At 36.9% G+C, this 64,654-nt stretch overlaps 2 protein-coding genes across 4 annotated transcripts in view; one reads left to right on the top strand and one right to left on the bottom strand.

Annotated features, from left to right (window-relative positions):
* Window positions 1–4,630: 4,630 nt before the first annotated feature.
* LOC106060474 (uncharacterized) lies at window positions 4,631–50,840 on the top strand. Of its 2 annotated transcripts, none has more exons than XM_013218372.2 (6): window positions 4,631–4,890; window positions 35,152–35,270; window positions 37,535–37,562; window positions 39,139–39,249; window positions 43,874–44,845; window positions 48,686–50,840. In XM_013218372.2, the coding sequence occupies exons 2-6, from the start codon at window positions 35,196–35,198 to the stop codon at window positions 48,943–48,945; spliced, it is 1,446 nt and encodes a 481-aa protein (XP_013073826.2). In that variant the 5' UTR covers window positions 4,631–4,890; window positions 35,152–35,195; the 3' UTR covers window positions 48,946–50,840. The 2 variants fall into 2 exon arrangements, with proteins under 2 accessions (XP_013073826.2, XP_013073825.2); XM_013218371.2 differs by having other exon boundaries at window positions 4,632–4,890; window positions 35,152–35,276.
* Window positions 50,841–57,150: 6,310 nt separating this feature from the next.
* Window positions 57,151–64,654, bottom strand: part of LOC106075579 (LHFPL tetraspan subfamily member 3 protein-like) — a 17,180-nt gene continuing 9,676 nt past the window's right edge. For both annotated transcript variants that reach the window (XM_056027133.1, XM_056027132.1), the window contains exon 7: window positions 57,151–57,386. The gene's annotated coding sequence lies outside the window, so the exon portion shown is untranslated. The remainder of the gene's footprint in view (window positions 57,387–64,654) is intronic.

Here is a 64,654-nt window from a genome sequence, read left to right as displayed (position 1 = left end):
GAATCACTATCAAATGTCATTCTTCAAGGTACAGTGGAGATAGCACGAAGAATGGGTCGTCAAAAGCAAAGCTGGCTGGATAACGTAGAGCACTGACCGACCTCTTTCTTGATATCTTGCTAAGAACAGCTTCTAACTGGAAAAAGTGGAGGGCTTTGGTAACGCGAACTGTCACAGAGCCCCGATGATGAAAGTCAAGTGACAGATGAGATGAGAACCTTAAATGTAATTCTTTTATACAATCTTTTAGTATATAAAATATATTTTGTCTTACATCTAGATTTATCTATTAATGAAATTACTTGGAAGTTTTTACAAATGTTTTAATTTAAATGTACTATCTTCATTGTTGTTTACTGAGGAAGACGAAAGTAAAATGACCCCAACATGGACTACTACTGAAGGACGGGGTAGACAAACACAGTGTCATGTCCTGATGTCTCAGTCTGTAATTTATGAAGGGGAATTGGATGAAACGGCCGCAGCGACAACAACAGCGCACTGAGGCCAGGACGGAGTGCATTATTTGCTCACGCCGCCTGCAATCCATCTTTCGTTGTCTCCCAGAGACAATGACCAAGATATGCTAGTGGTCAGTCCGTGGACGTTTTATAGGCTGTGTTTAAAAAATGGTCGAAAATCAGTGTCCGTGTACTCTATCGGAGGTTTAGAAGATAAACTAAACAATGTGAAGGATGCTAAATTGAAGGACACCGATGTTAAAAAAATATTTAAAAAAAAAAGAATCGATATATATTTTTAATGATGCTTTTACTGCTAATTAGTTGTAAAAAGTTTCCCTTTCAGACCTTGCGGTATATGGGGCAGATGATGAGGGTGTCAGGCGGCCAGCAAACAACAAATCCCCTTTACTTTCCCCAACTTATGTCAGGTACCTTTTAGAATAGGGTGGACTTAGAGGTGCCCAAGATCCCGGATTCGAACCTGGACCCCCGGTTCGAAAGACTAGCGCTTTACCGCTCAGCTAGCGCGCCTCCCTAGTTAGCTGTACATATATGTTAAAAGTCACAGAGGGAAAGTCTAATATTTCCTCTATATTGACTTTTTATTCAGCAGTGCGAAAAAGTACATCAAATGATTATATACCTTTAAAAAAATAGGTAATTTTATACACCAGAAAGCAAGTTTTTTTTTTTTTTTTTTTACGCAATCAATGAAAATCTTTAAAAGGGAGAATCGATAGTGTATGGTAGTATAGGCATATAATCTTCGGTATTCTTCGGTTTCATAAAGATTTTTATTATTGATATTATTATTATTATGATTATGATTTATATGATTGAAATCACGAACAAATGGCTATTTTCTGGCACAGTCAGGATCAAGATTAGCTAAAACGAGACCATTTTCATTATCGTCTCCCCTTAACAGAGTCCACTGGTGGTCCTGTGCTATGGCAGGTCTGCAGCAGGGCATGTGGGTATAGAAGGTAACGTGAAGGTTGACTTAATAGCCAAGCTATGTCCCAAGCTGGACCAACCGGAAAAGCCACAGACATTTGAACAGGCTCGGGCGATAGCTTGCGAGTGGACGAGAGAAAAGTGGCGCCGGAACTGGTAAAACGGGGAAGTATGGAAGAAACTGAAAAGACCCAATACATCGGACGAATGGTGGCAGCTAGATAGAAAAGAACAGATAACTATTTTCATGCCAGAACAGGGCACTGTCCAGTCGGAGCATACTTTGCCAAAGTCAAGTCGAACTTCTACTCGCGATGTCGACACTGCCAACTTGCCGAAGAGATGATAGACCGTCTGCTATATGAATTTGTGGTGCTAAACAAAAACAATACCCCTTTGAGTGGATTTTCTGGTCCTCATGGGAATTTGGCTCTGAGACAGGGCGTCTCTTCAAAGAACTGGCGCCTTCCTTGTCCGTGTTGTCAGAGAATACTGTTCTCAACACGGCGCCCCTGTGCGATGAGAACTACACGGTCAGCAGCAATAACTGTCAGAAGTTTTCATTGTTCCGAAGAAGTCGATCATGTAAAGCCAACTATCACCACAACATTGACAGATACTTTTAAATCTTGTGTAGTCAATCTTCTTAATGCGTATGAATGCTGACAAAACAATGCTCTTATCACCGAAATATTTATTAACTAATACGTTTGTGACAAATAATGTCTAGATTGATGAACTTAGTTGGAAATTAAAGTAATGAAAGTTCTAGACCATACTCATGTATGCCCACCATAACATTTTCTACTGCTCCCCCCACCCCAATTATGCATGTTCACCATAACATTTTAAACTACCCCAACTTTGATATGTCCACCATAACCATTTTTAACTGCATATACACCATAATATTGTCAAACTATAGTAGGCCTATCGATAATAATATTTTCATTTTTCTTCTAGATAGAGTCATCCACCATAACATCATCAAACTATCCCCGCTCCTAAATAGGCCTAACCACCATAATATAGGACTATCCACTATAACGTCATCAAACTGCCCCCGCTCCTATATACGAATATCCATCAAAACATCATCAAACTGCCCCCGATCCTATATAGGCCTATCCACCATAACATCCTCAAACTGACACCACTCGTACATACACACATTTGCTATTCTATTTTCTCTCTTTTTTTCTGCCCACAGATGCATACACCCATGCTGTGTATACACCCTGTACGCGCACGCGTGATAAATATTGACACTTAGCTCCCTTCACAGCGCCAACAGGAACTTAATTTTTTGAACTTGAATTTCTAAAGAAAACACAGATAACTCTTATTTAAGTATGTAATCCTAATATAACGTATTCTAGATTATTCTACAGTATAACTTTATTATACTTTATAGATACTTTTGAGAAAAGAAGATAATCCTATCCAGTTTAATATTATATTATTCTATTCATAAGTCACTTGGTTCTTCTTGTAACTTGAAGTTTTAAACAGATACCTTATAGTATGCTTGAGATCTGCATCTTAACAAAAGCACAAATTAATAAATACAATTTAGAAAAAATCAATACATCAGTGTATCAATACGTGGCCTATACACAAGTATCCCCTCAGATTAATATCGCTATAGTTGTGATCTTCTTATCTGTTTTATCTGCCTGTTTAAAATCGTGATTTAGATATAGTCAAGTCACGATAGCTTACCTTGCTATATTTCACATATGAATCACTTTCCACTTACAGGCGCCTTAAACGCAGGAAATAATCATGTTTGGGTGGCTGCCTTGTCGTGTGGTAAGCGCTTGGGGCTATCGTGATGAAGGTCCCAAGTTCGAGCCCCGCTCGCCATCATCTACTGTCGTCCTTCAGTAGTGCTGGATAATGATCCTTTGTAAAACAAAACAAAAAGCAAAATAAAAACAAGCAAAATAAGAAGAAATCTTTTTTTTTAAAATCTTATCTAAAGGGAAGGAACTCCGCCCTTAAAAATGTTTGTATAAAAAATGTACACGTTATTTCCTTTATTCAATGTCAAACAAAATAATTAATCAACAATAATCAATTGACTAATTAGCTAATTTTTAATAACTGATTCATGTTTTGTTAGGTAGAAAAAAATAATTGTTTTAAGTCTCAACTTGATCGTAGAAATAGCGTAAACAGTTATTTAAGGGGACTAAACACAACAAATTTAGCCATATATGTGAATACAGAAGGAATAGTTTCCCTTGCTGGTATCAAGCAAAATAATTAATTACCTCTAGTTAATTGACAATTTATTTACTTCTTTTTTTTTAATTAATTCATGTCTTGTCTATGCCAATAAATAATTGTCTAAAGTTTCAACGTGGTCCGAGAATGGGTGTGGGAGACATAACGTGTACACACTTTTTACCAGACTGGTCCGAATTAATTGGTACAGGTATAAGCTTAATATAAGCTTTGCTTTTTAAAAAGTTTATTTTTTAAATTTTATTTTCTTGTTACAAAGCTTATATTAACTCTGTCTTGTAAAAAGTCTGTACACGTTTGTACGCGTTATTTCTCCCACACCCAATCTCAGATCAATTTTTTTTTGTTTCTAACAAAACATGAATCAATGTAACAAATTAACGAATAATTTAAGAAATTATTGGGAATTAATTATTTTGGTTTGATATCGAATAAACTTTTTTTTTTGTCCTGACTGTGGTCCCCATCAATTGGACGTTGCCGAGTTTGCATATGTCTAAGGCTGGCACTGTTCGGAGATTGCTCTAATAACTTTAAATTATTCTAGATAAGCCCTATATTATAATGTATCATACAATGACGGATGGGGATGTCTAGTTTTTAATTTTGTTGTTGTTGTTGTTTGTTTGATTATTTGCTTTTATTTTCGAAGATTGAAATAACACGATTCTTGAATTAATTGTAATGCCCTAGCCAATAAAAAGAAAACTAAAGCCCTGAACCGACCAGTGAAAAACAAAGAAATCACCAAGGAAACGTTGTCAGGTCATGGCCTTTTACTTACTAAATAACCTTTGGTGAATTCTAAGAATGGGACTCCAATGACTCCAGACGACACTTGTATCAACAAGCCAATATTTAGCCGCAGGCCGTGGGACAACAACGGCAGTGAAACGGCTCGCGTGCGTATGAATACAGAGGGCTCTTCTAGCCCAACAGCTGTGATTGGTTGCGTGTTGCTATATGGTCAAATGTGAGGATCGAACGCCAGAGAGGGGACTATTGGAGTATGGACAGTCGGAAACCGACAACGCTAACTTTGTAAAACTTGACTTCGAAGTTCTTTTTTTCCTTGTTTTTTTTTCCTTTCTTTCAGAGAATGATGATTCTAATAATATATTGTATGAACTGATTTGTATTTTAAAAGCGAGTCAATGTATATATGATTTATTACAGATGAGTTTTTCTAATTAAGAAATAAACTTGCGTTCTATGATAGGTAAGTATTTTGTTTTCTTTAAGTTCGTGATATGTAGGCTTGCTATCATTGATCGTATATAGTTTAGTTATTTCATTTTGTTTTTCAAAATAAGATTTAAACATTAAATCAGCGAACAACTTTGATGTAAATAAAATAAAACCCGCTCCTACTTTTTATTTTCCTTATATTCATATTTTATATTGTCAATAAAAAAATAAGGAGCGACAAATGGCAAGTTTTGGGATCGAACCCACGACATTTGCGTTCTAACAAATTCTGTCTAGAATTTTCATTAATCTACCGAATATCTCTATGTTAGTAATAAATTCAAAACATCTCTAGCATATTGCTGTCTCTTTTCTTCCTGTTGTACTCAACACTCCTTCACACCAATCCAAATTCACACCATTCCAAATTCACACCATTCCACATTCATACCAATCCAAATTCACACCATTCCACATTCACACCATTCCACATTCACACCATTCCACATTTACACCAAACCACATTCACACCAAACGACATTCACACCATTCCAAATTCACACCATTCCATATTCAAACCAAACCATATTCACACCATTCCACATTCACACCATTCCACATTCACACCATTCCCACATTCACACCAAACCACATTCACACCATTCCACATTCACACCAAACGACATTCACACCATTCCAAATTCACACCATTCCATATTCAAACCAAACTATATTCACACCATTCCACATTCACACCACTCCACATTTACACCATTCGCACATTCACACCATTCCACATTCACACCATTCCACATTCACACCATTCCCACATTCACACCAAACCACATTCACACCAAACCACATTCTCACCATTCCACATTCACACCATTCCACATTCACACCATTCCACATTCACACCAAACCACATTCACACCACGATGCGCAATTTTAACAACATTCAACTTTTGCTGCCTCTCCACGAAGCTACTGTAAAGTAATAATAGGAATTAATAAAAAAATCATTTTTAAAATCTCGGCAAAGTACAGTCATTGTAATTCACCTTCACCTATCCTATAGTCTGTTGGACTGTTGAGGACTATACAAGAATTGTCAATCATCTTTCTCCTTTCCTCCCTGTCCTTTGCCTTGGATAGAATTTCATTCACTGAGAGGCCTGTCCTTTCTTGGATGTTGTCTTCCCATCACTGTCTCTGTCTTCCTCGTCGTTTTCTTCTTCCTGGTAATTGTAACTACAGGAAGCGAAATGCTGTGAGCATGGTTACTGAGACTGAATGGGGGCGTTTGCCTTAAATATATATTTTAAATGCAAAATATCAATGACTGACTGACAGATTGAGTAAGAGATCTCATTGACTGTCGTAAGGATTCACTTGAAATTTCGTACATATGTTTCATTTACCTCCTACTCTCTCGCTAAGACGCGGTTTTAAGAGATTCTCAAGCTGACCACCGCAATTCGCGAAAAACCGCTTTCTATCAAATCTGTGTATTTTATTTCTGGTATTTGCCCCGAAAGGTCGCATTCTATCTATCTATCTATCTATCTATCTATCTATCTATCTATCTATACGATAGTAAATACCTTAAAGGCTTACTGGGGTCTGCTGGGTGACCGTTAAAGAACTTGGCCTGCGAACCGATGGCTCTCAACTCGAATCCCGGCGACTGAGATTTCTAGATTTTAATGAAGCTCCTGCGATCACGCTAATGGATACTTAACTTGGGCAGGTAAATGCCGTTGGTCGTTGTGCTGACCACGTGACACTCTCGTTAACCTTCGGGACAAAAATCTTATTTTAAAATGTTTTTGTGTATGTGGAAACAGTTTTCTTGATTTTCTAAACAAAAAATAGTTTAAAAAAGGTGAAACAAAAAGACTTGATGAAGTCTTGGCACCTGTATAGATCACGTCGATGTGAAACCCGATATTCAATGGCGCTTTTAGATTTTAACGTTACATACGGACAGTCTGCACGCTATCAGTAGCGGCTTCTCCCTTACGGGTTAGCGTTGTATGAATGTTAAAAAAAAAAGATATATATAGATAGAATTGGAATACATATTGGAGATTTTCACGATAAACTAAACAATATCAAGGACAGGACGCTAAACTGAGATTCACTGTTGTGCTATAATTTCAACATTATTTCGATGCGGATGGTCTTCGTATTAAGTTTCCTTTTATTTATGACTTAATTAGAGGTAAGAAAAACTACTTCTTTTTTTTAAACAATACTTCTATTCAACTCGTTGGCCTCACGGGGAAAACTCTAGTTTGACTTATAATTTTCTATTAAAAAAATGAAATAAATTTAAATTTGGCTACAGGTCTAGATCTAGGATTCTAGGTCTAGATCCTAAAATATGTTTTGAAAGGACTATCGCATTCTTGAAAGAACTATCGCTTTCAGGTATTTCCGAATGCAAGGTTTTATTGATTCAAGAGTTTCATAACTTAATGTTCAGGAAAATTTTGCACATCGTCTTCTAAGTCTAGATCTAAATGCTTATCATTGGAATAGTATTCAGTGTACTAGACTTATACTTTTGCTTAACCAGGAGTCTTTCTCGGGGAGAATAAGTAGGGGGCGGGAAATAAAATGTTCCATTGTTTTTTTAAATCTAACATACATTACGTTTTAAGAGAAAAACAATCTCTCTATATGTCTTATAATAATTAGATTGGATCAGTCATGTCATTAAATTTGTAAAAGATAAGTATCAATAATAAATCTGCGCGATTTCAAATATTTTTACCAATTGTTTTTCTTTAGCGGCAATTTCATGCTTTTAGCTTTCTCGATACTCTATGATCCTATCATCCGATCACTTGTCTGGAACAGTTGGAAAAGGAGGGGAGAGGGAAGAAAGGAGGGGAGAGGGAAGAAAGGAGGGGAGAGGGAAGAAAGAAGGGGGTTTATGGGTGAATGTTACTGTGATCGTTTTTTAAATTCGAACTCGAGAGCTCAAGCATCCTTAAACCTCATCGAACCGACACAATAACCACTGTACCAGCGAATCGCTTATGAAATAGAAGGTTTTATAGTTACGTATTGTTTATTTCAAACTTTAAAACGCCGACCTACAAAGTATAAAGAGGGCATATTTAACTATTACAACCACATCAGACAAGTACAATTTCTTTCCCTTGTTCGATACCAAAATTTCAGCTTAATCCGAGAAATAACGTGTACAAACATTTTACCAGACAGACAAATTGAGTTGATATAAGTTTTGTAAAAATAAACTTATTGACTTACAAATCATCATAGATTTACAAATCGAGTGTAATGAAAATAGTATCTAAACTCAGCTGTCTAATGCATTTCTAAATATAGACTTTTTTTTTTTTAAAAAAAAAGGAAACCTCAGAATTTGCGCTATTCAATTTTAGTTTTATCATAATAGGAATCCTTGGGCAGTAGGCCTCTTTTCTTTGCCTCTTTTTTGGGCTTTATGTGCTTCTTTTATGGGCCATCTTGCTTCTTTTGTGGGCTTTCTTTTTTTTTATATAGGTTTTTATTGTAAGTTCTAATAATTCACAAGTATTAAATCATAAACAATTGAAAAGTGATTAACCTAAAAATATAATAATAGTAATAGAAATATTATATAATATCAAAGACATACTACCTAACCATTGAAACCACTAGACAGAATACAAGTATCCTCTACCCCAGAACAATCAACACAATATCAAATATCCCTGACCCCCAACACACCATTTCTGGAATACTACCTTAGTATTGTACAAGTATTTGAAAATCAAACTAGATAATTCTCTACCCTAAAATCCATTATTTTCCTAAATGTTAATTCCAAGTGATTAGGATCAAGCACCTTATTATTGTAGAGCTTTGAGCCAGCTTGCCCAAATAAGATTTCTGTATTCGGAAACAATAATGAAGTTAATAGTATGTAATAATGTATTTTTTTTAGTTTCGGCAGCTTGTTTAAAACAATAGACAAGTTAACATTTACATAGTTGCCACAGTTGGCTTCTAATAAGTCCCTTTCGGTACTTTTAACTTTAAGGAATAATGGACATTCCAAATTAATCCAAATACATATGTTTCTCATTATCTGCATTTTCAAGATGGCATAATTTACATTTACGGTCCGTTTTCTAACCCTAGGGGTCATCCCAAAGATAAGTCTATAATTAATCTCTCTAGCTTTTGGTGGGATATGTTTGCGCTATTTATAGATTGTATACTTTTGGTAGAGAAACTATGGAATGAATTTCACAAAAGTCGTAATTTATAATGCATACATTAGTTGTTTTTTTTGGTTTGAATATAAAGTAATATTTTAAAAAGGTAGTCACAGAGTTGAATACGTGAGCTAAGATTTACGCCGGCAACATTTTCGATACGGATTATATTTTCATCTATGGCGTTGTCAGTTGGATTCGATTATACATTTTTCGATTTTTTGTTTTCATCATTACCTGTTTATTTATTCAAGCTAACCATACATAAAACTCATTGGCTATGAAGTGATAACCTAAAAATAAACCGAGGATTGTATAAATAGTATAACTCATATTGATGACCGTTAATTGACTTGATTCTTCTGTAAAACAAAGCCGTGAACCAATGAGGGTGAGGGTTTGAGGTCCCCCTTTCAGACCTTACAATCTGTGGAAGCATGTGTTTCTATGGCCGACGTTCAATAAGGGTGTCATAAGACGAGCACAATGAGACCCACTGTCTTTACTTACCCAACGTAAGTCCCCCATTACCCCTCAGCCACCCCTAAGCGCTGGAGAAAGTTTCAATTCAATGCACCATTCTGACCATCAGACATACACTAAACCATTAGTTTAAGGGCTTCACGTTTTCCCCGCTAAGCTATTTTCTTTCTCTCCCTACAACAGTTTGAACGGTCCTGAAACATAAGCTAAGTATACACTACGTAACCTTAAATGGCCCTCATACGAGTTCTATATAAAACAAGCAAAATAAAAAAACTTATATAAAGTGTATTAAGTAGTTTGGATCAGTCAAGTAATTAAATTTGTAAATAGATGTAGACTAACAATAATAAATGTATGATTAGAAATATTTTTTAACCAATTGTTTTTGTTTAGCGCAATTTCATGCTTTTAGCTTTGTCAATACGCTATGATCTTATCACTTGTCTGGACCAAGTATTTTTTTTTTAAGGGAACGACCTGAATTCGAACTTGTAGGCCAAAGGCTTCTCAAGTCAACGCGGTAACTACTCTACTTGCGAGTCTATGAACATGGGAGAGTGTATAGTTATCTATAGTTTCTATTTGTCTTTATTTCATGTTGTGTTCACTAAGCATTAGACGACAATCTATAAAGGGGAATAATTCAGCTTAGAACACCACTCCAGTCAAGTACTATTTCTTTCACTTGTTTGAGATACCAAACAAAATAATTTATTACTTAATATTTATTAGTTTATAGTTAATCAACTAATTGGTTAGATTTTCTTTAAATTGATTCTTGTGCTGTCAGGTAAAAGATAAAATTTCAGCTTGATCCGATATTGGGTGTCGGAGAAATAACGTGAGTTGATAAAAGCTTTGTAAGAAAAGAGGAAACTAGTACAAATAAGACAGCTATTGATCTCTTACAAAGCACGAGGGATGGAAATTTGAGACTTGCAATTAAATTACTGACTAGATGACTTTACATAGATATAACGATAACGACTTATATAAAAGAACATAGAAGAAGGAAAACTAATGACTTAGCAGAGGGAAGTAGCTAACATGCATACGATTAACAAATGGTTACGTTCTTTTTTAAAAAGATTTCAATGTCACTTTTTACAGAACAGAAAAAAATAATTAAGATTTTATCGAGTAAGCAAAAAGACGAATAGAAAAAACAACAAATGTCTATATAATGAACCAGTGATTTAACAGTGCACAAGTAATTTAACAGTGCACATAGTGGTTATTTACTTAACAACACCACAAACAGGTCAACGATAGGACTCTTTAAAAGAAAACTTGAATACGACCATCTTTAATCGATTCTAGGGCTTAAATGATTAAGACAGAGATGCCTTTTCCGGTGTGGGTGGCCAGAGTTTCTGTCATTCCAAGCCAAACTTTTTTTCTCTCTCTTATTCTCTCTCGAACATTTCTATTTTCTCCTTTCAACATTTTTAATGTTAAGAAAAATAAAGAGATAAGAGGGAAAAAAAGTAAAAAATTAAAGTGAATAGAATTTAGCGTTAGATGGCTTTTCCCTTTTTTTTTAAAACTCCCTAGATGCTTACTGGTCAAACTTGTTGAAGAAATAAACTTTCCACAAATTGACGTGAATCTTGTGCCAGCTCTAGCCTCTGGAGACTTGTTTCATTTCCTATCAGATTTATGGGCACAGCCCGCGGACTCAGATTTGCATATTCTTTTCGTCCAGTGCAATTGGCCCAGACAGCTGGTCTAAATATTTTGAGTCTTTCGAGAGTTTACTTCGCGGGATCTTAGATTGTGTTGAAAAGGAGCTCGTTAACGCCCCACTCCCACAGCACCCTTCCCTCTTCCCCTCTCCTAGTCTGGCGCCCTCTTTCTCCATTCCCCATCTGATGCTCTTTTCTTCCTCTGCCCCCCCCTCCCCCCACACCGAATATCTCACGTTTAAGCCAGTCAACTTGACACCGCTGTGGCTCTGAAGAAAACGCGCAAAGTTGCCAGACGACTGATGCAGACGACTTCCGCTGGGCGGCCGTTGTGTCGCCATGTTGGATTTTCTCAAAAATAAACTTGCATTGTTGGGCTGAGAGCGGGCGAGGGTGCTCTTCTGACGTGAAGGATACACAAACAACTTTAATGCCTGCTCAGGGAAATTACACCGCTCTCTTCAAGAGCACTTTCAAATTTTCTTTTAGGGCTTGGAGAACGCTCAAGTCTTTGTTTATGTATTTTTATTTATTTTTTTTTCGTAAGGGGACATGGAGCTTGTTTGCTTGAGGCAGAGATATGTAAATTTTTCTGACGAGCAAACACAAGCATTAATTATTTCGCCACAAGCATCGAAGAGTGGAAATACACAGAGAAGATTGATGTTTAATATGCGAGAACAGTGGAAGAATTATATCCGTACATTGCGTCTTTGTATTTTATTTATTGATTTGTTGTTTCTTAAAAAGTAAATCAAGACCTGTGCCAATTTCTCGAAAGAAAATATTCTTAAAGCTCATTTCTTTTAAAAGAAAATTAGTTTAAATTAAAAGATATAATAGGATCATCCATTTTTTCACACATATATCCACTGGTGTAATAGATGAAATGTCGATCTAAGGATTTAGGTCTGTTTAATCTCCTCATAGAAATAGTCTATTGCGACCCTAAATTTAACATGAAGTGGCCTATTGCGACCCTAAATCTAACAAGAAGCGGTCTATTGCGACCCTAAATCTAACATGAAGGCGCCTATGGCGACCATAAATCTAACATGAAGCAGCCTATGGCAACCCTAAATATAACCTGTAACTGCCTATTGCGATCCCAACCAGGGCATATAGCAACCTATTGCGACCCTAAATCTATCATGAAGCGGCCTATTGCGACCCTAAATCTAACATGAAGGCGCCTATGGCGACCATAAATCTAACATGAAGCAGCCTATGGCAACCCTAAATCTAACCTGTAACAGCCTATTGCGATCCCAACCAGGGCATATAGCAACCTATTGCGACCCTAAATCTATCATGAAGCGGCCTATTTCGACCCTAAATCTAACATGAAGGCGCCTATGGCGACCAAAAATCTAACCTGTAGCAACCTATTGCGATCCAAACCATGGCATATAGCGACCTATTGCGACCCTAAAACCTTCATGAAGCGGCCTACTGAAACCCTCATCCTTACATGAAGCGGCCTATTTCGATCCTTAAGGGACTTATAGCGACCCTAAATCTATCATGAAGCAGCATATTGCAACATTTATCTTTGAAGTGGTCTATTGCGTTTCTAAATCTAACCTGTAACAACCTATTGCGATATTAACCATGGCATATAGCGGTCTATTGCGACGCTAAATCTAACGCGAAGCAATATATTGCTATGCTAGATCTAACGTAAAGCAGCTTGTTGCGACCCTAACCGTCACATCTCTTTCTATCTGAAATAAATAATCTATTGACTATTTCATTAGACAAGAGCTTAGTCTTTATTAGTACTGATTTTAATTGTTTTGTCCACATTGTAACAATTTTGAATACGAATTCTCGATATTTAAAGACAAACGAAGTTTTTTTTTTGTTAAACACAAGACAAAAATAATGTATCAACAATTGTGTTCAGTATAATTGATCGCTCGAGATATTTAATGTGAATGTCTCAGAGTCCAAATATTTACGAAGAGAGCATTCTTTTACGTGGGAAGGGTGTGATTTATACTTTTGGCAATAATCAACTCAGACCATAGCATTGAGACCCTCATTTACTTGTCTTTTACCAGATGGATTCAGAATTTCAACCTTTAAGTGTATTTGTTGATGTTAAATTAAAAAAAACCAACCAACATACAATAAACGATGCGTCATATGTTGTTGATAAAAAAATTTTGTTAGGTTCCTCTCGAATTTATCTAGATAAGAACCATTTACCCTACTCACTATTTCATCAAGCTTGTCCTAGTAAAAAAAAATAAAAAGCAACAAAGGGAAATTACTTTCTAGACTGTATAATGTCAATGAGTTTTCTCCCTTATTTTTTTCCCCGTTATACGAGACTATACTTCATTTATCTCCAAAGCAAACCTGTTTTTTTCTAAGACAATTTAGGTTGTAGTGAGGGCCAATAACCCAGAGTGAAGAGTCTCTTCTCTTTCTCTCGCGTGACTGAAGACCCAAGTCTCTAGCGGTCACTTATTAACGGTTCAAGTCAAACCCATCATGCCCAGAGAAAAAAGTTTGCAATCACTTTTTTTTTTAAATAGGAGATAATGATCGTATTCTTTTCTATTTTGTTTTTTGTTTTGTTTTTTTTTTGTTTTGTTTTGTTTTGTTTAGGTCGACTTAGACAAGCGGTTGTTGGACTAGGTGTTGTTAATTGTTATTAGTGACTTCAGCAGTGGGGTAGCTTTCGTAACCTGTGACTTTAACCTTGTGTTGCCAGGAAATTTCTTCTTTGCGTTTCCAATAATATTGAAGGAGGTTTGATAACTAGTTTCCAGGATCAGGCAGTTCTCTTTCAGTGAAATATCTTGTTTGACCTGGCCTACATACTTTTTACAGTGAAGCTGAGGATACTGGAATGACATGGGAGCAGATGAAGAAAGCTGCTCAGAACCGAGTTCGGTGGAGAGGTGTGGTTGTGGCCCTTCGCTCCCCTGGGAGTTCACAGGATTAAGAAGAAGATATAGTTTGCAAGTTTGAAAAGATACGATCAGCAGTCTTTTATACCGATCTCCAAAATTATGTAAAACTAATTCCGATTTTTCAAGACGAGCTGGCAAGTTGGACGCAAAGGCAGTCATTTTGTTTTTCAGTTGTATTTGCTTTGTAAATTACATGTTACCAACGTTTATGCAGAACAAATTAAATAAAGAGAAGTCTTTCCATCTTGAAGGGAAAAATTTTGAACTGTTGTTGATACAGTCATTTGCAACTAGATCTACTCGACCGCCTTTACTTTCCCCAACTAATGTCAGGTACCCATTAGAGTTGGGTATACCCAGGAGCGTCCCACCTTTCTCCGAGATTTGAACCCAAGACCCTTCGGATCAGGAGTCAAGCGCTTGAACACTCATCCTCTGCGCCCCGATCTTATTAAGGATACAGTGTAATATTTTGTTTACTTGCTTCAGTGTATTGAACCAGTTTATCTGTTGTCTCATTTGATTGGATCTGCCTGGCCTATGGGGATAATTGAGGAACTGAGTCCCTGATGTTATTGCTAATATTCAATGGAAGCACTAACAATAGGAAAATGTTACTCTTAGTTTAAAGAGTGATCATCAACGGAAGAAAACCAGACCCAAAATTCAATCAGAAATGTCAACCTTCCATAAATACACGTATTTTAAAGACAATTATAGGCATTTGTTTGTTGGCATTTATGTTTGGGTTTAAGCAACTTGACAGTTTATTATTGATAAAAAAAAATGACACAGACACACAACTAAGATTATGGGTTTATTAAAAACGTATTTTTTAAATTTAGTTAATAAAAAAGGTATTCCAATGTATCCTCTACAGATCTACAAGCTCACTTGGTCATTGGTTTGGTCATTTCATATTTTAGTATTTCTGCGAAATCAACACATACACAACTATGAAATGCTAGCCCGTGATAGGTATTTCAAAGATGATAACCATCAGCAAATAAATAATAATAATATAAAAAAACCACCTTAAATGAGGCAATAATGCCATAGACCCAACTTACTCACTTATCTCAAATGAGTACCCGATTTAAGCTGGGGAAAGTAAAGGCGGTTAGTCGCTGTGCTGGCCACTTGACACCCTGCTCGTTAACCGTTTACCATAGAAAAAGATGAACTTAACATCATCTGCTCCATAGATCACAAGGTCTGAAAGGGAAACTTAACTTTTTTTTTTCACTACCAACTTATCCGTTTCTTAACAGCCATTTTCGAGTTAATTAGATACTATGTATTTCTACAAGTTCAATGGCGAACACTATAAGGCAAATGAAAGTTTCAGTGATAGTTGTACTGCATTCCTTCCATAGGGACCACTGGGTGACCTTTAAGCAACATCGAAGGTAGCTCCAGATTCTTGTAGACATTTGCTATCGTTTTGTTTTTTTCTCTGAGACCAAAAAGAAGAGAATCTCAGCACATCAGCCTGATGGGACAAACGTAATATCCGCCTGATGACAGGAGTTCGATTATCAATAAATAAATGTTTGATGTCACATAAAGCAAGTAAGATCAAACCATACACACACTCTCATGGTCACTTGCACTGGTCATCGCAAGTACACACACACACACACACATGCAGCCATATAAGCATCCACAAACACAAACAAACTGATGGCATCGTTTTCTTTATAGAAATTTAGTATCTAAACTACTTATCTTATCTTATAAGTTTGAGACGTTGTTTAACAAAAAATGATAATTACATCCTTGGCGTATCCTTGCGTTAATCTTGTGTTGTTAATTTCAGATTTAAGCTCTAAAGTCATCGCTTTTCCAGTCTGATTAAGGCAACACGTATCAAATGACATTAGACAAAAAAAGAGCGCTTATAAACGAATTTTCCCCTAGCATACGTAGTAAGAACTGTTTTCTTATTATCCGATCTTTCTGAGCATTTTATTTTGTATTTTTGTTTCTATTTGTAAGTTATGATTTAGTGTTTTATATAATACTAGTCGATCGGTGGCGTAGCTTACGTAGCCCACCTTTTTGCTTTGCAACCCCCTTTGACGATTCTCTACCATGCGGCGATCCCCAACCGTAAAATTATTTTATTGCAGTGATAAACTCGCAATCATAATGCAAATATTTGATGTGCTTTGCCTAAGACTTTTGTTTTTGTTTCACTTGATTAGGATTTCTCGGAATCTATGCAGTGACGTTTCGTATTGCTTGTAATTCTTGTAGCAGTGTCTTCGTTACTACTATTCGTCTATGAATCATAGAGTAAGTTGTAAGTTCCGGTGACTTTAGTGACTCAATCATTACCAAACATTGAAATCCAGACCAACATACTAACAAACATTACAAGTGTTTTTTTTTTCAAAAGATTTTATACTTTTCTAAAATTAAACTAACTTTTTCTTATAAACCTTCTGACGTTATTTAAAATAAGAAGATGATTACGTCCTACGCGTCATGCATTTAGTCAGTCATCCATAGCAACCAATGACTTAAATTCTGCCAAGTCACTGGTTTTGCTGGCTAGCTCAGACAACCCATTCCATGCTCTAATAGCACTAGGGAAGAAGGAGGATTTGTACAAATTTGTCCTAGCATATGGAACGAGGAATGTGCCTTTATCTTTGTGTCTTTCTGAGTATTTTATTAGATTTTGTTTTTGTATTTGAAGATTATGGTTCAGTGTTTTATGTATAATTGCTACTTTACTTTTGAGTCTCCTGTCCTGAAGGCTTTCTAAATTTAGTGATTTTACTGAAAGTGTAACTCTAGTCAAATGTGAATATTCATTTGTTATGGATCTTACTGCTCTATTTTGTGTCTGTTGTAGTCGTATCAAAGGCTAGCAAAACGAGAAAGTCGTCTTTAAAATCGCCATCAATTATATACATATCCTGCTGGGTGTCCTTGTCGGCAAAGTTTGTGATCGAAATGACATCAATTTCCTCGGCTTCACAGATTCGGATTATAGAACTTCGTTTCAAATAACTTACTGTGTTGTTTTTTTATGGTTCCTGCTTTAACTTAATTTTTAATCGTCGAGATATTTCTTAACGTTTGTTAGAATTGCATTTTCATTTGTTGCTTTAAAAATAAAAATATTTCATTTAAAAACATGGACTAGAAACGAAACGATGGCGTATATAATTCACTAAAAACGAAATCGCTTTTCAATTACACATTACGACGTCCCTTTTGATATAATATCTATTATTCCGTATCAGCGTAAAGTTGCGCTCTGCTTTGATTTTCATTATTTAAACAGTTCAAATATTTCTACTGCGACAATTAAAATATTTTAAATCATTCTTAAATCATTCTGACTCACCTCTCTCTCCTCAAATAAACAATTCGTAAGAAAGTAAATTTCGAAGGAATAAACAAAATAATCCATATTTTTTATGGTCTTTGGAAACCCTGACAAATAGTCACTCCCCACATGTTGAGAATACCCGCATTAGAGGAACCACTTCGTGTCTGAGCTCCTAATTGGGCCGTCAATACGGTTATTCCGTAAATTTTCGTGTATTAAAACACATATGTAGTTAAAGTGAACGTAGTGATTTACATAATTCTTTTATAAGTTTGATCAAATTTACCCCTAATAAATGTGTACAATATGCACAATGGATTTGATCTTTCAAGCTACGATGTTGTTTGTCCTTTGATAGTTATTGTGTAATTTATTTTTCATAACAGACCATTCCGAATAAAGAAATGGAGAATAATCTTCCCTTGAATAGTTCTATTTTTATCTCGCGCTAGAGATTTAACGGATTGGCCGATAAAAGGAGCAACAGAGGAATGGTGAAACGACATGAAACACATGAGGGAAGAATATGATAAAGTTGGAAAGTTGAACGTAACGATTCGGGGACTTTTGAATACTATCGAAAATGTGTATTGTGCTATACTAAGGGGTTACTAGTAGTTTTTCTTTAGGGAAAGAAAAAATGAACACAGTGCAGATCTAGAATTTTCATTGAGCTTTCTTTGACTGTGGAGTTAACCCTCTTGAAGAAAATTAAATACAGTGACGTTACTTTTCATACAGTTAGTTAATAAACTATTAATATATATGCAGTATAAGTTGCTCAGTTTTTTGTGTTGCTGTTGTTGTTTTTTTGTAATGTGGAGTACAAGTAAATTGTGTGTTTTTATGAAAGTAAATATTTGCAATAACCTTCATTGGCTTCTAGGTCATTAAACAATGTAAACAATGAGGGTGTTATGAAGCTAGCACAAAGATCAACAATACTTAAATACCATACCTTCTCCCCATCCCTAATTTAAATTCAGGAATATGAACCCTCTTTAACCCCTCTAATCAGAGTGCTTATTCGCTTACAACAAGGCAATGCCCTCGTGCCATAATGAACTGATCAGTCCATCCATCCCCAGAGTGCCCTGCTCTCCATGGACTCAATGCTGAAAGTTGTGACACGCTTTTTTTCCCTCAAAAGTTACCTTTGCGGAATCTTTCAATGTGCACGGACTCCCCTCGGACTAACCGCCGGCTTCACTAAAATCCAGAAAAACGATAAGACCTACCCGTTCAAAAACTTATTCAGATATGTTGGCAACTTAAGTAATCTCCCATTCAGCCGCCAACACATCTTTAATTTTGAGAGATTGACTTTACGCATTTATTTTAAGTCACCATTCTAGTCACACGCTTCCAATTAAAACAGAAGCCACATTAATAAGTCACGGACTGTTCACCCAGCTTACAGTGTCAAGACTGTTTGTCCCCCCCCCCCTCCCTCTCCATATATCTTTAGACATAGGCAGCTAGCAGACGTACAAATCCCTGGCACCGATGCTAGCAGATGTGTACTCTGACGGACTCTGTCTGCTCGTTGACAATGTGAGGCAAGTCAACAGAGATAATGTCAGCCGGAAATAGCTCCCAGAACTGCCCCCACTTGGCGACAGGTTTACAAATACGGAGTGACATTAGAAAGCCTCTGCATGACCTTCTCCTGGCAACGGCTTGGGGAATGTGGCACGAGATTGAACAATCAATAATGATTTCAAAAGAAATTGATAATGTTAGGGGCTCAGAAAAGTTCGCTGAAAATGAAGTCACTCTGGTATTAAGGGTTAAGGCAAGCCACGCTGTCAATTCTTCAGATTTGTAGCAACTTCCGAAATTCACTATGAAATTAAACTGCAGTTTATGTAGTGAAGAATGGAATCCTTAAGGATTAAAGTCCTTATCACAATCACAACCACACACTCACACATATATATATATATATATACAAACATAAATACACACATACACACACCATATATATATATATATATATAATAAGGCTTGTCTTCGAGTCCGAAGATTAGTGAGGAATGCAGTATTTCCCGTGGCTGCGCAGCCCCAGCTGTGACCTACATATTTTGCCACATCCAGGGCAAGCATAACCATTGTCCGCAGGTGGTCGATTTAGATTTTCTTTTCGCCGTCTGCGACTGTCCTTGGCAGCGGATTTCCTTTTGGTCTCAAATGTATATCCCGTGGCCTTTGTGAGTGACCTCCAGCTGTCTTGTTCTGAACCCGCATGCAACCAGTTGCTCTCTTCTATGTCAGCTAGGGCCATTTGGCGCCTAAGCAGGTCTTTGAAGCGTTTCCGTGGGGTGCCTCTGTTACGTCGACCACCTTTTAGCTCAGCAAAAAAAGACTGCCCTTGACATACGTTCGTCTCCCATACGGGATACGTGCCCTGCCCAGCGTAACTGTCGGATTATATAATGGTCACTATGGCCACTATGGAGATCGAACACATTTGCTTCATTAGCGCAACGCTCTAACAACTGAGAAAAAAAAAAGGATACAGGTCTAAATCTGTAAAGGGCATCTAAATGAATAAAAAAAAACTCAATGGTCGTCATTTTATTTTACTTCTATGTAGATAAAGTAACAAAATTATTGTAATTCAAAAATTAATGTAGTGATCTTTCTGGAATTTCAATTAAATGTGTTGTCACGAAATCTCATTTCCATAGGATAATGAAAAGTCGTCAAAATAAATTATTCAAATTTGGCTTTTTTTTTAAACTCTTGTTTTGACCACAGACATATATATATATATATATAGATAGATATATTATATCTAGACTGGAAAATAAACAGAAAGTCGTATCCAATCGTTATGTATGTTACCTAACACTTCATCTAGCTGTAAAGAAATTCGCTCAGAATCTTGGACAATCGCTCTTCTCTGTCTTAGAAAAGTAAATTAAGTAATGATCTTTAGTTTTCAATGTTTAGAAATAATACAATCCCATTATTATTATTATTATTTTAATTAGAATGGGCTATTAATCATATAATTAAATATTTACGCAAATCAATGATATAGGGCCTTTTCCTTTTAGTTTCCTTTGCGATAATGTTTCGACAATCCTAGATCTAAATAATTCAAGCGTGTTGATTTTAATCGTCTGATGATTTTAGATTGCACGTTTAAATAGATCGATTACTTAGATCTTTATAGATCTAGATTATGGATCTAAAAATTGCAAAATAATACTTTTGAGACGAGTGCTCTTATTTACGATGTCCAATTACTTAGACAATATTATAAGTATTATTAGTATTATATGTTACATAGGTTAGGTTTGAGAAAAAAAGACTTTACTTCTTATTACTACTTTACAAAACAACGCCTTGTTTCAACTTCTTTAAGTTTTTCACGACATTTTTGTGCAGTGTTAAGAGATCGTGGCGTCCTGTCTAGGTATAATATATATAGGTCTGTTGTTTTGACCACAAAGAAAGTGTGAGCTAGTGTTTGGAATTGAAAACTACTGTGTTGTTTCAGTGATAAATCAAACCTCACTCATTCGTTGAGTTTAGACGAGAATTTAGTTGATAAACAGGTCAGTGAGTGAGTGCATTATTTTTCTTCGTACTATTATAATACAAATTAGCTATTAATTTTCCGGCGTCGCCAAGATCGAGATTTTAATATTTTTTTTTAACATGGAAAACAAAATTCATTGATATCTTTTTAAAGCAATGTCTGTACTAATTTCATTTACCGATTAGAGTAACCGGGACATAACTTAAAGTTAAACCAGTGCTATGGTCATAAGAACCGGTTCGCGCTCATTAAAACTAACCATACGGATGTCAACATTACCAGTAAGACTAGTTTTGCAACAAAAAGGTCCTTCCCTCTTCACAGGACTTTCTTTTATTTGATTAACATGGAGCCAGGTCTCCGCTGCCAAGCTGTTTTCCGATTCTCTATAACTTTGAGATCAATGAGGAAAAAAAAGTCAACAAATGCCCGAGACTTTGTTAAAAAAAACAGAACGCAGACTTAATTGGCTCTGAAGCAGGTTCTTTTCATTCTTGTATTCCCCCCCCCCCCCCTTAAGCAATAAACTTGTATGGATTGGTTGGTTGTGGGTTTTTGTTTTAAAAAAGAATTCCTAGTCCCCAGAACATATGGCAAGTTTTATATCTTTCATCACGAAAGCAATCCTAAGCAGATAAAAGCATCTAGTGTTTCCGTAATGAGTCGGAACTTCAAATAGCTAACAGGCTGTGTAAATCTGCAATTAATTAACAAAGAGTTTGTCGCTACTCACGTTAATAGGAACTTGCTTTAAGAAAGACGCGTATAAAAACATCGGTTATAGTCCATCCACTTGTAATGTAAAGTCTGCTACTAAAACAAGCACTGAAGTTTTATCTGTAAACAGTTTGTAATTTACTTTAAAGGTTATGGTAAATTTTTTAAAAGTATCCATTCTTATTTATATAGACATTAAATCTAGGAAAGAAACAAGCTAAAAGTAATATATATATATAAAGGTTATCTAAAGGGAAGAATTCCATATTTACATACATATATATGAATACTATGAGATGTATTTACCCTTTTCTATATCAAACAAAACTAATTAATTATCTTTATTTTATTGACTGATTGGTTAACTTTTTTTTATTCATTTCTGTTTTGCTTTGAATAATAATTAATTTTGCAAAGTTTCAAATTGATCCGAGAATGGAAAATTGGAGAAATAACGTGTTCAAAATTTATAGCAAATAAGCAGACAGATAAAGAAACAGACAAGACAGACAGAATGGTTGATATAAACTTAGTAATAAAAATATGTTGTAACTGGGCGGATACAACCGTTGGTATCTAATAGGATCATTCATTGAAATTAAAGTAAAACCATTCACCGGGGATAGGTTTTCTTAGCAGTTAGATGTTGTCATGCTTACCACTTACATGATAACGAGGCTGTCGTGTGTCCATATGTCCAGCACAGCAGACAGTCATACTTACGTTTCCCAAATTAAGTTATCAGCTTCCTCGATTCTCAAAGTTGAAAAAAAAAATCTCTCGCAATGCCAACCTGGAACTCAACACTATCGGCTTCAAACCCAAATCTCCATCAAACTCATACCTCTTTTTCCGAAACTCCTTTAGTTCAAAATTATGGGCATTAATAAAGATTTTCAAAGCGAGATAACACGCTTTATTTAAGCAGACGACATAGAATGTGAATGCAGACCCACGTCTGCTATCGCATTGGAAATGATATGTGCTCAATCACCTAACACATGTTAGTGTGTGGACTATTACTTTTTTCTCTATTGGAGATTGTTTTGTTTGTAAAATTGAGACTACGCCATAAATATCAAGTTTTCTGGTGTATGCTGTGTTTACAATACAGAAGCGTTGATAAACTAGACATTGTTTAAAATCATACAATATTTTGTGTGCATTTTTTTAGCATTATAAATTTAAATTAAAAATACAAATTTAAACGAGAAGCAGATTACTGTGAATAGCTTTTCGTTTCAGCATTTCCGGAATAAAAAAAATAAAAAATAATAAGTTGGTGTTATGGAGTGTGTGTGTGTGTTTGTTTCTGTGGTGACGGTCACAAGAGAATCGAGGATTGGTTGGATTGGCTGGTGGCTATATAGTGTGAATGATGCGAGATAAATGGCACTGTCGTAAGATGTCCTGGGTACGCCTGACTGGAGAATACCATGTTTTTATACTGAGTTAGATTTTTTAAAATATAAATATATAAGGTTTTCTTTCATTTTATTCTAAGTAACATGTGTTTATATTGTAATAAAAGTTACATTTAGTTTTGTTCACAAGGAAGTTACTCATGTTATTTCAAGTTTTATAAGTTAAAAATAAAATACGCCTACCAGTGGCGTAGCTAAGGTGGGAGGGGAGGAGGGGGGAGAATTTGAAAATCCCCCCCGGGTCCCCACTTGAGGGGAGGGGCAAATGAGTGTTAATTACATCAAAAATTTAATATTACGCTAAATGCAGGGGCTCCCAAAGAGTTAAATCCCCCGGGCCCCTAAACGATGGAAAATTCCTAGCTACGCCCCTGACGCCTACAACGGTTTAGTTGTCTCCACCAGTTTGGTGCTATAAGTCAACGACCGTCTACAACAGTTGAGAACTAAAACCCATTTGTGAGTGTTTCGTGTGACATAAAAGAAAATATACGTCTGCCAAATGATGCACTAGAATATACAAAAAAATGTACGTCTGCCAAATGATGTACTAGAATATACAAAAACAAGATTTCTCCCTTCATATTTCCTGACCTAGACCTTTTGTCCTGAAAGATTGCCAGTGTTTACTCGGCATCAATCAATCAAGAAATCAATCTGAATTACGCCTCCATTTCGCGGGCGCGTCTGCAATCATGGGGACAATTGCCCTCTTAGTTGTCTCTCTTTGTGCACGCGATCAGCCCGTACCACTGTCTGTCTGCTTCCGTTCACCCCATATGATTATAGGCATTAGCTGTCACGAAAATAACCGAAAATTCAACCGAGTACAGATCTTTTTAAAAGGACCCATTCAAGACCCAAAAAATAAAAATAAAAAAAGAGCGGGAAAACGGGGTGAGCTCCGTTTCAATCGATCCTCGTCAAAAGCCGAGGTAATCAAATCTAAACAAGGGTATCATCTGCTACTGAATTACCCCCCTTGAGAAGCAGACGCAAAGCAAACGTTTTTTCACGAGTCGCTCTCGAAAAGAGACCATCGATTTAGCAGCAGAAATGAACATATTTGGTATCCATCTAAGTTGTTTACCGCACACGTTCTCTGGCCCTGGCGGACTATGCCAAAGGTCTCAGAGTCACGGGGAAAGGTCGACCCTCTCAAGAAAGCCCAAGAAATTATTAGTGCCTTATTAGTTTTCTAATGCTCTAGAACTGTGTATTTGATGGCGGTGGATGTTGAAGGGTGGGGGTGGGTGGGGGTGAGGGAGGAGGCAGTGAAAAGATATGGCGTAGCTTCTTACCATTGGTGGGAAGAATGGAGGCTTTTGATATGATTAGAGCAGCTCCATTGGTCAAAAGCTGGCAGCTCTATTGAACTAGACATGATACAAAGATTTCTGTCGTTTGTTTAGTAATTGATATTTGATGATGTTTAGTTCAAGGTGAAAATTGCTTTATTTGAGAACGAAAATTATTGGCTATATTGTAGTTGGGTTTGATTTTGTATTCAATCACTCTTATGTTCTTAATATTTATATTTGTAGCTGTATAAGAAGACTTATGTTTAAGAGATCTGGTTTTTAATTAAACTTTTATAGTCTTCAAAAAAACTAATGGCTCTAAAATTTTTTTAAAAAATTTACTAGAATTTGTTTTTCAAATTCTATTAAGGATAACTATGTATAATAATAAACGAATGGAAAATAGAACTTATTGTAAGTAAAATATTTACAAATCATTATTGGGAAGGATGTTTTGTTTTTATATTTTTATAAATGGATTTCTGATTATTATATTATTAATATTTTTAAAAAAGGAATTAGGATTGGACAAACAGTCGCATACATCACTGATAAGTAATTTTAAGAATTTCAGCTTTAAAAATAAGTCTTCTTCGTCTGAATCAAGAAATCCAAAACAATGTTGTCATTTTCACCTACCTGTATCTTTCTAACCCTAATTAACATATTTTTTAAAAAATTTAATTGTAAGTTTCAAGATTAAATTTGCCTGAATTCAAAAGATGTTAATTGATAATGTCAAGTACATTTTACATCTCAATGGAGTCAATGTGTTTGCGGGAGACACCCCAGGAGAGGCGGGCTCGCTTGATGGGCAGGATAAGAGAAAGAGAGCTTTGAAATGAAGAATAAGAGAGAGAGAGAGAGATAAGAGAGAGATAGATTGCAAGACAGAATGAGAAAGAGTAAAAAAGATATCGGAGAAGAAAAAAAGACATATAGAGAGGTGGAGAGATAAGAGAAAAAGAGGGAAGAGAGAGAGAGAGAATTAGATAGGAAGGAGATAGAATGAGAGAAAGAACAAAAAAGAACTATAATAATACTTTATCAGATAAACAATTGTTAACCTAAGTGTTGTTTATTAAAAAAAACAACAACATACAAACAAACAAAAATAAGGTTACAAAAACAGATTGTGTGAAAATACAATCTCAAAATCGGTCCACCCAGGCAGATAAAAATGCAGGTTTCAATATTTTCTGAAGGTTGGATGTGAACTTGGCCTAACTGATGTCTTATAATGAATATCTAATTGTTTTGTAAAGGGTCAATCTCTTATTCAAATTCTCAAGAAATAATATTTCAGTAAAAAAAATTTAAAATTCCCTTTTTTTATTATGATGTCGGATTTTCACTATCTTTTCTACTTTACGAGATCTAAACGGGACGGACGGACGGACAGACATTCCACACAAAACTAATAGTGTCTTTTTCCCTTTCGGGGGCCGCTAAAAACGCTATGTTATAGACCGTGTCGTTTAATTAAGCCTTTCTTTTTTAATTGCTAGTTTCTACTTTTGATTTTTCGAATCCCCCCCCCCCTTTTTTTTTTTCAAACTAACTAAAATTTACCATCTTTAGTTTTCCTACACATGTGTGCGCATCGAGTTTTGGGAAGGGGGTATGTGCTGGGTGGGGAGCCTTGAGTGAGTGCCTCCACCTCACGCACAAGGGCGTCACTCTATTTCCCGAACGCTTCAAGAAATTAGGTTTGTGTCTGTGAATGTGTGGATGCGTGTGTGGACGGGGGACGGACCACGTGTTGGCGCTGACCCTGTCTCGGCAGCCATGTCAGTGAAAATTGCTGCATTTGTTTTTGGTCATGGACAAAGGGAAATAAACCGTACTCTGAGATGTTCTTGTTAGGATTTCGATCTGGTGATTTGCTATTCAGGCTCCCATATTTTTTCGCTGTCACCTGATAAAAGTTTGGTCTATATCATTTTTTAAAGGGGTGTCTGCAACTTAAAGGTCAAGGCTGATTCAGGTTACAACTGAAAGGCCAAGGCTGATTCATATTACACCTTAAAGGTCAAGGCTGATTCAGGTTACATGCTTTAAAGAAAAAGACTAATTCTTTTCTATATCTTTTCCCTAGCACAAGGATAATAATACGTAAAGTAGTTCCCCTTTCAGACCTTGTGATCTATGGGGCAGATGGTGTCAAGGTCATCTGTTTCTGTGGCCTACGGTTAACGAGGGTGGTCAGCACAACGACCAACCGCCTTTACTTTTTACCCCAACCAATCTCAAGTACCTATTAGAGCTTGTTGGACTCAAAGGCGCCTGAAGATCCCGAAATTAAAAATCCTAATCTTCACCAGGATTCGATCCCTGGACACCCAGTTCGAAAGCCAAGCGCTTTACCGCTAAGCCACCGCGCATCCAAGAAAAGGTATCTGTTGTATCACATTATTTACATTCTTTTACCTCATACACATTTTGAACGCTATTAGAGTTGGCGTTATGTCTTTACATTATAGTTAGACTTAGTGTTATGTTTTAATGCCTAATGTAAATTAAAACTTTTTAAAAAATTGACTATTTGTGTAATATTTGTGAGATGATACTAATTGTAAACATTGTCTCTAACCTGAAATAAATGTAAGGACGTCATTAGAAAAAGATAGCGCTCTATTAAACTACAGAATATATCGCTTATTCTTTTCAAACAAAAGATATTGACTGCCCCTGTGGGTCCGCCTATGGATTCACTGTTTAGGAAACTATATAGTTGAAGAGCCATGTTTCGATAGTTTCAGCACTAATATGAACGCCGTAAGTTTCTACAAGAGGTAAATAGTGAGATAAATAAGAAAAACATTTTTAAAAAATAAAAAAAAGACCTCCATCATTAAATTTTTATATTTAATAAATATAATAAAAATAATTTACAAAAATAATAACAAAAATATTTGTTTCATCTCGGGTACGAACCAGTGACACCGTCAGCTGTTTGGTTACCTTGATGTTGAAGGTTCGCATTTGCCGAATCGGACAGCGGGGTAGACACACTTATGCGACTATTTATTGGTATGTTTAGTATATTGACATCTAGGTCTACCTAGTCCTAAAGTTCTGATTTAGAACGCTTAAGATCTAGTCTAGATCTACTTCTATATATCTCTATTAGATTTATCTAAAAATATAAGCAACGCTATAAACTTTAATAAAATTGAAGCAACTTTACTGTTATCGGTAATACGGCTGACTCTGCCATGTTTGCACTAGACCTAGATAGATTTTTAAATCTCTAGCCGAAATGTACATTTATTTATTTTTTACTTTGAAAAATTATAACAGTCAAACCAGAGTTTTCCTCCTATGGCCAACGAGCGAGTAATTCTTTTCTCAATGATATACATCAACTGTTAAATTTCTAGGAAAATCGCTAGAGCCGTATTCGAGATCACCCCCCCTCCCCCCATGAAAGAGTGACTAGAGGTATTGTAATAAAAAGATGGCAACATTTGTAGCAAGAAATACCAGACAAAACTTTTATCGGTTTTTAAGCTTAATGATATTCGAAACATTCTTATGCCTGTTTATCATCGTCATCCGTCTTTCGTGTTCCTCATGGAACATAGTTCCTCAGAAAACAAACAAACACGTCACTCTCCACAGTCTCTTTCTTGTCTTTCAATTTCCTCTCAACTCTTTTCTGTCCTTTCAGCTTCATCTAGTACACTGGGGGTGGGGGTGGGGGGGGGGGTCGACTTTCCCTGCACATCTTCATAAGTCTCCTTTGTGGAGCTCTTCTCTCGGCTCTGAATTGTCAGTGAGCGATATGTCGGGTGAACGAATAGTCGTGGAACCGTGTTCGTTATGGTATCTGTAGTGTAGAGGTCAGTGCTAATGGTGTAGATGTCAGTGCTAATGGTGTAGAGGTCTGTGCTAATGGTGTAGAGGTCAGTGCTAATGGTGTAGAGGTCAGTGCTAATGGTGTAGAGGTCAGTGCTAATGGTGTAGAGGTCAGTGCCAATGGTGTAGAGGTCAGTGCTAATGCTATCATTCTCCGTGCAGAAGACCACACCCAATGCTGTGATAACTTCGTCCGGGACTCTTTATATAGGATTTATTTTACTCAATATACCCTAACATTTTAAAGAAAACTGTACTTGTAGAAATAAGTTAAACAATTAAACCTTGTTTACATTGATTGAGATTGGACCAGTAGAGAGAGGGGGGGGGCGGCTGAGGGCGTATCTGTGAGAAGGTTTCCGTGCCAGCTTTTCAAAAGTAATTTTAAAAAAGTGCTCGATTTTGATTTTGAACTCCAGCCTTTACGATGGAAGGCCGAATTGTTTACCACTGAGCTATTTAAGAACTTATAAATAGAAAGTTGTAGACTTTATTGTAAGTTAGCAAATAAAAACATATACAAAATACTTTAAAAAAACTAACAAAGCTTATATTAAGTGTAATTGTATCAATTAGTTTGGAGTCATGTATGAATTACCTAGACATAATAAATCTATGCGATTAGAAATATTTTTACCGATTATTGTTTTAGCTGTTAGCTGTCTCAATGCGCTATGATCCTATCGTTTGTCTGGACGACCATATTCTCTATTTTCAATCTATTTTTTTTTAACCACTGATTGAATATCTAACTGGTATTTTTTTTTAATTGATTTATATGTTGTTATCGAAAATGAGTAATTGTGCAAAGTTTGAACTTGATTCGAGAATGGGACGTGGGAGAAACAACGTGGACAAGATTTCGACCAGACAGACAGTCAGAGTGAGTTGATATAAACGTCGTAAAAGACCTGAACACCCCCTGCAACGTCGCAACGTGTGGACAGTGGAAACTAATAACACGTTCGCCCCGACACAGGTTTGACGTCAGGGGTGGATGAGAGAAGAGAACCATCATCTACTTGAACCCCTTGCCCTGGGGTACCACTGCTCCCCACAGCCATCGCTTCCATTCCCGCCGCCCCAGAGAGCTCACGGGTCGAAGACATAACAAGTGCGTCATTTACCGTGCGATGTCAATCGGGTATTATAAAAACAATATAACAGGACAGCCACCTCGGACAAAAGGCCTTCATACATCTCCCAGCCCACAATTAATGACATGAAACATAAAGGTCATATTTCTATTCCTAGCCCAGCAGGTGAAACCTCTAGCCATTTGTTAGTCTGGGCTTTCGTTAGACTCCAATCAAATATGATCTTACGATTTTCTCATCATCCCGCAGTGATTTTAGCCACTCTGATATAATTACTAAGCCAACAATTTGATCCTTCTCACAACATGGGGCTAATAATATTTTAACTCTTTCTCTCCGTAATTATTTACCACATTCTGGTGGAATCAACGCTGGTATCGTCAGTTAGGAGAGAAAGAGTTAATTCACAAACGCTGAGCTCTGTGCTCTATTTTTCTTTCCCTCGTTCAGTTTCTAGTCTTATTAAAAGTGATTAAGTCCAGTGCTGGAAAAAGTAACTTCTCCATCAAACGGGGAGGTGGCCAGCGGGACAATCAATTTTGTTTTCAGGGGCGATGCTTCCGGACACTTTCTGTGTTCACGAAGTCATGTTTTTACACGCTTAACGCCCCCCCCCCCCCGGTATGTTCGTCCACCCGTCTTCTCCCTAACGTGGGAATCAGGGAGAGACAACTAGCCTAAGCGCTGCATTCCATTCTTTAAACCATCTGTCACACGGGGAGGAGGGGAAAGGGGTGGGAGGCTTCAAGGAGCAGATGCTGTATTTATGTTGAGCTATCATTCACACGGCATCCGGTAAAGTGACATGCAGGGGCCAGGCAATATATCTCTAAGAGAGAGAGAGAGAGAGAGAGAGAGAGAGACAGAGAAAGAGAGAGAGAGTGAGAGAGAGAGAGAGAGGGAGAGAGAGAGAGTGGAGACAGATATAGTTACGTCAATTACCCCCCTCTTTTTGTTTTTTTTACAACGCCTCTCCTCTAGCAATGTCAATAGTTTCTTGTTTAATGTTGTTATAGTCGAGGGTTGTGTTTAACTGAGTGGAACCCCAAATGTCTTCGTGTGTTTTAACTACCATTACTTGTAAATTAGAGAAATTAACTTGTATTGACAAGCCACCCTATAACAAATCATTCAAGCGTTGTCAGTAACTACTTGATTCAATCTTATTTCAAAGTTGTTAATAAGGTAAACCTACTTTTTACAAGTGCAATCACTTATGCCAGGGCATTGTGATACGATGCAGTGGTATGAAAGACACAAAGATAAAGGCACATTCCTCGTCCCATATGCTAGGACAGATCTGTACAAATGTTCCTTCTTTCCTAGTGCTATTAGAGCATGGAATGGGTTGCCTGAGCCAGCCAGGAAAACCAGTGACTTGATAGAATTTAAGTCATTTGTTAAAATGCATGATTAAATGCATGACGCGTAGGACGTAACCCTCTTCTTTTTTGAAGTAACGTCTGTATAATAAAAAGATAAGATAAGACGACATTTAATAATGAAAGGTTATAATGAAACAGTATGATGCAATGAGCCACTTATTGCAAAGCGTATTTCAACTCAATTTGTCTGTCGGGTGAAATTTTCGCTCACTTTATTTTTCCCACACCCAATCTCGGATCACGTTGAAACTTTAGACAATTATTTATTGTACCTAACAAAACATGAATCAATAAAAATAAAATTAACCAATTAGCTAATTAATTATTGGTAATTAATTATTTTTGTTTGATATTGAAAAAGGGAAAGAAATGCTTCTTATTCAGAGATGTGGTTATATATAATATACGTTTGTACAATTTTTTTCTCCCACTTCCCATTCTCGGATCAAATTGAAATTTTTGCAGAATTATTCATAGTCAACGACAATACGTGAAACAAAATAAAAGAAAAACACCAATTAATTAAATCAACTTGTGATGATATGATTAATTAATGTCGTTATATATAACAGAAAGGGAGCTAAACCCTACCATTTTGAGCTATATGGCAGTAACTAGCTGCTCTTCGCCTTAGATAAGCTTTGTTTTTTAAAAAGCATGTTGTTTTGGCTTTTTTTCTCACTCGAATGTGAAGCAGGGTCGAAACGAGACTCAGTAATTCAGACAATGCAGGTCAACTCGAACTTTCATTCGTTTCCACCGTGAATGTAATCCAATTAAAATAGAGGTTTGTCCAACTAATAGGCTACAAGGAAATAAAACTTTTTTCAAGAACTTAATGTTTTAAGTGAAAATCCCATATTACTGAGGGAGCCCCTACTCTTTACTCTATTCCCCCCTTTTTAAATAACATAGTCACATTTCTAGAACCACTGGTGCTTAATAGTAAATCAATATGATACTTTACATTTATCTAGGCTAGTGACATTGTGTTTTGATTTTGAAAATAAAATTTCAATTATTATTATTTCTGCAATTAACTTTTTAAGAAAATTTTGATTCGTCCACGTTGGACATAACTTAGCCTTTGTAGCTTTTGACTCGTCACTTATCTATCCCCTAAACTGTCCTGAAAAAAAATTATAAAACAATATATTGATCTTATGATCTGAAGAAATATATCTGAAGTCTGCAGAAAGACGATTACTGTCAAACTTGATATCTACGTCTCCTTCACTGGCACAGCGCAGCACTTCTAGAGACTGGAGCTTATTCAAATCAAGGAGGAACGTCCAGATGTGGTAGCATCGTCCAACTAACTCTGTCTGTCTGTCGGACTCGTAAACATTTCGAATCCATTATTTCTCCTACACCTATTCTAGGATTAAGCTGCAACTTTACACAATTATTTATTGTACAAAACAAAACATGAATCAATAAAATAAAAATTTACCAGTTTGTCACATAATTACCGGTAATTAATTATTTTGTTTGATATCAAAAAATGGTAATAAATTCTACATTATTGAGTTATATAGTTGTAGATGTGGAGTTCTTCGCCTTAGAAAATCCATCTTTAAAAAAGTATTTTTTATAATTTGCTTATTGTCTAATGTAGGTTTAATAAATTAAATAAAAATGTTTTTTAATACGTTTACATTAAGCGAGTCATTGATTGTTATGGAGTGTATGTGTTTCTGGTGTAACTATTAGTAAAGGTGGGCGGATGGTTTGGTTGTGTAGGCTGAATATATTCCGATGAAATCATGAGATAATTTGTCGCTATTTAAGTTAATAAATACGGCTGTGAAGTTTGAAGATTTGAGAAAAAGCGACAGACGTTGGACAGAAAGACATGCATTTTTAGAGTGAATTTTGCTTTGTTTAGAGTATTATTTTTATTTTGTATTTCTACATAAATCTTTATTGAAATTGAAAGCTGTTCATATTTATAAATAAAAGATGTATTCAGTTTTGTTGAATAAGAAGTCTGTTCAAGTTTATTTCGGGATCTACATTAAGAATTGAATATTCATACACCGGATTAGCTGGACAAGCTGTTTGGAGCTACAAACTAACAACTGAAAATATCGTAATTGTTTTTTAAAACAATATAAAAAGCTAGGTCAAATATACCATTTAAAAATATATTTATATATACAATTATCATTTAGATTAATGAAATGTACATTCATACAAATAGAGTACATAATACTGCCATGGTTAAATTTCATATAATTTGTTTGTATTCAGGACATAGCTAATAGGGCTATTGACACATAATTTACGATATATTCCTGACAGGAGAAAATATAACTTTCTACTTTTCATGCTGACGCTTTATGTAATGAGCTTTAGAAGAACGGGATTGAAGAGTCCTGATGTTACGATGAAATTGTGTTGAACAAACAATGCGTTTCTGATATTATAATTCAGTGTAGATTTCTATTTTAAACACTTACTGAACACTCAAATAAGAAACGACTATGTTTAAAAAAAAAAGACAGTTTTCATGTATACAAAACTGTCTTTTTTTAAATTCTTGGCTAGTCTATAGTTAGTCCGCTGATTTGGTTGAGAACAGGAAAATATGGTGTGCCTTCTGGACGCTTATTTTGATGGTCCCGGGTTCGAACCCTGCCATCCGTCTTTGGAAGTTTCAGGCTAGGATGTAATAATCTACAAATTTGAAGGAACATCCGAAACATACATAACAAAACATTCGATGAGATATTGAACTTTTTTGCCAACTAATGATACTAATTTGTTTTCATCAATTCGTTAAAAAATACGTAATTAGTGACACTGGTAATTAATTCAAGCTTCTAAAGCAAATGTTTTTACATTTTTTTTTGGGTGGAGAACCCTATCGTAGCATCCTTTATCAAAAATATTTTTTGTATGGTTGCCAACTCCTATTCACCCAGGCAGCAGTTCATATTGCCTGTATAATCTCTCAGGTTATTATTCTATTAAATCAATGCATCATTGCAACCGATGCGTCTTGTCTCGAGGTGACGTTTGCTCAGTGGCCCTGCCCGCCAAAAAAAAGAAAAATATCAAGAAAAACATTTCCCCCGAGATGCCTCTTCTTCGGGAGCGAAACGAGCTGATCACTCTCCAGGCCTCGGTGTTTATTGTTTGATTTACTGACTCAAAGCTAAGGGGATATGGCAGTAAAATCTGGCGGTGTTCCGGTGAGGGGGATCTATCACAGATCAGAACTTTGGCCAAAAAAAAAATCGCTTCAGAAACTCAAAGACGTTTTGTCACTGGCCTGCACAATTTTGACGCATGGTGGGTACAGGGGGGATAGGAGTCATCCAGTGTGAGTCTAGCACTTCGATTTCTTTCTGACTAGGAATAAATAAAAAATATTTTGATAAAAGAAAACTACGAAAAATTATGAAGCCATTAAATCTTCTGTCTCGTTCTTTACTACCCATAGAGATAAAATATTTGTTAAAACTCTAATCTTTAATAATAAAAGAATCTATATGCAGGAGTTAAATTGTAAGGTTTTGAAGGGACACTATTTCCTTCCAGACAACGCTAAAGTATACATTTAGGGCGAAGTCGTTCTACTAGATTCGAGACGTTTCTACTGAAGTTTGACTCTGTTACCCATGAGAAAGATTGACATTGTGACACGAAGAGTGAAAAACATCAAATACAAAAACAAGTTTCGACTTTCGACTTGAAGTCCTCAAACCAGAGAAAACATTGACATTATTAATTTGAACTCGTGAAGGGATTAAATAATATAAAAAAACATAACTGACAGTACAAAACAGTGACAAAAAAAGCAGTGACAAAACAAAAAAGTGACAGTACAAAACAGTGTCAAAATAAAACAGTGACAAAACAAAAAAGTGACAGAACAAAACAGTGACAAAAAAAAAAACAGTGACAAAACAAAAAAGTGACAGTACAAAACAGTTGTCAAAATAAAACAGTGACAAAACATAAAAGTGACAGAACAAAACAGTAACGAAATAAAACAGTGACAAAAGAAAACAGTGACAAAATAACGCAGTGACAAAAGAAAACAGTGACAAAATAACGCAGTGACAAAAGAAAACAGTGACAAAATAACGCAGTGACAAAAGAAAACAGTGACATCGCAATGCAGATACCATGTAACGATAATGCTGCATAGATGGTTTCTCTCTTCTCTTTCTTTCTTTCAATCCCTCTCCCTTCGTCCCTCATCTTGCTGTATGTTTATGTCATGAAAGTGTGTACAATTATATCATCTCCTCCATCTCTTCATTTCTAAAGGCCTAAGACATTGAGAGTGTAGACGTGGTGCTAAGTCTTTTACCATGGCCAGAGGACACATCTATGGAACTCTGTTGTGGCTATGTGTAATGATCATCATCAGAGCGGACAATGAAAAGGTTAAAGTAAGAATTTTTTAAATATAAACTAGCCCCCATAAGTCCTAATTATTAATAGTGGATGATTTTTTAGTTTGTTTGATGTAACACTTAGTTTGATTTCGTTTTTTTTTTGTGTGTAACGATTAAATGTTTTAGTAAGTCTGTTCCAATAGTTGACTTGTCTTATAATGTTCACCATTTTAATAAAGTTAACCAAGAATGTTTGCTTTTCCATTGAAATAAATTATTCAAATTACTTCAACTATTGCTATAATGTTAATCCTACAAATGCAACTATTTCTAGTAAACTACTTCAAACCAACCAAAACAGTACATAATGTTGGTTTGTTCAAAAGTATTTTCTATTCCACTTAAGTAAATTATTTCTACAAGTCTATTTTTTCTATATAGTTATTAAAACGATGACGCAGATAGTACAAGAAATGGTAGAAGAGTTATCTCCTGGATGCCCCAAGTCCTGTTAGTCAATCTAGGGGACATAAGTCAAAACATATCCGAAGGTCTACGTTTTGTTGATCTGGTTCCCCCCAAAGAAACAGAAATTCAACTTTTCTGAGTTTGTTCCCAAGTTGTTGCTAATGAAAATACACAAAATTTATGCTAATTAGGGGCGTAGTTAGGAATTCCGGGGCCCGGGTGACTTGACCTATTTGGTGGCCCCTGCAATTCGCATTATATTTAATATTTAATGTAAAAACAACACTCAAGTGGGGGGAGGTGGGTCCTCAAAATTCTCCCCCCCCCCCCCACCTACCCCCACCCTAGCTATGCCACTGAATTGCTAATGTATATTCTGTGTGTATCTGTTGTATCTGTTGTAACATGGCTTGAAGTCAAAACATTTTATGAGCCACTAAAAGCAAGTGTAGGCTGCCAACAAGCCAAATGCTGGCTCTTAGATCTGGCTCTTTATGTTTTGAATTATGCTGTAGATTCTTAACAAGGAAATGTAACACAAGTGGACGCCGCTTATCCCAAGTCTGGATAATAAATTTAGCTCTTCAGGGGTAGCTTGGATGAGAATAAGTGTCCGGCCATATCCTGGTCTACATGCTGTTTTATGATAGCTTTCATCTTGTCTGTGTTATTTCCTATAAATCTTTGTATTATGTTCTGTTCATGGCTGACATGTTTGTTAGATTTACCGCATGGATAACAGTTTATTTTCTGTGGGACGGTTTTTTTTTTATCCTAGATATTGATTGAGAGCATATTTCTCAAAGTTTTCAATATGCCTTAAGCAAGAAGAAACTTCTCAAACGGCTCTTGAAGTATACAAAGTTGAATTTTATCTGGTTACTGCGGTCTGTGGCTTGCTAAGCTATTGGGAGAAATGCGCCATGATGGCCTGCCTCGAACTGACCCAATTGATGTCAGGGTAACTTTGAGAACCTCTACGTACTCATGGACTAACTCTAGTTATGAGAGAAGTCTACGACTGTGTTAAGGATTTCTACCTAGATTTAAACCTAAACACCCAGCTTAAATTTATAAAATGTCTACGTACTCATGGACTAACTCTAGTTATGAGAGAAGTCTATGACTGTGTTAAGGATTTCTACCTAGATTTAAACCTAAACACCCAGCTTAAATTTATAAAATGTTGACGCTATTAAATTAAACAAGATAAAAAAGAATTACAAAGTGAAAAGAGAACTACAAATTTTGGTCGTTGAGACTGATGTTAAACCAAGCAACATATAGATGACCATAAAGTTAAGAATAGCTCAAAATGTCAACACTAAGGAACCAAAAAAAACAGTGCACTTTTAACCGCGTTTAAGGCGGTAAAAATACACTTTAATGTCATTAATTTTTACCCGGACAAAGTGTACCAATATTTTATTAGGCTACCGAAGAATAAGACCTGGAAAGTTTGGATGTTAATCTTATTATTATCGGTACCCTACAAACAAAAACAAACACTTTTTTTTTTTTAAATATAGACGTTTAATTTTCAGCTTCGTTTCCATTGTAAAATATACTTATTAAAAAAAAAAACTCTGCCTTTTAAAAGAAATACTTTTTTTCTTCTAGATATTATCTGGTAGTAAGCACATTTGACTTTAAGTAAAGCCCAGAGGAATGCGTTACAAAAAGAAAGCCGTCCGGACGCTTTTATTGTTTCTAGGGACAGGTGTCATATAATTGCTGACTAGTGGAACAGATGAACTCAACTAATCACCCTCTTTCTAACGAACTTGATATTTAAAATTATTTTTACTTCTGAAATATTTTATTTCTTTTTTTTTTGTTTCTAGGACAAACATCACAGCATAGAAATAGTCGGTGAGTGATAGTTTTATAAACATTTCCTATTTGTTGTATTGAACTTACTTGGCTATCGATCAGCCTTTTTGTTTTGACCAATGTCCATTGCTGCTTGGGGCTAAACGTCCACAGACACTTTCTGATGCTGCTAAAAATCTACAGATATATTGAACTAGTCAACTAGGCATCTTTATGTTTGTAGCCTACAACGAGGAATCACATTATGTATTGTACTGTCAGGTTGTAGTCTTGTTGTCTAATATGTCACGTGATTTCGAGTAGGCCTACGTGTATCAGTAGACTAAATGTGTATAATAATAATGCAAAATCATTTTAACAATTTAATATATAGCCTTGCTGAATGTTTCATTAGCGAATAAATCGTAGTCCAGTAAGTAATCTTTCTAGACAAGTGTCCTTTCAGCATGGGACAGTTTGAATTAGAAAAACTAATCCATGAATCTTTAACATAAACATATGAGTAAGACGTAGTCAATCTTTTTAAAAGAACGTCTGTATAATATAAGATAATAGCAAGCTGCCAGTTTTCACAAGTTTTTGTAACATTTTTCATTTGTTGTTCTACACAATCACGCCACGCTGAATGTGGTTATCCACACAATCACGCCACGCTGAATGTGGTTATCAACACAATCACGCCACGCTGAATGTGGTTATCAACACAATCACGCCACACTGAATGTGGTTATCAACACAATCACGCCACGCTGAATGTGGCTATCCATACAATCACGCCACTCTGAATGTGGCTATCCACACAATCACGCCACTCTGAATGTGGCTATCCACACAATCACGCCACGCTGAATGTGGTTATCAACACAATCACGCCACACTGAATGTGGTTATCCACACAATCACGCCACGCTGAATGTGGTTATCCACACAATCACGCCAGGCTGGATGTGGTTATCCACACAATCACGCCACGCTGAATGTGGCTATCCACACAATCACGCCACGCTGGATGTGGTTATCCACACAATCACGCCACGCTGGATGTGGTTATCCACACAGTCACGCCACGCTGAATCTTGTTTTCCACACAATCACGCCACGCTGAATGTTGCTATCCACACAATCACGCCACGCTGGATGTGGTTATCCACACAATCACGCCACGCTGAATGTGGTTATCCACACAATCAGCCACGCTGAATGTGGCTATCCACACAATCACGCCACGCTGGATGTGGTTATCCACACAATCACGCCACGCTGGATGTGGTTATCCACACAATCACGCCACGCTGAATGTGGCTATCCACACAATCACGCCACGCTGAATGTGGTTATCCACACAATCAGCCACGCTGAATGTGGAGATTAAATCATGACATCCATTTTTTTTATGTTTCGATACATTCCACGCAATCTTTTAATACCATTGCCAACTCTGATTCTGACATCCACCAAATAGTCATTACAATTATAGAATGGTACACTTACTGTGTGTCCAGGAGTGTCAAGATGTGCTCTACTTATTATTGTCTGTTCCAATGTGTAGGTTTGCTTTGTGAATGTGTTTGACTTAATGTGTTCTAAAATTGTTTTTTCTTTTATCCATTCACAGACAACGATCCCGAGTTCCTTGTCGGTGTCAAGGGCATCGATAATCCTTTATGCTTCCATATCGATGGATCCCAGAATCAAGTGGTGCGCTTACTACAGGATCCCTTGTCAGGTCTGAGCTATAGAAAACATATTGTTTTCGCTGGAATGAGGCGGGGGGGGGGTGTAGGGATACAGGGGAGGGGTATTGGGGATGGATCGTGTAAAGGCGTGGAATGAAAGCGGAGAGTCTTGGGAACGTGCTACGATGTTTAACAAGATCTAAAACTGATCGAAGATTGGAGATAACGCCTAGACTGATGTACACCAATCAGGACACATAATGTACTTTAAAAAGACATAATTTATTATGAAAGAAAGTTATTAAACGTGAAAATATTTTATGTTTTTTCTTTAGCTTCTTCCATCCTGTAATCTTATGGGGCGCCTTTGTTGACTTTATTAAGACTTTATACCATCTCTCTGAAACAAAACAAAACAAAACAAAAAACAATACCACACGATCCGACCCACAGACTGCGAGTCATATGATGGGTATGTTCTTACAAGTTACAATGTGTAAAGATTGACAATACATCGAAAACTGAAGGCACACGAAATGAGTTTTATTGTATGTTTATAGGCTGGTTGGCTCTTGATAGGCGTTTCCACGTTGTCTTATGCTAAGTCAAACGGAGGTAATACTCAAATAAATAAATCACATAACACAGTCGAAAGACCAACAATATTAATTAGTCGAAGTTGACAGCAAATGTGAACAAGAAGTTAAATATTAACGAAGAGAACCGTCGAATGTCGTCAAGCTAAATCTCTACGTCCGTTAAACAGCCCTCTGACAAAAGCCATCAAAAGTAGTCTGTTCACATTTCGCTATTGTACCTAAAATCCTATCCTTGTTTTTTACTAGTCGCGTCATTGTCTCTAAGTCAAAACTTTCTCTTTCTATGAAACAAATAACTCATTCCGTATCATTCCAAGACACGCTATGTCATCAATGTAATCAAACCATTACCTATCAAAACCATAAACCTCTTCGGTTAATTGTTTAGAATTCAATTTATTTTCTATACGAGTATGTTCACACAAACTCGAATTCTAAAGGTGAAGGTTGCGAGTGCAATTAATACAATACACAACAACATCCCCAACTACACGTGAGAGACTAAGTAAAGCCTGTTCAAAGTTTCAACTTACGTTTAATGCAGGATGTGACACTAGAGTCCCTGTCGCTACTAGATGTTGTCATCCCAAAGTCCAAATGCCTGCTAACAATAATAATAGGCCGACATAAACAGACACTAACCTTCCGGGACGTCTCTAAATGTCGCTTTCAAAATCTGTCAACTATAGTGTGTCACTAAATGTCGCTTTCAAAATCTGTCAACTATAGTGTGTCACTAAATGTAGCTTTCAAAGTCTGTCAACTATAGTGTGTCACTAAATGTCGCTTTCAAAGTCTGTCAACTATAGTGTGTCACTAAATGTAGCTTTCAAAATCTGTCAACTATAGTGTGTCACTAAATGTAGCTTTCAAAGTCTGTCAACTATAGTGCGTCACTAAATGTCGCTTTCAAAATCTGTCAACTATAGTGCGTCACTAAATGTTGCGTTCAAAGTCTGTCAACTATAGTGCGTCACTAAATGTCGCTTTCAAAATCTGTCAACTATAGTGTGTCACTAAATGTAGCTTTCAAAGTCTGCCAACTATAGTGCGTCACTAAATGTCGCGTTCAAAGTCTGTCATCTATAGTGCGTCACTAAATGTAGCTTTCAAAGTCTGTCAACTATAGTGCGTCACTAGATGTTGCGTTCAAAGTCTGTCAACTATAGTGCGTCACTAGATGTTGCGTTCAAAGTCTGTCAACTATAGTGCGTTACTAAATGTCGCGTTCAAAGTCTGTCAACTATAGTGCGTCACTAAATGTAGCTTTCAAAGCCTGTCAACTATAGTGCGTTACTAAATGTCGCGTTCAAAGTCTGTCAACTATAGTGCATCACTAAACTAAACCACGGCTAAACTGACGACGTACATGAATATTTATTTCTGAAATAGATATTATAGAAAAACAAAAACAAATATAACATTCTACTTCAAATCTTCGTGGCATATTTAAGCCCGAACTGATATTGGATACTTGAGACCAAGTGTCACAGAAGGCCTGAACACTGACCTGCGACGTCACAACCTGTGGGCAGATTAGAACCGTCGTACAGGCCTGTGACTTAGCAACACGCGATTGGTCTGAGCTGCCCACAGGTTGCGACGTTGCAGGTCAGTGTTCAGGCCTTCTATGATCAATTATCTCGCTCGACTTGGGTCGCCTTTAGATGTCCAGCAACTAGGTCAAAGACATTATGAAATTGAATGTCACCGTGCGTCAACGTACACACACACATTCACTCATTTTATAAGTCTGTTGGGGTGGGGGTGGGAGAATTTGTTAATGCGGCAATCGAGAAAATTATACATAAGAAAACTCATTTTTCATGCAATAAAACAAAAACCAATTAAATTGTAAACATTTTCTTCGTCTATTTCCTAATGTTGATGAGATCCCAGGGAAGTTACCCAGCGGAGAAGGTTATTTATAACTATACAAGAGCAATAACTATTCAAAATACATAAAAATCCTTTAGCTGTAAACAATGGACCCTGCTGGGTGCTGAGCTATAAAATAATCAAATTATTCTGCTGTTAGAACAGAATGTCATTTTATTTATTTAGCCGTTGTTTTTTTTTTTTTTTTTTTTTAAATTGCATTTGTCTCTTTTTGCTTAGCGCGCTATGGTCCAATTTCTTGTATGGACCAGCGGGGGGAAAAGGATGGTATTTGGGAGAAGGTTTCCGTGCTGCCTTTAGGTTCCCAGCAAACACAGCTCAGTTGATTCGAACTCGAGCCCTCTTGATAGGTAGCCAAACGTTGTTTTTTTTGCTCCTCAGCCACCTATCCCAGTAAAAAAAAAAACACCACAGGTAAATATAAAACTAGTTTTAAAAAATTGCTTGGATTCTGTTGAATCTCAGTCTCGAATCTCAGTCTCGAATCTCAATCACGAATCTCTATCTCGAATTTCTATCTCGAATCTCTATCTCGAATCTCTATTTCGAATCTCAGTCTCGAATCTCAGTCTCGAATCTCAGTCTCGAATCTCAGTCTCGAGTCTCTATCACGAATCTCTATGTAGCTATACAACATTCTATCATCAGTGAGGCCGCTATCAGAGTCAATATTAACAGTCCAGAGAGATAAGGGTTGTCTCTCCTTTCATGCCCTGACTTTAACTTCCCTTTTTTTTTCAAAACTTGATAACTGCGATTTTCTCCCTTTATAGTTTCTTGCTCAGCCTTTAGCTTAAGATGGTTATTTCTAAGGGATTTGTCCCAATAGAAAATAGATCAATACGATCTATATAGACTCTAAGACCTAGAACGTTATGCTTGACTTGAACAAATTGACGAGACAAATAGGTCTACTTTGCTCAATTCTCTACGTTTGCCAACCATTTTAATGGTGAGAGAGAGGTGAGATTGGTCAAGCTTAATGCTGGAACCCTTGCCTAGCAGAGCGGGGGTGTGGAGAGTGAAGGGTCATTCACTAGACCTGTGTGTAACTATAAGGGATTATGAGAAACACAATGTGTGGACTCGGTAAAAAAATGCCATTCTTATAGTCTCCAGGGTTCTTAATACTGCACAAAATGTGTCATCACGCCCCATATGTATCCCTGGTAGGTGCCTGCTTCCGAACTAAGAAGTCTCGAGTTCGAATCCCCATTATGAATTTCGGGACTTTTAGGACGTCCCAGAGTTCATGCAACTCTAATAGATACCTGACACTTAGTTGGTGAAAGTAAAGGCGGTTGTCGTTGTCCAAATACACCATCGTTTACAGTCCCACATAGAAACAGAAAACCTTTGCATCATCTGCTCCATGGATCGCAAGTTCTGAAAGGGTTACTTTACTTTTGCTATTTATTTATTTTTTCATTATTTTGTTTTACTCAGTTCCTAAAGAAAGTCAATGCAATAAATTACTAAGACATTTTGTGTGAAAACACAGACTCAAAATCGACCCCCGAAGTGGTCCAGGTTTCAATATTTTCAGAAAGAATATCAGAATGAAACTCTATCAAAGTCAAATGACAGAGAAGAATGTAGAAAGAAGGTGGACGGATCTTGTGTTTTGCCCCAGCAAACCAAGGGATAGGTGAAAGTGAATGTGAAGTTAGATGTGAACCTGGCCTAACTGATGTCATATAACGATTATCTAATTGATCTAATTGTTTGGTAAAGAGTCAATCATTCATTCAAAGCCTCAAGAGAAAAAGATTCTCCGCAGAAAATAAAACGAACTCTGGGGATAACAAATGTGTTTCTAACACTAACCCTGGGGTGTATTTTTAAAGGAAAGTAAGTGCTCATCCAGAAGGGGGTATAAAGATATTTTTTTTCTTTGGCTTACGAGGGTGTCATGTGACAAACATAACGACCAATCGCCTTTACTTTTCTCAACGAATGTCATGGCACCCATTAGAGTTGTTTGCACTCTGGAATATCCTAAGAATCCCGAAGTTTAAATGTCCAGTCTTCACCGGGAATCAGACTTGAGATCCTTTGGTAGGAAAGCAAAAGCGTTGGCTATCACGCTCCAGAAATGATTTAGGGCTCTATTGACTCAAAAATACTATATCTTCTTGTAATGAGCTGGAATAAATAAAATATTCTTTATCCGCAGGTGTGATAGTCAACGCTCGCATTTTTCATGATCACCTGACCAACAAAACGTACCTGGGAGCTATCCTCATCTCTCAAGGGAACCTTCGCATCATAGCCAAACAACGCCTGGTGCTGTTCAACGAAGCCAAGCTGGACTGGGCGCCCGTTAGGACAGAGATCTTTCAGGGCAGCCGAATCGTGGTGGGTAACGACATGGTGGCGGTGACGTTTCGCAAAAAAAACATCACCCTGGTTGTCCGCCGTCACGTGGTCACGCCAGCCAATGAGATCCACTACGAAGACGGAGACGGGGCGTTGCATGTAGGCCAAGACCAGGACAACTCTGGCGAAGAGAGAACCAATGTCATCGACAGCAAATCTGTTTTATCTTCAGGAAGCAGACATCGAGCAGATGTTATGCCGGTTTTCGGTAACCCTGAAGGCGATTCCTTTCTCAATAGGGCACTGTCGTCCAAAAGACGCAGAGGTTTGATCCTGCAGAACATTTTTGGGATGAATGACGATGAAGCTTTCGTTAGAAACGTGGTCGTGGAAGTTGATAGTCAAGGACGCCAACGAAGAGCTGCCAAACATAACAATTTCTTCGACCTAAGAAACAACAAAAAAATGTTTGTCTTACACCAAACGAGACAAAACCGACGGAAAGATACAGCTTCAGAAAATCGTCAACATTCTCCTACGGCTTTTCACGACCTTTTTACCAAGATAAGTAACAACAGCAACCGAAGGGTGAAGCCTCATGACCACAGAGAGCTGAGCGACAAGAAGCAGCCCAAAGTGTCACACTACCAGCACAAAGGTCGGTACCAGCAGCCACAGGGTCGACACCAGAGGAACGCAGACGACGATTACACTGTGGACGAGAACCCGACGTCTGAAGATGTTGAAAAGAAGAGAGATCAGACGATCTACCTTGGCCTGTACATCGCGGACTCAAGAGATTTGTCTAACAGGACACACGGGTTATTAGGTGAGCCTCTTAGTACTTTCAAAGAAGACAGAGAGTGGGGAGGGGAGAAAGGGAGAAGCAGAGATAGAGAGAAAGAGGGAGAGAAAGAAAGAGATTGGGAGTGAGGTGAAGAAATCGTCATTTTTTTGGAGAAAAAAAACGAAGTGACAATGGAAAAATATTTAAAATGCTTATTAAAAACAACTTATAGAGAGATTGTTTTTCTCTTAATAACTAATGAATGTTAAATTAAAAAAAACAATGGAATCTTTTAATCCTGACCCCCCCCCCCTCCCTATCTTAGTGAGAAAGAATCCTGGTTAAGTGAATGTATAGATCTACTACACTTTATACTATTCCAATGACAGGTGTTTAGATCTAGACTTAGAAGACGATGCGCAAATGTTCCTAAACATTAATTTATCAAACTCTTCGTTGAATGCGGAAGTACCTGAAGACGTCTAGTCCGTTCAAGATACTCTCTCGTTCTCTAGACAAATTTAAATTTGTTCTTTTTTTTTTTACTTTGAAAAATTATAAATGTCAAACTAGAGTTTTCCCAGTGTGGCCAACGAGCTAGTAATTCTTTTCCCAACGACATTCAGCAACTGCAAATTTGTAGGAAAATCATTAGAGCGTTTTCGAGACCCTTGTCGAGGTTTTGCCTACCCTTTGCCCACCCAGAAGGTTTGTGTTTCCACCAAGCTAAAAGTTGAATGGAGATATTGTAAAAATAAAATGCCTCTATGATTGTGTGGTATAGTGAACAAGTACTTTCAGATTGTCGGCAGTAGTAGGGATATCGAATCCCGTCTGCCACCTTCCTCTGCTCGCTTATACTAATTATTTGAGCAACTACAATATTCTTTAATAAAAGATAATATCTTTTGTCAAGCCACATTTCTACATATATAGATGTATGCCATCGTGCGTGCAAATTGCGCTTTAAAAAAAGGCAAGGGCGAGACTTTTTAACTGTCTCAACTCTGACAAAAGAATTTACTCAGAAAAAAAAAATCAGTTTCGCTAAAGGACATTAGAATAGAGAATGAACTACTGCAAAGTAATTTAACCGCGAAGTAATCTGTACATATGGCCTCCTTCAATGGTGAAGCGTCTATAGATTAACTCATAGAAATGAGGCATGGTAGGAACGATGTCGCCTAGATAGCAGTAGACCCGTCTCGACGCGGCTGATATGTCCACAGGAGCGGCAACATCCCAGGTACCCTTCCCTCAACGCGGCACTCGCGTGGAAAAGATTGCTAGAGGAGCTATTAGACTATTTGGGTAGTAAAACAAGACTCTTGTGGGAGTGTCCAAGGGAGTGCGAGAGCTTTCCCATTGAACAGCTAGGAGTTGTAAGAGAGCTTCCACGACCGTATCGAAATCCAAGGGCCGTTCCTCGAGGGACCGTTTCACCAATGGCGAGTCCTGCACGGTTAGCTTGGTAAACTTTGGAAAATGGCGGGGGGGGGGGGGGGGGTGTCCCGGTGTGCTCGACTTTCGTCCACGTATTCTAGTCCGTGCGTCCAGAGTGTCTCACCCATTAGAAATAGTGTTCAAATGGACATTAGCTTGGACCTTTCAGACAGAGCGCTTTGTTCTATCAGGCTTATATGCCTAGAGTTTCAAAAGTTTCGGCTCAACTCTTTAGACAGTAAAACGGTGGAGATACAGTATGAGATCAGCGGCGTCGCATGTTCTGCCAGAGTAGGGCCTATACAGTATGAGATCAGCGGCGTCGCATGTTCTGCCAGGGTAGGGCCTATACAGTATGAGATCAGCGGCGTCGCATGTTCTGACAGAGTAGGGCCTATACAGTATGAGATCAGCGGCGTCGCATGTTCTGCCAGAGTAGGGCCTATACAGTATGAGATCAGCGGCGTCGCATGTTCTGCCAGAGTAGGGCCTAGACAGTATGAGATCAGCGGCGTCGCATGTTCTGCCAGAGTAGGGCCTATACAGTATGAGATCAGCGGCGTCGCATGTTCTGCCAGAGTAGGGCCTATACAGTATGAGATCAGCGGCGTCGCATGTTCTGCCAGGGTAGGGCCTATACAGTATGAGATCAGCGGCGTCGCATGTTCTGCCAGGGTAGGGCCTATACAGTATGAGATCAGCGGCGTCGCATGTTCTGCCAGGGTAGGGCCTATACAGTATGAGATCAGCGGCGTCGCATGTTCTGCCAGGGTAGGGCCTATACAGTATGAGATCAGCGGCGTCGCATGTTCTGCCAGGGTAGGGCCTATACAGTATGAGATCAGCGGCGTCGCATGTTCTGCCAGGGTAGGGCCTATACAGTATGAGATCAGCGGCGTCGCATGTTCTGCCAGGGTAGGGCCTATACAGTATGAGATCAGCGGCGTCGCATGTTCTGCCAGAGTAGGGCCTATACAGTATGAGATCAGCGGCGTCGCATGTTCTGCCAGAGTAGGGCCTATACAGTATGAGATCAGCGGCGTCGCATGTTCTGCCAGAGTAGGGCCTATACAGTATGAGATCAGCGGCGTCGCATGTTCTGCCAGGGTAGGCCTATACAGTATGAGATCAGCGGCGTCGCATGTTCTGCCAGGGTGTAGCACTAAGTGCTGCCAGCTGCTTAATATCAGTACTCACAATAGTTCCATGTTACTTAATGTTCACAAAGTGACTTGACTAGTCATTGAATCCATTTAGTAGAAACATATGATTAATACTTTCCCAAGCTAGATATAATGATGTCACAAAAGTTTCCAAGCATTCTATTCCAGATTTTAAAACAATTTAAGTAAAAAACAGATAAAAATGGTCCAGAGAATTTAATTAAATTAACACATTTTTTTATCGTAAAAAAAATACTGTGTCTGAAAGCAAAAAAAAAAAAAAAATCTTTTTGATTGATTCAATTGCAATTTTATCAAAGATCACAAAAAAATGTTGTTTTTTTTGGTCGTATTTCTTTCTAGAAGGATGATTCAATCTTAACATTCTGTGTCGGTTTCAAAAGTTGAACTTTGAAAATAGAGCAAGATGTAGGCTATTAAATTAATTGACATTAATATCTTTTGGTGTTTATACAGAAATGAGACGATTCCTCTTATAAAGGGATTATAGACTACTAGATAGATTTCATTATAGAGTCAAACTTGATTAGAGATGACAATAAGTGAAAAGTTAAGACTTTGTTTATTTCAAAGTATCTTTGTTTCTAGGCTATAAACGAAGTTTTCAACAAGAAAAATATTGTTCGGAAAATGCGTGAGGGAGAATTAGCGTTAACAATTATTTAAAGGGACTAAACCCAACAAATTTAGTCATAGCTGAGAATACTGGAGGATTAGTTTCCCTATTTGCTTTAAAAAATTAATTACAGTAATTAATTGACTAATTGGTTACTTTTTTTTTTTTTTTAATTGATTCATGCCTTGTTTATGCCAATGAATAATTGTACGAAATTTCAACTTAATTCGTGTGGGATAAATAACTTGTACACACTTTTAACCAGACAGACAGATAGATAGACAGACAGACAGACAGAGTGAGTTGATATAAAAATGGAATTAGAGCTTTTGTTTTTTTCAATTTCAAAGCACATCAGCTATTTTGAGACAGTCTCAAGTAACAAGCTTTGACTGATAATATAACTGTACAAAGTGTAAGACCAATGTAGTCATACTTGTTTTAAGTAAACCTTATAGCCACATTATTGAACATGCCATAAAAAATCTATAAATCTAACAAAATTCTTTGCTGTTTAATTGGTCCTAACTTTGTATCGATACATGTGATAATCATTGAAAAGATAAATTATTTCGTAAAAAGTACAATTCTATTCGCTTCAAAATTTTTTATCTTTTCTCATTTTGTACACTGTTTCAGGTCAGTTTCTATTCAAAAAAGTCCTTCCGGAGAAGATACAACAGAAAGGCGGGAAGAGGATAGTTTATCTGCTAGTGCAAGGTATTCCTATCAGACGAACTGTCGCCATTGTGACCTCGCGGCACAACATGGCGCTCAACGTTACCCGCGCTTGCCTGAAGATCCGCGATCAGGGCCGCGAGGTGATTGACGGGATGTACTCCGATTACCTGGTCCCCAACATCAGGTACGTCAGCTTAAAAGAACTCCCGCCCTTATGACTAGGGCCGGAGCCGGGGGACGACCTCCCGGTGGAGAATGATACTGGGGATTTCGACCCGTGGGCCAGAGAGACCAGTAGGCCGACCCAGGGCCACAATTTAGAGGACCTAAAGACGGTAGTGGTGGTGAACTTTACCGACCGTGCGGTGGAATCTACCAAAGCAGGAGCGACGGCGGCCACGCCAACCGCCACCAGCCTGTCGCCGCTCCTGCTGTACCCAACCTGCGTGTATGAGACACACCACAGTGTGAAGAATAGCGGTGTTCGAACTGGGACGGACGAAAAAACCTAGCAATTAACCTGGTCACTTTGCTTGGTGTGCGTGGCGGGCAGTATACACAGGGCACTGATTAGAGTCTAGACACAGATGGTACAAGAAGAGTGGGTCAATCAGTTTCTCCTTCCTATAAGAAATAGCTGGACATCTTTAAAACCATTGTATCATGACTAGTAACAAAATACCAAACAAATGGTATAGATATCTGGTAGTGGACAGTAGTGCCTTTATCATAGTAGTACAGCACATTGTGACTTTACTGAACCTTTCGCAAATAGGTCAAATAAGAAATCTAGTAACAAAGCTTAATTATGGACTAGTGAAATTTCAATAACCTCGTTGGGCTGCCAAAGGATTGAGTTCATTGCACACCGCTCCTTAAGGGGGCGTTTAATGGCGATCACGTACAAGAGGATGTGGAACAGAAAAAGAATATGGTGGAGTTTCCACCCAGTATGCTCGGCCTTCGGCCTCGCCTCACACCCGAGCGTTTTGGGATAGGAGCCAAAGTTAATAGGGATGTCACACAATATACAGACAGACCGATGGAGAGGAGCTTCCATGGGTAGAGATGGTCCAAGAGTCTACGACTCTAAGGAAAATTAGAAGAATCAAAAGTTTACGCACAACAGAGTGATCATGACATTTTAAAAATATTACTTTCGATGAATAATAACCAATAATTGGTTGTAGTTAAATGTTTATGTGGAAACATTAATACTGATGTGTTAATATCCAGATTGTTTCACACATGTTAAATATCTGTCTGGGCGCGCTCCTGTAAGCAGGCTAAGTAAGTTATCATTCCACTATCATTGGTGTAATCAGGTTACAGCCTACATAGCTTGACCTATTTTCAAAAGGTTCATTGGTATTTACAGATAATAATGTCAATCAACGGGCATACGTTAAAAACTACAGTAGCTTTAATAGAAGGACACACGCACGCACAAACAGAAGCTTATACAGACACAGATGCAATGCATTAGTATTAGTTATTCTCAGTCGGCCTAGGCAGACCAGTATCAAAACGTGAACTTAAATAAGGAAGATGTTAGATAGAGCCTCAAAGAACGAACTATTTGCTAAGCGTGCATTTATCTGCTCTGATATATGTTGACAGTCTTATCGAATTGTTCATTTATTGAACAATTTGGACACCGCGGTGAATGCTGTACAGAGAGAAAACAAGTCTGCTTAATAGGTACGTGAGGAAAACAAAGGTTAAAAAAATGATATCTTTGCTATCAATGTACACACTAGAATAGAACTAAGCTTAGGCCATGAGAAACGAAAAATTAACAAGTTTGGCAGCCCACCTTGCTTTTTGATGCCCATGAATGTGTATAATGCCAGTGAGAATAGCAAGATCAGTCAAAGTCTTCTCCGCGAGTTGATGCCCCTGAATGTGTATGATTTCAACGAAAAACAAAAAACTTGTTTGCCAAATCATATTAGAAATAACCAGCGCACACCAGCAACCAAAAGTGACATGTTGGAAATGCTCCATGATGAAAGTTGATATTTGTAAATGTGATAACATTACTCAACATTCTGAAATTATCGAATGCACTGATTGTGATATTGACGTAATCCTAGAGAAAAAAAAAAGAAAACGACGGTAACGAGACGGAAAGCCTGACAACTAACAGTACCAATCTCGACAAGTGATAGTGCAACCAGCGATTGTATACGATAATTATATTTATTGATTTATAATACAATATATTTGTAACAGTGTGATATTTTTCTTGCAGTATGTGCTGCTTACTTTTTTTTAAAAGCTACTTTTAATATTGCAAAATATTACGTGACAAGTCGCCATTTTATTAGGTCTTAAGGGGGACGTTATCCCAAGGATCCAAGGTCATGTATTGTGACAATTAAGTAAAAGGACATGACGAATTGTAAGAGATATTTGTTGTTAAATCTTTACAAATTGTAATTAAATTAATGCCCCCAAAAAGCTACAGTAAAGCCTACATGTATAAAGTTATATGTGCACATTAGAAGTTCACTTAGACATAGGTGCAATTATAATAATCACTTTATAATGCTAAGTCTTCATAGTTGTTTTTTTTTTACATTGTAATATAATTTGAACTATTGTCCTGTTCAATTAAAATTAAATTGGCTTGCTTTTTCTAATAACACATTCTCAGTTGCTTATATTTCACTCGGAGCCAGTCAGTCCCCTGTCTATTTATAAGTTAAAAAAAAATCTGGAGGTATTTCAGGTGATAACAGAGAAAAACGAGAAATTGGGAATCAGAGAATACGCAGTGAGAGTTACTAAACAGCAAGAAATGTAGAAGTAGGTCGAGTTTCCTTGTTTGTTGTTTTTTTTTAACACGATGTGACTGTATACGAGACCAATCGTCATAGAAAGCGGCTGAACACTGACCTGCAACGTCGTAACTTGTAGGCAGTGGGCACCATAACCTCGATGTCACGTCACAAGTCTATATGGTTTTACGACGTGGCAACGAGTCATTGGTCTTCAGTTGCCCACATGTTGCAATGTCACAGGTCTATATGACTGAACGATGTGGCAACGATTTTGGTCTTCACATGCCCACAGGCTGTGACCTCACAGGTCAGCGTTGAGGCCTTGTATAACGACTGGTCTTGCTGTATAACTCAAGTAAAAAGTAATGAAAGTAACTGAACTTCTAACGTTACGTCCGAGTAGACGACTGAAGAGTTAAAAGACTGATTTGAACAGGACGCTACTAGGAAGGGATGAAAAACATTCTGTGGAAAAGAAGACAGTGACGCTAGTAATGCCTGACTGGTGTTTGACCTGCACATTTCTTGTTATTACTGAGACATGGAATGCCTATTGTGTAGATGCCCAAATAACCTTCAACTCCATGTTCATTTTTTTTTCTGTCCCCACGAACTGTTTTTAGCATTAAACTCAATTTTTTAAAAAGAAAACCTTCTAAATAACATACCAGTCTATGGGGAATGGTTATTAATTTAACGACGGGGTAGGGGTTTTATCACTGTTTTGTATTGCTTGGCCTGTTGAAGGAGAATGGCTTATGGTTTCCTATGGGCTCATCAGACGAATTTGTCGAGAAAAGCAAGTGGCGGGCCTAAAATGATTGGCTCCCCATGTTCGTTAAGAAACAATCATAACACTGTGATGTAATGGCCAGCTGGTCATTTGTTTCTGTTTGACCTTTGTTACTTTGCCTGCTTTTTCGAATATGAATATTATGCCAATGAATATTAATAAGATGTAAATCTGTGTTAATCTGTTACAATGTATTAGGTTTCCTTCAATTTATATTTGTATTAGAGACTCGTCTCCTTTATACAGGTTGATATATGATAATGAATGCAAATATCTTGTGTGCATATTATTAGCCTAATTAGCTCGTGAATGCTTAGCCTGAATTAAATGTTCCCGTGATTTAGCATGTCTTTTTTTTTGTCTCACTATTTATAGCTTTGCCTTTTTTGTTTCTCTTATCAAACACTAGATTATTAAAGCAAATCCTAGTCTACCTTCTGACATTGAACCTTAACTCTTTCTCTCCGTAATTATTTACCACATTCTGGTGGAATCAAGGTTGATATCGTTAGTTAGGAGAGAAAGAGTTAATGGTTAGGGAGTGAGTTGAAGTCAGCTTTAAATCAATTGGAAAAAAGAAAATCTGTATATCAGTCTATATGACCTTTTATATTTATATTTATATTTTGAAGTACTTGTTGTAACGTAGATAGATTAACCTATTAATGAAAACCAAAACATTGATTTAAAGCATTTTATATACGTTTTAATGAATCAAAGTATGTATTGACATTAGTTTTCTCCGACTTTACTTTAATGTAAATAAGTTTGTAGTAATGTCATCAATTAGTAACATAATTTTCATCTTGTTGTGAATCTAAAAATTCTGTAATTTTCTAAAATGTAAAGTTATCGCCAAAGTCTGGACGCTCAACAAAAGTTTCTTATTTTTCAAAAATTATATTTTATAACGGATCTTTCATGGTATGACGTACTCAGCTATGGCCCAATCTCATTGGTGGACCAGATTGGGGGGGGGGGGGAAGTATCTGAGAAAAGGTTTTCCGAGAAGGTTTTCCGTGCTGCCTTTAAGCGTTCAGTAAAGACAACTCTGCTTGAGTCGGGTGTCGAACCATGAGCTCCCTTGATAAGTAGCCAAGTTCAAGCGTACTTAGCCTCTTGGCCACACATCCCACCATTTTAAACAAAAAAAAAATTTGCGTAGCGCATTTTCCATGCTATTACATGCTCAGGTAGGGTCCAATCTATTTGATGGGAATGTGTGTGTGTGTGTGTGGGGGGGGGGTCCAACGCAGCTCGATTAATTTTTGAAACATTGCACAGGGCTTCTTCCTCCACGAGACACCGTTTAAATTTAAATTTAACAAACTTTAAACATTTAATACACAAAGCTTTGGAACGACAGTCTTCAGGCGGTTCAATGATGAACTTCTGGTAGTCTACTGGTAGTTATCTGGCGATAGTTTTCTAATGGTCTAAAATGACAGCATTCTGGTGGTCCAATGGCAGTTTTCTGGTGATTTAATTGTCCAAGGCTCTACGGGAGGACTGATCCTTCCAGCCTTGCCATCATTTGGAGTTCATCTCAAGTGATTTAATCTTATCTTATCTTATCTTATATAATACAGACGTTACTTCAAAAAAGAAGATGGTTATCATCTGGCAGTCAAAGGGAAGTTTTCTGGAGTTCCAATGACAGTATTCTGGTGCCTAAAAAGAATTCAGTTTGGTCTAATAACACTATCTTGTGGTCTTATCGTATTCTACTACCAGTAGTATAGTTTACTTGTAGACTAATGAAAATAACTAGATGAAATTAAAAACCTGTGATAGAACAGATTTAATTTAATTTTAGTACATTATTCTAGGTTTCTATGGCTACTGTTCTGTTTCATTCAGTAGGATGATAGGGTGGCACATAAAAAATGATTTTAAAATTCTCGTCTCTTTTAATGTTAGTTCCCGATCAAAGAAATCAAGACTCTTCTTCCTTGTAAAACCTATTAACTAAATATCTGATGTCATCTATAAACAGAACTGGCGAAGATCAATCATTGCGCGTCATCTTTGCCTGGAGAGAGTTGGCCCAGGACAGTCAACCCCCAACACTGACCCGATTGTATGACTCACCCAAAAAAAATAAATATCAGACAACCATTTTCACGGTTGGCCGCTCTTGGCTGTACTCCTGTTAAAATCCTATTTTCTCATCTCTCTCTCTCTCTTTCTTTCTCTCACTCTAACATGTGTCGCTAACTTCCTCTTTCGTTCACCACCTCTCTCGTCTCCTTCACTCTATCTTTCCATTCTCCGTGTCTCTCATGTTTACATGATCACATTTTTTGTATTGACCCTCATGTCTCGAGAATTTCTTCCTTCATTACCCAGACTCCGGCGAGTTGACCTGAACGCGCTGAAACTGAACGTAAACTAAGAACTAAGTGGAGAATGTGATATTAGCATATTGGTGGTGTTCTCTAACAGTAACAGGTGACACGTGACAGTTTTTCTAGCAGACGACAGCTGTTGTTGTGATAAGTAATAGTCCAGTCGAATCAGTTTCAATGAAACAAAGTTAATGAAATAGTATTATCTGTCTATTTACCCATCCAGATATCTACTCTCAAAACTGTTGTTTCAATAGTTGCTGCTCTAAGCATATCTACTTCATTTTTGAGCATTGTGTCAATAAATATATTTAACAATACTAGCATTGCACCCTTATATGTTACAATTTGAAAAATTAAAAAAGGAATAAGCAACTTTACTAATTACATTTTATAATTGGAAGATGATGAGGATTGTCTGGTTAAGACATTTTTAAAAAATGTATACATTGTCCAAAAAAATATGTTTAAACAAGATCCTTCCAAGTTGAAAAATAAGTGTAGCCATTATTGTCACAGTAATTGTTCTAAAGTTTTTTTTAAAGACGGTTGTAATCATAATTTGAAAAAAGAAAACAGTTTAGTTTCGAGGGCGTAGCTGATTTCAGGGTGCGTAGTCTCCCCCCCCCCCTCTCCGACCACTTAACCGCATTGTTATTGAGACCATTTAGTGGAAGAGTTGTTTTCTTATACCAATTTTAATGGAGCAACTGTTTTCTGAACTGTGCTTGATTTTTCACTAAATAGATACGGACATTTTAAGTTTTTTTTTTTTTTATTAATACACCGCACATTTCAATTCTGAGATATATAAAAAAAAAGCGTACAAACTCTGTATGAAATTTCGTTAGCTTAAAGTAAGTTTACAAAATGTTTTCCAATCCAACGATTATATATGAACGTGTGATTAGACAGATGTGTCTTTTATTAATCGGGTTAAATTGTACACTCTGACAAAACACTCAAAACTGGGCAGCAGAAATGTAATAGTTCTAAATTATTTTTTTTTTTTTTGGGGGGGGGGGGGGGGGGTCAAATTTAGCAAAATAAAAACACATGTTGCCCGAAATTTATTAATTTTATACGAAATTCAGGAGTTGAAAAAAACAACAACATTTATTTGGTAAATATATTTTGTGGCACTTTTCTTTCCTTCAAAACTCAGTAGTTGGGGAAGAGTTTAATAAGAGTTTTTTTTTTAAATTAACTATTCCGTTTATCCAAAAGTCTCCTAGAGTGTGAGATATTTTTCGGAGATCCTAGGTAGATATTAAAATAAAAAAAAAAGATCTATATGAAAAATATTTAGTTAAAAAAAGGCCTTCAGAAATATCTTTTGTTCTATGCTTAAATCTAAATTAAAATATCTCCTAGAATTATTTGCTTCTATTATGAGATTGTTTTCAACACGCCTGCTCTCATTGCTATATAAAAAAAAACATTTCGAAAAGAAATTAGTTATAAAATGTTATCAAGTTATTCAATCCAATACAATTTACAAAGGAATAATTGACAAATGACTTTTTTTTGTGTTATATTTGTATTTATTCAAATATGTGCTCACCAGAATTGAAGCTGAATAACGAGGAAGAGATTTAGCTAGAGTCAACATTTCTATGTTATCCAATTCTTCGTAGTTTCAAATAGCCATTAATTTAATATTAGTCACACTATAGACCAGTCTGATCTAGTAGATGTATGTATTGTTTTTATGACACTTAATAAAAGAAATAAAAAAAAAAAACTCTTTGAGTTCTGTTTTATACTTTTTTTTTGTATGTCATTATTAGAATATACATGAAAATGTACAGAATTGAACTGAAAGCAAAACTACAATGTTACATGAAAACGTTTATGAACAGTTCTAAAAAAAAAGAGGATAAAATACAAAATAACGCAGACAACATGATATTGGGATAAGTAAAAAAAAGAAATCAGGACAGAAAAATCAGTCCATGTAAAGTAGACCTATCTGTAAGTTACCGTACGTTCTTGAAGTTATAATAAATAGACAAAGTCCTCTTTAAGGAGGAATGTAGAGAATACCAGTTTATATTGCTAGGACTCGAAGACAGGTGTTATTCATGTACTATTATGTTAGTATAAACGTGAACTATTGCTAGTGTATTAAATTAAACTTCCAGTAAAACAAGTCAATACGATATGTTTTTTTTTTATTGAGACTAATGTTTAATACAGAAAAAACATTAGTTGAACGGTATGACTTTATATGATAATTTAAAAAAAAAACATTTAATTCCATATTTACAAAATGATTTCTGTGCATATTTCTTGTATTCAATGACATCCTACTGTAACCTATCAAGAGTTGTTCTTCTTGCCAGTAGATTGTGTTTTTGTTTTCTACTGTGCATGCAACACATATCTATATAAAACAAAACGTTATACAGAAAAGAGACTGTATTTACAATATATGGATAACATTTCATACCTATATACTCTTATATAACATGAGATCTCTTCAAGTCTAGGGGAAAAAAAAAAAGCTTTGAAGTTAAACCTTATGAAGAAACGTGAGATTTCATTGGCGTCATAGAAACATAATTACAAACTATGGAGTGTGTGGGAGTACTAAGACATGTACATGCTATTCTCGACTTGCGGACTGACCCACGGTGTCATCGAAATGTGGGACATGTAGTAGGTACAGTACTGGTCGTCTGCCGCTGGTTGGTTATGTCTACGTAGATCTGGCAAGCAGGGCGCCTGGGCTGAAACACACACAAAGTGAACAGTTTTGATACAAGACGCGTGAAATCTTTTGCTTCTAGTTGGCAACAGTTTTGTTAATCGATGTTGAATATTGTTTTGTTTTGAAAACTGATACATGTGATTGTCAACTAGACTTTATTGTCTGGTGTGATTGTCAACTCGACTTTATGGTCTGGTGTGATTGTCAACTAGACTTTATGGTCTGGTGTGATTGTCAACTAGACGTTATTGTCTGGTGTGATTGCCAACTAGACTTTATTGTCTGGTGTGATTGTCAAATAGATTTATTGTGTCGCGTGATTGTCAACTAGACTTTATTGTCTGGTGTGATAGTCAACTAGACTTTATTGTCTGGTGTGATTGTCAACTAGACGTTATTGTCTGGTGTGATTGCCAACTAGACTTTATGGTCTGGTGTGATTGTCAACTAGACGTTATTGTCTGGTGTGATTGCCAACTAGACTTTATTGTCTGGTGTGATTGTCAAATAGATTTATTGTGTCGCGTGATTGTCAACTAGACTTTATTGTCTGGTGTGCTTGTCAACTAGACTTTATTGTCAATGAATAATGAACACTAGACTCGAAACCTATTTGTATTTTTTAGAATTGAAAACCAATTAATCAAAATAATTAAAAAAACAAAACAAGCTAAATAAAAAAAAAACATATACAAGTGAAAGAACTGTACATTTACAGACGTAATTCTCTCAATACTGTAAAATTTATTTCCCTTTTCTGTATCAAACAAAATCATTTAATCACTTATTAATTAACTAATTGGTTAGTTAGTTTTGCTAGGGGCAATTAATAATTATGTAAAGTTTCAACTTGATCCGAGAATGGGAAATGGGAGAAATAACGTGTACGAACTGTGTATCAGGTCGACAGAGTGAGTTGATATATGATATAAGCTTTGTAAAAAAGAAGTCGCATTTATAGGATTTGTTTAAACCAGTAAATGGATGATTAAAAGAAATTGATGTTTGCGTAATTATAAACTTAAAGTGAATGAATCTGTGTAACAAACAATTAACTCATTCCATCCTGATGGAAAGCTGCTAATTACGTCAAAGTAAGTTTCTTTCGATTATACATTTCAGTTTCAAAATGTAAAGAATTTTAAGCCTAATTATCAAATATTACACATGGTAATAGTCATAGATGAAGCGAAGAGAAAGCACACAGAATAAAGCTGTTAATTATAAAAAGAGATATATGAATTAAATTCAAGTTAATTATATAAATATATATATATATACATAAAACTGAGTTAAAATTAAACAAATTAGCTTCAAAATAATACAGCAAGCTCTAAAATATCTACACGTTAGAATTAGATGAATAGAAATAGATGAACATATCTAAGGATAACTATAAAAGTCATTCTTTTCAACCTTGGTAGGCCTGAGATGAAAGCGGCTAGTTTATATTTGGTTACCTATTTTATTGTGGGGAAAACGCGTAGTTTTTTTTTTTTTGTTGTCCTAGCAATGTCATTGTTATTTTTTTTTTAACTTGTTAATTTGCTATGAACACATTTAAGGATTTAAACCTAGACACATTTATATCCATAGTTTGACCCCCCCCCCCAACTCTGGAACTTTTTAAAGTTGTGTGACTATACTACCGCGTAAGGAAGGAAGCTGGGTCTTAGACAGTCCTAGCTCTGTGTTTAGCAATATGGGTACAAAGTCACTAGAGAAAACCAAATTCAAACCTAAAGCAAATCAAAGCCTCTGAAATTACAAAAATAAACCTAACAGACTTATAAACTTCATTTCCTTTCTGATTACGTTCCACGAAAGTCGGACATACATTAGGATTACTTTTAAGTAAATATTCATGTTCAACGTGCCAAAAAAAAAATACAAGCAGGTGAAGTATCAGTTTACAAAACAGGAATTATAACCTACAGTAGTGGACAGTTATATGGCGTTTCTAATTGATTGTTAAACAAAAAATGTAGTCCTTATTACTGATTTCTTTAACAAATATTCAATATTTCGTGAGAAACAGATGACATCACAATCAAATCAAGTTTAATTTAGAATCCAAAATGAAATTTAAAGAAACAAAAAACATTTTTCAACGCCATTTTTTTTTGGGGTGACAATCTCTGGCACGAACATTCATGGCAACATTCCCCACACAGGATGTATTATTACATGAGCTGGATGTATTATTACATGAGCTGGATGTATTTATTACATGAGCTGAATGTATTTATTACATGAGCTGGATGTATTTATTACATGAGCTGGATGTATTTATTACATGTGCTGAATGTATTTATTACATGAGCTGGATGTATTTATTACATGAGCTGGATGTATTTATTACATGAGCTGGATGTATTTATTACATGAGCTGGATGTATTTATTACATGAGCAGGTCATGGCATGAGGTAAATTAATTGATATGTTTGAGCATAAAACTTGATAAGTATGTATTCTGTACTAGTCTAACGAAGTATTTTAATTTTAGTCATTAATCCAAAAGTTAAGTTAAGTCTTGTTTTTCTCCTATTTGTAAATGAGATTAGACATCCCTCCTGACAGTTAACCTCACGCTGAAACGTTGAAAAGTTAATTGAATTTGATTTTAAAGTGACAAAAGGACTAGGTCTTTATCTGGGAGAGAAGGGGTGGAAAGTTGTTACCATGGAGACACTAGACTCCTTTCTATCCCTTTTTTTTTTACTTACGATCTCATGCATGCGCGCGCATACACACGCTTTCAGGCGACTGGCAAATGGCTTACTGCTAAGAAAAGCCGACCCAGAGAGTGGACGTTTAAAACTGATCCAGCCTGACTGTCCACCTCAATTAGAAAGAGTACCTCACGGAAACTGGGTGATAATTAAAGTGAGGGGAGGATTGAGAGGGTGGATGAAAAGTAAATGTCCAGCTCTATCGTTCACAAAGTAGAGCCTCAATGAACTGGAATGTCTACCAACATCTAGTTGCCAATACCAGTTGCTTGACTTTATAGCAGTGGTATAAATAAATACAATATATATATATATACTAGCCGGATATGACCCGAGTTCAATAAAGCGTCCGTGAAATTGTTTTTCTTTTGATGAGTCAATGATTTGTAAAATATTTTACATGTTTCGGATGTTCCTTCAGACCATGGAGATCCCCGAACGACAGTTCAGAGCGCATACCACCCGACCTGGTAGCCATTCTGTCTTTTTATTTCAAAATCTCCCAACCCCATACCCCAATATTTCTCTTCCCTTTTCTTAATTTTTTTTTTTTTTTGTAAAAAGTGAAAGGAACCCCTTTAGATAATGCAATGTCATCTGTTTCTATGACCAACGGTTAACGAGGGTGTCATGTGGCCAGCACAACGACCAACAGCTTTACTTTCCCAGACTAATGTCAGGTACACTAACTTGCCTCAACGCGGCACTTAGGTGGAGCCGATCACTAAAGGAAGAGATTAGGCTAAATGTGTAGTAAAACAAGACTCCTGTGGGAGTATCCAAGGGAGTGTCAGATCTTTCCCATTGCGCAGTGCGGAGTTGTAAGAAAGCTTTTACGATCTTGTCAAAATCCAGATATCGTTCCTCAAGGGACTGTTTCATTGATGACGAGTCCTGCACGGTCAGCTTGGTAAACTATAGGAAAATGGTGGGTGTTCCCGGTGTGCACGGCCTTCTTCCGGAGTGTCCGACCCTTTGAAAATAGCTGTGTAAAAATATGGACATTAGATTGGACCTCTTCCAGACAGAGCGTTTTGTTCAAGCAGGCTTACATGCCTAGAGTTTCAAGAGTTTCGGCTCAACTCTTGAAGTTAGACGGTACACATTTGTTGGGTGAACTCAGGAGCTCCTCAAAATTCCCGAAATTAATCTCCGTGTCCCTCGGTTGCCACTAGGCCACCACGCCCCTACCTTTATCCTTAAGTTCCACTATATCATCCCCACATATCCACATATTGCTTTCTCTTCTTTTTCTCTTTTTAACGGGATCTTGCAAAATCAAAGTGTAACCAAAGAGCGCTTTACGTTCATTAACTTTTAGTGTGAATATTGACAATAAAAAGTAGATTGTCTTTAATGAAACAATCATTCCATTCTTACATATTTCTGCAACATGTACATTGATTGTGGATTTACTGCGGGATGGATTATAATTTAAATTTAATCAGGGCCAATAGAAAATAAGAAAAGAAAAATTTTAAGGAATTTTTTTTCAAAGCAAATCAAAGATGTCGTCCTTTTATCAATAGCTGTCAAAGAAATATTTTCACATAGTGTGTCATCGAAATTTCAAATAATAAAATCATTTTAATTAGCTATATTTTATTTTTAAAGCCTTGTCATCGTATATTAATGATTGTTCTGGAATAATTTTTGTTCAAAGTTATAAGCGCTTCTTTTATTTTTAAAATTTAGCTTAAAAAAAAGGGGGGGAATAAAAGACAAGCCCTATTTTATAGCAGTGCCGTGAGCTTTGCCTGGACAGGGGCCATCATTCACAAAGAGGGTCATTAACTCATACAAGACTCAGACCCGCCCCGTCTGATTGTCTCCCTGTTTTTTTTTTTACATTTCCGGACATTTTAAAGGGAACACAAAGGAACAAAAAAAAAGCGCTCAAGACGTAAAGTCTGTAATTATGATCTAACCTTCCGTGCGTCCGATGTAATCACTAGCACGATTGTAAGCCAGGATGTGGCGTTTGAGTGTGTTCATGAGCCAAGTAACCAACGGGCGCGGTCTGCTTTGTCTGCTACAGCATTTCTGTGAGGTCGATGACACGCCACGACAAATGCACAGGACTGGAGTCAGACTTGATTAAGCCCTAAGCTATCTGAGATATGGAGGCGCGGTGGCTGAGCGGTAAAGCGCTTGGCTTCCGAATCGGGGACCGGGGTTTGAATCCTGATGAAGACTGGGATTTTTAATTTCGGACCTTCGGGCGCCTCTGAGTCCACCCAGCTTTAATGGGTACCAGACATTAGTTAGGGAAAAGTAAAGGCGGTTGGTCGTTGTGCTAGCCAGATAACCGTAGGCCACAGAAACAGATGACCTTTACATCATCTGCCCTATAGACCACAAGGTCTGAAAGGGGAACTTTACTTTATCTGAGATATGGGGTCCCTTGTAACCCATTGTTTTTTTTATGCTCTTTCTGACTGAAAATTTACCTGAAACCATTTTTTTGGGGGGCCCTCAATCAAGTAGGGACCCTATGTTATAGCTTGAGTTTCCTATAGCTAAATCCAGCACTGCAAATGTACTGACTTTGGTTAAGAACTTAAGACTCCCATTGAAATATATAATCAAATCATTGAACTATTTGGTCAAAGGGAAGACAAAGATAAGAACTCTGGACACATGTCTCACTGTTATAGTTCTAGAAAATACCAACAACGTTATTTCATTAGTTACACATCGAGCCCAGGTAAATCTACGTAAGAAAAATGTTGCTGGCTGGACACTGTTTTAAAAAAAAAAAAAGCAGCTTATATGGCAGCTCAGGACTGGTTTAGGATTTGATCTCGTGCCGAGATAAAAAAAAAGACTTCGAAAATTAAATCAATCCCCCTCGGCATACTATTCCATCACTATAGAGGGGCCGCGGTGGCTAAGTGATTAAGCGCTTGGCTTCCGAACCGGGGGTCCCGGGTTTGAATCCTCGTGAAGACTGAGATTTGAACTTTCGGGATCTTTAGGGCATCTCTGACTCCAGCCAGCTCTAATGGGTACCTGACATTAGTTAGGGAAAAGTAAAGGCGGGTGGTCGTTGTGCTGGCTACATGACACCCTCGTTAACCGTAGGCCACAGAAACATATTTGATGCAGTTAACTTCTCTTCCACCCCACCCCCTTCCATCTTTCTACTTTAAATATCACGAGAACAAAGTAAAGAGTTGATTATTTCCCTTTATTTGAAGTCATGTATGTCGTCATGGCAACGATACATTTCCAGACTACAGTTGGTTCTCATCTGTGTCGACTGCCTCGCAGTAGCAATAAGAAGATTGCTGAAAGATGTCACTGAATCAAACTTCATAAAAAGGTTTGAACTTGACGTTTTTAATGTTTGCGAAAAAAAAAATGAGAGAAATCTAGAAATTAAATCTAATTAGTAAGAAACTCTGTGCTTTTATATTTATAAAAAAAAAAGGAATATTTACTGTTGAAGAATGAACGGAACAAATGAATTTAAAAGTGAATGAATCCTGGACCTTTTTTATTTGCATAATTACAGTAATATCTCTGATTATCCAGAGTTTCCTTTAGTTTTCTTCATTCACACAAATTTATGACTTTTTATAAACATTCTTTATGTGACAATATAATTCGAAGCATCATCCAAGAGTGCTAAGTCTGGTAGAAAGAAAAACTATTTCTACAAATGAAAAGCTCGTGTTGATGTAAATAAGTGAAACAAACAAACAAACAAAATCTCATTAAGTAGGTCCCTATGGCATGTGTTTGTCTTATTTAACATTCAGATACAAACAAAATATTGCAAGATAAAAATTTAGGCTTTTATTTTATTTTAAATGAATAGCACAAATGCTTTTTACATACTACAGGATCTACAGCATTTAAGCAATTTTCTTTTTTTTTTTTTGGATAGTCATTGCTTTTCAAACATCGTGATTAAATAGTACAAACAGGTTTAATAACAGAATTAATATTGTTATATATATAGGTGTTGTCTGTTAATTATGAAACTGAAGGCTGATGGATTTTAACCTTTGTCTGTAACAGCTGTATTGGTCGCTAAAATCAGTGATGAGGTATTAGACAGAAACAAGCGTGAGTTCAAAGCTGAAATAAACACTAAACTAAGAGTTTAATGACACTTCTAGACATTGCTAACCACAAGATAGACTTTGTGACCTTTCAGTAATCTAATCAACACAATAATAATCTCCTTTCAATACAATGGGAAGCAAATGTTAGGTTTGTGTTTTCTGTCGCTAAATGGTGTCTTAACTCACAGACCAGTGGCGTACCGAGGGGGGAGGTGCGGGGGGGGGGCATCAGCCCCGGGCGCCGGAGAGTAGGGGGCGCCAAAATGGGTATTACCAGTGGCGTCACTAGGCAGGTGCGGGGGGTGTTACAATATTGGAAATTTCCTGGCCACAATGAAGCTAATTGCTCAGTTTGATCCATTATTATCAAGTCATCTACAGCATTCTAAAAATGTTCCGGGTTCAGTTTCATATCTGTCACCAAGAATTCAAAATGAATGTATCAGTCTTCTTGCATCTACTGTCAGAAAGCAGATACTCT

The sequence above is a fragment of the Biomphalaria glabrata genome, chromosome 4 (assembly GCF_947242115.1).
Source record: "Biomphalaria glabrata chromosome 4, xgBioGlab47.1, whole genome shotgun sequence".
Lineage (NCBI taxonomy): Eukaryota > Metazoa > Mollusca > Gastropoda > Planorbidae > Biomphalaria > Biomphalaria glabrata.
This window is presented reverse-complemented; position numbering and strand designations above follow the sequence as displayed.

Bases quoted from the DNA above. Each gene is read 5' to 3' on its own strand.
- LOC106060474 (XM_013218371.2), top strand. From the start codon at position 35,196: ATGGCCAGAGGACACATCTATGGAACTCTGTTGTGGCTATGTGTAATG. The intron at 35,277-37,534 runs GTAAGAATTTTT...TTTTGTTTCTAG, and splicing joins CGGACAATGAAAAGGTTAAA to GACAAACATCACAGCATAGA. The intron at 39,250-43,873 runs GTCTGAGCTATA...CTTTATCCGCAG, and splicing joins ACTACAGGATCCCTTGTCAG to GTGTGATAGTCAACGCTCGC.